Source organism: Myotis nattereri, assembly GCF_964212035.1.
Source record: "Myotis nattereri genome assembly, chromosome: 6".
NCBI classification, from domain to species: domain Eukaryota; kingdom Metazoa; phylum Chordata; class Mammalia; order Chiroptera; family Vespertilionidae; genus Myotis; species Myotis nattereri.
This window is the reverse complement of record NC_138081.1, coordinates 47,629,749-47,688,026: the sequence shown is the minus strand read 5'-3', so window position 1 is coordinate 47,688,026 and position 58,278 is coordinate 47,629,749. Positions and strand designations below refer to the sequence as shown.

Below are 58,278 nucleotides of genomic sequence, written 5' to 3'. Positions count from 1 at the left end.
TCCCTGGTGGTCAGTGCACTCCCACAGGGCGAGTGCTGCTCAGCCAGAAGCCACCCGACGGCTGGTGAACACGGCGGTAGCAGGAGCCTCTCCCACCTCCACAGCAGCACTAAGGATGTCCAACTGCAGCTTAGGCCAGCTCCCTAAGCTGTCAGTCAGACATCCCCCAAGGGCTCCCAGACTGGGCTGAGGAACTCCTCTCTCCCCACTACCCGGAGAGCATGAATGTCGTGCACCGGGCCTCTAATCAGTAAATAAGCAAACCTCACACATTTAGACTTACTTGAGCAGAAACCTAGGCTGAAGTACTGAAAAGTCTATATTGTTTTATTACATGCAAATAAGTATATGAAAGGCAAATGCATCTAGTGAACCTGACTCAGCAATAATGTGTACATTAACGTATACTATGAAAGCCTGTGGGAGGCTGTACATTGCTCAAAAACTGTTTGGAACTCTTTAACAGTTGCCCTTCAGAACTAGTTTGAACTGCTCAATAAAACCAGTGACTTTATTCATACTTTGACCAGAGATTGTATTCTTTATATCATCTGGTCTTCTGTCCATTTTATGTCCTTGAATATTTTCTCCCATCTTTTCACCTCATGCTCACTGCTTTCCCTAATTAGCCATCATCTCTGAATCAGTGCAGTAACTTCTAACAGGTCTCCACTCTTGCCCCATTCCTGACACTGCAGCCAGTACACAGACCTGACTGTCCCATCTCCATTGCTCTTACAGGCTCAAACCCTTCCTGTGTAGGACAAAAGGCTATGTGTGGCCAGAGGCCCACCTAGCTCTGTGGCCTAATCTAACTCAGCAAATGCTAATGGGGCTGCCCCACAGTTCTGAGCCTGAGCCACGGGTCAGCCTTCTGTCCTGAGAGAAATGAACAAAGCTCTGTAGCCACCGCCTCGCACCACATACACAAATTAACTCAAAATGAATCTGAGACCTTAATGTCAGAGTGAAAACTATATCTTTGTGACCATGGGTTAGGCAGTGGTTTCTTAGGAGAGTGAAAGCACATACAACCAAAGGAAAAGAGGTAAATTATATTTTATCAAAATAGAACTTTTCTGTTTTAAAAATTATTTAGAAAGTGAAAACAGAGTGGGAGAAAATATTTGCAGATAATATATCTGATAAGGGACTTGTATCTAGAATATTTAAAGAACTCATAACTCAATCTGATTTTAAAATTGCAAAATATTTGAATAGACAGTTGTACAAAGAAGATGCACACATGTCAGAACTACGTGAAGAGATGCTCATTAGTCACTAGGGAAATACACATCAAAACCTCAGTGAGCTAGCACTTCACACTCACTGTGATGGGTAGAATCAAAAAGGGTGTTGGTGAGGCTGGAGCTCACATATTGTTGGTAGGAATGTAAAGTGGTACAGCTACAATTCCTCAAAAAGTTAAACATAGAGTTACCATTAACACAGCAATTCTAAGATACAGGAGAAATGAAAACATCTCACAAACTTGTATGTTAATTTTCATAGCAGCATTAAGAGCCCCAAACTGGAAACTCAAATGCCCATCAACTGATTAATGGATAAACAATGTGTTATATCTATACAGTGGAATATTATTTGGTGATAAAAATGAAGTCATATATATGTTACAACATGGATAAATCTTGAAAACGTTATGCTAAGTGTGTGAAGCCAGCCACAAATGGCTACATATTGTATGATTCCATTTATATAAAACTAGAGGCCTGGTGCACGAAATTCATGCACGGGTAGGGTCCTTAGGTGTGGCCAGTGATCAGGGCCGATTGGGGCCTGCCAGACGGGGGAAGGGACCGCTGGAGGTTGGCCTGCCACAGGAAGGGACCAGGGGAGGTTAGCTGGCCACGAGAGGTTGGATGTGGGAGCGCACTGGCCACCAGAGGGCAGCTCCTGCGTTGCGCGTCTGCTCCCTGGTGGTCAGTGCATGTCATAGCGACCAGTCATTCTGGTCATTCCAGTTGTTCTGGCGTTCCGGTCGCTTAGGCTTTTACATATATAGATGTCCAGCATCGGCAAATCCAGAGAGGCAAAGTAGATTGCTGATTGCCAGGACTGAAGGGAAGGGTGAGTGCTACTGAGTGAGGTTTCTTTTGGAGAGATGAAAATGTCCTAAAATTAGATAGTGGTGATAATTGCGCAACAACTTTAGAATATACTAAAAACCACACTTTAAAGAGGTGAATTTATGGTATGTGAATGATATTTCAGTAAAGCTGCTATAAAAAAAAAAGTTACACCATTTCCAACTGTGGTTTTCTTCCTACTGTAATTACATAATTGAACTACTGAAAATAGTTTTTGAAAATTGGGAGGACCTGAAGTTGCATCTGGAATGCAGCGAGACAAATATTTCTTGAAAACCAACATCCGGCACAACTCAGGGGTTCCAGCCAGTCCTTTATAGACTTGTGTTCCAAATGGAAGAAAGGAAGAGAGCTCTTTTGAACAAAATCGATGGAAAAGAACTTTAATCGGTCTCTCCCTTAACCCACTAAATCTTTGGCAGGAGTGGGGTTTCTTAACAAATTGCCTGGATAATTCTGAGGAGTGGCCAGGTTTGGAAACTACTGAGTTCGTTCCCATACAGAATTACTCCCACTCCCAAATTTCTATTCACTCACTGTAATTGGGCTTCCTGCCACATCTCATAACTGAAACTACAGTTAACTGAAGCGAGGCACGATGATCTTTCTGGGTGCCTGATCCAGCAACCCGTTTTTCGCCCTCACTTCGCACCACTGACTGTTGATTACCCTCCTTCTTGAAACTTTCCTTCAGTTTTCATACTCAACCTCTTTTGCTAGTTCTATGGTTTTGTTCTGACAGCCCATCCATCCTTTGAAAGTATCGCTTCTCCAGGCTTCTGTGCGTGGACATGGGCCCTGGAAGATCTCACCCTTTCCTGTGATTAAATTATCACCATGCACTGATGGCACCAAATCCGTTTCTCCGGGCCAGACCTTTCTCTTGAGCTCCAGGCTCATAGTCCAGCTGCCTACGGGGCATCTGGAGGTCCCATGGCACAAGTCAAAATTTATCTCATCTCCCCACTGAACTTGCCCACCTCTAAGGAACATCAAGTAACGGTTGTACCATCACCAGACCTTCCTCCAAACCAGAACCTAGATGTCATTGTTGACTTCTCTTGCCTCCTACTCCATTCAGTCACCAAATATATTCTACTTCAGTAATAACTTGACTATGTCCTCTCTTCTTCATCCCTCCCCCTTCTAGGGCAGGACCTCATCCTCTTTTAATATTGTAACTTCCCTGATTCAACTGATTCTAGTTAGAAATTTCTGAAAAAATAAAGCAAATCATGTCATTCCACTTTGCTAAGGAATCAAAAGAGCTCCCTTTGGTTCTTTCGTCCTTAAGAAAAGCCCAATTTGGTTTCACTTTTGGCTCTTGCTCCTCCTGACCTCCATCCTCATCTCCCTAAGTATCTACTACACTGGTGTATCTCCGTCCCCAGAAGCAGCAGGCAGGCAACAAGTAGTTTTACTACTAAAACATTTTATTCCGTCGGTAGGTTAAACATAACCACATGTATCTTTAGACTTCTGATGTTCATAGTTCCATATCTTAGAATAGGCATCAAGCCTAATTTATGATGTTTGACATACATTTTAGGATTAAGGACCAAAGTTAATCTAATATTCATGATAGGAAGAACAGCTTATATTATCCTGAAGTCTTTGGTTTATGCTTTCTTTTAAAATGAAAATGTATCTTATATTTTGATGTGTTTTCATTGGAGAAATTGATGTGTGTATGGGGGAAAAGCAAGCCTCTTTGGTCATTGGCAAAGCACAATCTCTTAGATCAAGAAAAAAAGCAACCGTCTGGCCTGCGTGGTTCAGTGGTTGAGCACTGACCTATGAACCATGTGGTCACAGTTCGATTCCAGGGCACATGCCCGGGTTGTGGGCTCAATCCCCAATACGAGGCATACAGGAGGCAGCCGACCAATGATTTTTCTCTCATCATTGATGTTTCTATCTCTCTCTCCCTCTCCCTTCTTATTTGAAATTGATAAAAATATATTAAAAAATGAAATAAAGCAGCCTCGTGCAACAGGTCCTGGGTGTGCTTACTCAGCATTTCCTGAGCACCTTCATTCACTCATCTCCATGCCCACGAAGTCTTCCTGCAAATCCACGCAGAGTCCAAGCTGACTCCCTGGTACATGTGACAGATTGGTTTTATGTAGCCAGAGAGACGGATTAATGGTTTCAGCAAAAAGCTGGCATGTTCAAGAGATTTAATTTTTTTTATATAACAGTTTTAGCCAAAGCTGTCCTTGAGCTCAGCGGAGGCAGAGTTCCACAGGAGGACAAACTGGTTGACTAATGACCAACCACTAAGCAGCAGGGAGGGCAAAGCCTCGAGTTTGTGTCAGGTCCTGGGGCGTGGGGGGTGGGGCGGGACAAGCATCAGTATGAAATATTAATTTGGGAGAATCAGCCTGGCCGGCCATGCCCACGCTGTCACGAGGCAGCAACCGTGTCAATGGTTAAGCCGGGGGGATTGGCCCCGCCGCAGGCCACTGGAAAGCAGCTTGCGGCATTGCAGACATTCACAGAATGCCTTATCTTACAAAACTCACTTTGTTCTTGTTTTGCCTGATGGTTCTTGTGGACAGCGGAAAGCCCAGGAGGAGGAGAGGGACAGGGCAGCTGGCAATGCCCCAGCCAAGGTAAAGTGGGTGAGCGGGGAGGGAGGGCACGAGCACTCCTCTGTCACCCGCAGTGAGCGCAAAGCCAGGCTGGGCCGAGCCCCCATTCCGATGTCTGTGTTCGGCCAGAGCATTTGATTTGAGGCAGGTAGTTGAAAACTTCATAGGTGAAACATCTTTGTATGTCTCAGGTGGAGCTGCTTTGTAGCTCAGGGTGACCCTCCCTCCATCTCTCCCTTCTCCCCTTTTGTTTCTCTCTCTCCCTTCCCTACACACTCTCCCCCTCTCTCCCTCTCTTTCTCCTTCCCAGCCTTTTCCTTTTTTCGTTTAGTGATACTCCTGTCCGTAGAATATTGCTTGAGAACATTTTGGACTTGACTGCTTTAGATTATGTATGGTGGTGGCGAGAAAAAAAATCTGGAAAGAGTGAGTGTGAATGAGAGAGAAGAGAGAATTACTCCTTTGTCACCTGGGAAGGGCGTGAACCAGGGTCCTCCAGCTCCAGCTTCCACCCGGGTGGACGGCAGGAGCCACTGCATGTCCAGCTTGGCCTTGATCCCTGCTGGCTATGGACAGAGGCTCTGCGCCAGGGTGGGTTCCGCAGGCAGCTGCCCGCTGGACTGATGTCAGCTTGGGGTCTCAGATGTTTGTTTATCACAAAACCAACATTATGACAACATAAGAGAAATGTTTAAAAAGAATAAAAACCCACATTTTAATTCCTCCACCATTCAACCCAACTACTGTCCTCTAGTCATAACTTTTGACAATTAAGATCTGGTCAGGTGGAATGGTGCCCTGCCGGGAGGTGTTTCCTTTTGCAAGGCTCTGGAGGGGTCTGGTCCTCCCGGCCTGTGAGGGCCTGGGGCAGAGGGGTAGGAGGGGTAGGAGGGGTAGGAGGGGGTAGGAGGGGTGGGAAGGTGTTGTTGAGCCCCGTGGAGAACATGTGCCCAATGGTAGTTGTTGCCAAAAGTAATCTCTCCAGTCGGCCTCACTCAGTGCCTGGTGGGCCACGGAGCAGTGTGTCTCCTTGTCTCTGCAGCCACCTTTCCAAGAAGAACCTCGACGGGACCAAAACGCGGAAAGGGGAGGCTCAGCCGCTCCTCAGGGTGGAGGACCACGATTTCACCATGAGGCCGGCCTTTGGAGGTAGGACTGTGTCCTTCCCTTGGCCTGGGGGGGCTCGGCCCCCAGGCTGCTGCCCATGTTCTACCCCTTCTCTCGGGCCTTGCCTCCGGCCCTGCACCCCCTCCCTGCCTGGTCCTCACTGAGTCAGATCAGCCCGACTGGGCTTCCAGAGTCACTGTTTCCCTGGAAGGAAAGAGCTGGGAGAAAGGGAGTGGAGAGGGCTGTTGACTGCAGAGGAGCTGATGTGACAAAGCTGTTTACGTTCAGAAAGGACAGCTCTTCTAGAAAAGTAAGAGCTGGCCAGGAGGGTCTGGACACAAAGTGGCCCCCTGGCTCAGGCACCCTGTGCCCAGATGGAAATTTGGGGGTTTGAGGGGACCACCTGCTTTTCAATGCAGCAACAATAATTTAGCAAAAGCCCCATGACAAAGCCCCTCTGCAAACTTGCCCCCAAGGAACTTCCCTGCTCTGGGGGTCAGGGAGGAGTGGCATGGCCGGTGGCTGTCCCTTCAGGAACTGGAGAAATGCCCAGGAGGGCTGGGGAAGGCGCCAGACGTCAGCTCTGTCCAGCCAGGCAGGGGGAGCAACAGCGGGTATGATGCAGGGCCAACGCCCCGCCTGTGCAGGTGGGGAAACAGGCCCGGAGCACTTCAGTGATGGGCCCTGGCCAAGGCAGCCCCCGGCAGGCTGGCTTCCATTTCCCTTTATCTTCACGCTTGAACTTCTCTTAAGTCCCAGTATTCTCTTGGGGCAGCAGGAAGGAGGAGGGGTGACCTGCGGGCAAGTCAGCGGCCCTCTCTGAGCCTCTGCTTGCTGGTTTGTAGAAGGGGACAGTGACCCCTACATCTGGGGTTGTCAGGATTAAACGAGATAATGCATGTGAAGCCCCTAGCACAGCCCCGTTCACGCCCCCTTAGGAAAGCCCAGCTGTCAGGCTTTCCTCTTGTGGTCTGATAAGGGATTAAGACACGAATTGATCCCAGAGGCCCCAGCACTTTAAAAGGCCTCAAAGCCTCCCACTCTGACGCCTGGGGAGCAAAGGAGGAAAGGCGGCAGATCGCGGCCTGTGCCCCTTCTTCCCGCCCAGGAGGTCGCTCACCACCAGCTGGGTCAGGGCAGGGGCACCATCTCCCTGGGAGTCTGGTTCCCTGGGAGCCTGCATGAGTAATACCGCCGAGGAGTTTCATAAAAATGAAGTGTCCCTGAACAAGCAGTTCTCAAATAGCCGTATCTGCTCCGGGAGGTCCAAGCAGGATGTCCCCGTAAGCAGGAAACTCCACCTTGCCTTTTTACAAATTTTTAAAAAGACAAATTTAAAAAAATATATTCTTTCCTTTATTAAAAAATGATTTTTAGAGAAAGGAAGGGAAAAAACATTGATGTGATGTGAGAAACAGCAAGTATCGCTTGGTTGCCTGAGCACTTGCCCTGATGTGGAATCAAACCCGCCACCTTTTATTTACGGGACGGTGTTCTGAACAGCTGACCGCACCAGCCAGGGCTCCGCCTTGCTTTCTTGGAGAGCATCAGTGAAGGTGCAGAGGGTGAGCTAAGTGGCTAGAACAGCAATAAACAACGGCATTAATGAGAACAAACTCTGTGTTAGTGACTCCTCTGTGTCAGGCACCATTTGAACCAAGGGACACACACGATCTTATTTTGGTCCTCACAGCTACTCTGTGAAGTAGATACTGTTATTATCCTTAGATGGGGAAACTGAGGCACGGAGAGGTGAAGTGACTGACCAGGCCTCACGGCTGCTCAGGTTAGACCCTCCCTCCTCGCCTGGCCTGTTTCTTGTTCCCTCTCCCAGTATGTCCTTCAGTGCGGGGCTGACATATCCATCACACAGAAGAGCCATAACATCTGAGGGCTCACAAACAATACTCTTGGGGCCCCTGAAAATATTTTATTTTAAAATTGGAAGAAAAAGAGACATTTTGGGTAGAAGAAAATGTTTTTAATATATTCATTTTTATGCCAATACAGTTATAAAATGTGATTTTTAATATATTTTATGGAAGAAGAGGCCCATGAAGGCAAAAATGCCTAGGGGCCCTAGAAAGTCCTGACAGGGCCCTGACTCAGTGCACATTTTGTGGGGAAGGTGTGTGTGTTGGGGTGTGGCTGATATGCTGAACACCTTTCTCCAGGAGGCTGCTGTTGCTGGCAGGAGCCTGGCCAATGCCCTCAGCTTACAGAAGAGCCTGGGGTCCAGAGGGTTAAGTGATAGCCACAGAACAGCTGGGGGCAGAACTTGTTTTTTTAGCTGTAAACCTGAAAGCCTGATAAAGAGGCCCCTCCTCTGGGAGGAAGCCGGGAGAGCCAGGAGCCACTCTCAGGAATGGCAGGTGCAGCGCCGCCATGCTCCTGGAGAGCCCAGCTCTGAGCAGACCCATCCAGCTGCTGCCCCCTCAAGGTGCTCCTTCCTCAAGTGTGGAGGAGCAAAGTGGACTTCCTGTGCCCTAATCCCTGCAGCCACCCGGCCCATTAGCGGGGCCCACCAGCGCGGTGGAGGGTCGGCTGGTCCCCTGCTGCCTGAGTGAGCCTCTGAGGCTGGGGAGGGCCTCACTTTGCCAGAAGCTGCAGAGGAGGAAGGTGTCCCCTCCAGCGGGTGCAGTGAGACCTGAGGCTCTTATGATCTCAGTCACTAAAGCAGAGAGCGGGGGCCACTCCTGCTTCCTTTCAGGGCAGTTGGCCCTCCCTGTAAGGCTTTCCTGGGTGTGCACATGTCACTTGGCAAGAAGAGGGGAAGGGGAGCACGTAGTGAGGAGACAGAGCCTCCCCCCCCCCGCCCCCCTTCGCCACGCCACAAGGAGTGCTATGACTCCTGTAGTCTTGGCCAAGCAGGCAGGATGGGCCATCACAGAAGGGCCTTCCCATCGCCTGCAGTTCCAATGACTGGTACCATCTTTAATCCCTGGGGGCCTCTGGGGATGGCTTAGATCCAAGAAGCCCAAGAAGTACCTCATTCCTGGGCAGGCACATGGGCTGGGGTGGTGGGTGATGAGGAGGAGGCTGCAGGCAGCACACAGGGGACTCTGCAAATAACAGAAGACTCTCCTTCCTGGGGGGTGGGGGTGGGGTGGGTAGCCTGTGCCAGGTGCCCGGGAAGCAGAGCCTGGGACCTTCCTGCCCTGGTGCGGGCCCAGCCTAGCACCCGCCTCCCCTTAGCTCTCATGCACACCAAGCAGCTCATTGGAACAAAGATGTCCTGCAGCGGCTGTGGGGCTTGTCTTCTCATTTCTACCTTTTCCTATTTTATTTCCCTCAAGGGACTTTCGTGTGGGTTGCTATTGAAAAGTATTTGACAGAGAGACATTTATCTAAGACTAGGTACCCCTTGGATGACCTTTTCAGTGTGGAAAGAGAAAAGCTTAAAAATCTAGCCGCTTCTTAATAATCCCAGGGATCAGTTGACATGCAAATACTTTGTCTAAGCCCCAGCTGCCTGGTGTGTCCCTGTTAGAGGGACCTCCAGAGGCCCAGGGCTCTTCCATTTGTTAGGAGAAATACTGTAATGCTGATTTTTTAACATTTAAATTTATTTTTCTAATTGTGGTAATATATAACATAACATTTACTGTTTTAACTGTTTTTAAGTATATAGCTCAGTGGCATTAAGCATGTTCACATCGTGCCACCATCACCACCTTCCATCTCCAGAACTTTTCATCTTCCCAGACGGAAACTCAAACCATCAAACAATAGCTGCCCACTGCCCTCTTCCCCCAGGCCCTGGTAACTACCCTTCTACTTTCTATTTCTATGATTTCACCTCATATAAGTGGCATTCATACACTTTCTGACTGGCTTTTGTAACTGGCTTATTTAGTTAACATAATGTCTTCAAAATTCATCCACGTTGTAGCACGTGACAGCATTTTCTTCCTTTTTAAGGCCACGTAATAGTCACAGTATGAATATATCACTTTCTCTATGCCCTCATCTGTGAATGGACATTTGGTTTGTTTCCACCTTTTGACTGCTGTGAATAATGCTGCCTTGAACATGTGCGTATAAATATCCGTTTGAGACCCTGCTGTCAATTCTTTTGGGTAGAAGCTCAGGAGTGGAATTGCTGGACCATATGGTAGTTGTAGGTATAATTTTTTGAGGACCCGACACACTGTCTTTTACAGCAGCTGTACCGTTCTACATTCTCACCAGCACAACGCTGATTTTTTAATTCAAACCATGTAGATGAGAGGTTAAAGGAGGGACGTGGTGTCGTCATAGATTCTTTTGAATTTTATCCAAGGAGTTCGTCAGGATGGTCAGGAAGAATGGTAGCAACAAAGTAGGTTACGTTGTCCAACCAAAATACTATTGTTTATAAGGCAAATATGTGGGGTTTTTGAACTGTTATTATGTGTCAGACATGGTCTATGACAGTTAGGAACTCAGTGGTGAGCAAGACAGCCAGTTCTTGGAGCCTTTATGCTCTAGTGGGGGAGACCAGTGTTAATGAAATCCTCACGTCAAGATGTCAAATGGTGAGAGCTGCTGGGAAGGAAAAGCCAGGAGCTGTGGGATTGGCACAGCAGGGTCTGAACAGCTGCCCCAAGGAACCAATGAAGACAAAGAAATACCAAGGAGCCTCGCTAGCCTGGAAGCTCATGCGATGGGAGTCCTTTACATCCCGTTACTGTCCCTGAAACAATATTATTCTCAAGGAGTCTGCTGAGGACAGATAAATGGTTAAGTGCAATCAAGTGTCACAGAGCAATGCAGGATGCTCTACTGATGGAGTGGGGAAACTGAGGGAGTAGTCAGTTCTGCCCAGAGAGGATCAGAGAAACTTTTGTTCAGGAGGCGGTGGTCACAATGAGTCTGGGAAGATGTGCAGTGGGCGAGCCCATCTGATGGAGAAAGGAGGACAAGTCGGGGAGCAGGGAGCTCACGGATGAGGGTGAAGCATATCAGGGAACTGTGAGCAGCTCCGTGTCGCTGCGCTATGTAATGTGTGAGTGTGTGAATGTGTGTGTGAGTATGTGAGTGCATATGTGTGTAGACAGGGAGGGGACACAGAGAAATAAGGCTGGCACATGGGCTGGGGCAGATCTGGGAAGGTTGTGCTGCATTTGGACTGTTAGCATCAAAGCAGCTAACATGGCTATTTAAATTGATCCCAGGAAAGGTTCTCTTGCTAGAAGCTGATATGGGGAAGGCTGAGGGATGACAGGGCAAGACATGAGCTGTAGAACGTTCCCTGTGGGCCTGTGGGGAGGGCACTGCCATAGTTGAGAATGAATGCTGGACAATAGCTGACCACTTCGGCCATGGTCCAGACTGCAGTTAACGAGGGAGGAAGCTAAGGCCATAAAGGAAGCAGAGGGTGGGGTGGGGAGGCAGGGATCTGTGAGATGTAAGGAGGGAGATGGCCTCTGATGGAATCAGAGGAACCTGGGACCCTAAGTGTCTGACCTTGGGAGACCATTCATGGAGATGGAGCACCTGGAAAGCAACTGGAAAAAAGACATGGTAACAGTCGTCCTACTCCAAGGGGCGAGGGAAGAGAGTTTGGTGAAGGTCTGTCTGCAAGAGTGTGGGCAAGGTTCAGGGAAACCAATGAGTTACGGGGAGGCCCCAAGGGATGGAAAAGTGTGGAGCCATTAGCAGGTGGAGGCCTGCATTATAAGGGGAAGAAGCAGTATCTTTCCCAGATTGTGCTCTTGTCGGGGGTGGGCCTGCGAGTGCTGCCCATAGAGCTCAGCTCCCCATCACAGAACAGGGCGGAGCAGAGCGGAGGGTGGATCTGGAGAGGCAAACCCAGAGGTCAGCATTGGACCGATGGGCATTGAGTGAGTCAGGGAAGGCTGGGGATGGGACCCAGCCTGTGACCAGGGCACTGGCTGGGCCTGTAGTGCCTTCCCCATACCAGCTTCTAGCAAGAGAACCTTTCCTGGGATAAATTTAAATAGCAAAAGGCCGATTTAAGAGACAAGGCAGGAACATTGGCTTGTGTGCTTCTTTGAGCATCACTTGTTAGAGATTCAATTCTCCAGTCCCACCCCAGGCCTCCTGAACCAGAGACTCTGGGGGTGGGGCCCCGGCAGCTGGGTTTTCACAAGCCTTGCTTTGATGTTGATTAACAGGCAAGTTGGAGAAACACTGGGTGACTCCAGAAGTGAGATTTTATGTGGTTGCCTGCCCTTTTGCTGTCAAACCCTTCCACTCTCCCGCCTCCACCAGCTCTCCACTCCCCGCCTAACACTGTCTCCACCCCCCTGCACTTGCCCAGTGGAGGAGTCTTCCTGGGCCTCGGCCGCTCTGACCTCTCTCCCATGGCCATTCTCCTCTGTCGTCTCTGATGCAGCTCTTCCTTGGCTCCTTCTCCGAGGCCCTTGGGTCCCTTCTCCTGGAAGACACTCCGCCCCTTCCACAGCCAGCTCTCTGCTGCTGGTGACACTCAGTCTCCCTCTGGAGCCCGATCTTGGACCCAAACTCTAACTGCCTAGCTGTTGTTAAAATCTAAAAGAGGTCCCCACTGGATAGCCAACCAATTTCTTAAATTTCATATTGAAAAACAACCCTGCCCCATTGCCCAATATCCTGTCCTTGGTGCATGGTGAATTTGCACTAAGTCATTTACACTAGTATTTCTGTTGAAAACCAAATGCTTAAACTGTCAGCATTTCTGAATTATCAAGTTGGACAATATTCATTTGTTAATTGGAGCATTTAGTCCATTTACATTTATGGTATAATATATCTAGTGTTTTTTAAAAATTCATGCTCCTTTTTAAAAAATAAATTTTTATTGATCTCAGAGAGGAAGGAAGAGGGAGAGAGATAGAAACATCAATGAGAGAGAATCATTGATTGGCTGCCTCCTGCACACCCCCTACTGGGGATCAAGCCTGAAACCTGGGCATATGCCCTTGACCGGAATTAAACCTGGGACCCTTCCGTCCACAGGACAATGCTCTATCAACTGAGCCAAACCAGCCAGGGCCATCTAGTGGTTTTTAACCTATCATCTTACTATGTTGTTTTTATTGTCCAACCCATTGTATTTCTCCTTCTTTGTTGCTTTCTTTTGGACTTATTACTTTTGCTTATTCCTAGTTTGGCTTTCCTATTTTTGTTTTGAAAATGCATATTCTTATTATATTTTGGTGGTTCCCCAGAAAACAACATGAACTCTTGGCTTATCACACTATTGTGTTAAATAGTGACTTTTATTGTTCTTTGGACAATGCAATGACCTCAGAACACTTTTACTCCATTTACTCCCCTCCCTACTTAAATGTTGTTTCTCCCATGTGTGTTTTGGTTTTTTCAAGCCCACAATACATTATTAGTATTGTCCTATGCAGTCAATGTTCACTTAGAACCATGTATGTATTTACCATTTTTGTTGTTTACATGTTCTTGCATGCCCAGCTTTCCTTCTGAGATCACGTTCCATCTGCTTGAAAAACATCTTCATTTAGGGCAGGATGCTTGCTGGCAAGTTCTTTCAATTTTGGCTTGTCTGAAAATTCTATCTCACATTCAATCTTGAAGTGTCAATGGGGGGAAAAATGACATTTATCTTAATTTAAAAATTGGGTAAACCCCTGATATGCTTTCCAGGACCACGTGAGGAGAATAACAGCAGAAAGAATTAGGAACCAAGCAAAGTCCTTGGCTAAACATGTATTTCCCTTCTGCTGCCTTGAATCTGTCACCTCACCAGTGACTTCCATATGGCTCACCAGATCCCTCTCTTAAAGCAGAAAACCCCACAGCTATGTTAAGGAGCCAAGGCATGAAGGCCCCACTAGCCTAACAAGGCTATATGATTTCTAACACCTGATGGGACTCAGTTCTGCTCAAGACCTAACATTGCTCACAGAAGAAACCAGTAATTTGGAAGAATTTCTCCCAAAACCAGGTTGGGAAAGGCCACAAAATGGAGCACTCAGGAGAGCCTGGGAGTGTCTTGCTTTGGCAGGTCAAAGGCCAAGGTCAACTCCATTGTGCTGAGACCAAGGAGGGCAGGGCAGTTGGTTCTGTTCAAGCTGGAGGTGTGAGTCCCCAGGTATGCAGCTCTGGAGCCTCCCGAATACACAGTTTGTTTACCTCCAACAACCCAGGTTCCCTGTTGACCTGACCTGCACTCCCTCGCAGCCATACCTGCAGAACACCAACACCACCCTCCAGGCTTTATCCAATTTCTCTTAGGAGGTGGCTGGCGCTGCTGGCACTGTGGAGGCCAAGGCAGGCCCTGAGAACAGAGAGACACAGTGACAGGTATCAAGCAAGCTGATATATTTTATCTGTAAAATGTCCTTTGCCAAAACCAGCTCCAGGTTAAACACAGTGTGTTTTATCTGAAAACCAGGCCACTGGGAAGTGAGCCCAAAGAGGGTGATGGCTATATCGTTTCTTCCCTTTGGCTTCTGAAACACTGCATGTGGCAGGTCACACGGCCAGTGGGTCGAGCAGAGCACTCCTTCTACAAGAAGCAGTACCACTGTTGTAATGTACCCCGCGAATCACACAAGGACGCCTCAAGAAGTCGAATTAAAGAGTCACATTTATTGCAAATCAACTGATTGATGTACTTCTCACATCGATGTTTCTCCCTTTTTTCCTGTTTTCTTCTCTCTCTGAAATCAATAAAAACGTATTTAAAAACCCAAATAAATAAAACAGGTAAAACCCTTAAGACAAAGGTGTGTGTTGTTCCTCACACCTGTATGTTCCTTTCTCTCATTTCCTATCTTTGTTTCTCCTAAGCTCTAAAGGTCCCTGTCCCTGTGAGACTTGCAACCAGGAAGCAGTGGGCAGCAGCACCTCATCTGGGCCAGCTCCCTGAACCTGCCTCCAAGGGCCCCTTGATCTTGTCTCTTCTATTTTAATTCCTTCCTCTGTTTCTCTCTGTGGATGAAAACAGGCCACATGCTAACCTGTCAAGGTTAAGGGTTGACAGAACCCAGGCTATAAGGTGAGACAGGAGGAAAAACGTGTGGCTGGTTTTTCAATTTGGTTTTCCAATTTGAATTGCTTTCTGAGCGTCTGACCCAATGCCTTTGCTGTATAAATGGGAGCTCCGAAGATAAGGGTCACATCCTCCCTCCAGCCTGAATCTCTAGTGCCTTAGGTGACTAAAAATCTTTGTGGAAGTGTCAGAGGTCATTCCTCACGACTTGTAGGGGCCCCACAGGTAACCTCCAACTCAACTTTAATTAAGGAATTGACTCATCCGGGGACAGGCATATATAGATTGGTCACCTAGCGCGCAAGTCCTCAGGGCTGTATTAGACAGCCAGGGAAAGAAACCGAGGCACATAAGAGGGTTGAATGCCACTCAAGGGCTGAGAGCCTCGAAGAGCTCAACCCATAAGCAGCACACTTTGACCCATTACATAGTCTCCCTAGAGAATGTGCTCATACTGCCAGTGTTAAAAAAAAAAATCCACTACAATTTACATGGTAAATTGTGCCTCCATGGCCAGAAACTCCCAGACCCCAGCCCTCAATAATACTACTGATAGGAATCCTATTACTGGCAAGCACTGTCACTAGAAATCTCATCTAAAAATGGCCATAATGCAGGAGTCTTTGGGTGCCTAAATTTAAAATAAAAACATGGGAATCCAAGATGGCGGCATAGGTAAACACCGGAGTTTGCTGCCTTGAACAACCACTTCAAAAATACAACTAAAAGACGGAACGGACATCATCCAGAACCACAGGAAGGCTGGCTGAGTGGAAATTCTACAACTAGAAGAAAAGAGAAAAGCATATCAAGACTCAGAGGAGGCGCAGTGCGGAAGTAAAATACTAAGGTACAGAGGCACAGGTGGAGCAGGCTGGCGGCTAAGGGCGCGGTTGTCGTTTTCAATCAAGAGGGAGTCTCAGGCTCTGAGCTCCAGTTCCAGGCGAGTCTCTGGGGACCCAGACTCATACAGAAGTGGAACTGTCTGGCATTGCTTTCTCTTGGAGGGGCTTGCAGCAATTGCCGAGACACTGAGAAGCGGGGCCTCTGAGAGCAGCCATAACTGCTAGCCCCGTCCTGTTGATCCCGTGGGACCCACCCCGCCCAAGCCCTGCAGGGAGGCTTTTGCTGGATAGCCTAAGGCAGAGGCTAGATTAGCACCTCCCTAGAGATCCAGGAGCCAATGTACCCAGAGGTCAGAGTGGTCCAGTTTGCAGCTCCATGGAACCATAAAGGACACACTCAGGGGGCAGACTCGGTGAGCATCAAAGCCCCATTGAAGCAAGTCTTGCCTCAGAGGGGTGTCTCCAGCACAGAAGTTCTCCCACTGCAGACACAGCTAATTCTCACAGCCAATTGGCCTGGAGGTCAATTCCTCCCAGTGATACCTACAACAATCAAGGCTTAACTACAACAAGACTGTGCACAAAGCCCACAGGGGGTGCACCAAGAGTGTCCACCCCAGGTAATTGGGGAGGCTGAACCACTGGGCCCTAGAGGACACTTAGCACAGAAAACCACTTTATCAACACAGGGAAGCATAAAAAATGCGGAGACAAAGAAAAAGGACACAAATGACAGAAATGGAGGAAAGAAAACTACTGGATATAGAGTTCAAAACCACACTTTTAAGGTTTTTCAAGAGTTTTCTAGAAACTGCTGATAAACTTATTGAGACCTACAAGAAATCTAATGAGACCCTCAAGGTTGTGATAAAGGACCAACTAGAAATTAAGCATACACTGACTGAAATAAAGAATATTATACAGACTCCGAACAGCAGACTAGAGGATCGCAAGAATCAACTCAACGATTTGAAATATGAAGAAGCAAAAAACACCCAACCGGAAAAGCCAAATGAAAAAAGAATCCAAAAATACGAAGATAGTGTAAGGAGCCTCTGGGACAGCTTCAAGCGTACCAACATCCAAATTATAGGGATGCCAGAAGTAGAGAGAGAGAGCAAGATATTGAAAACCTATTTGAAGAAATCATGACAGAAAACTTCCCCTACCTGGTGAAAGAAATAGACTTACAAGTCCAGGAAGTGCAGAGAACCCCAAACAAAAGGAATCCAAAGAGGACCACACCAAGACACATCATAATTAAAATGCCAAGAGCAAAAGACAAAGAGAGAATCTTAAAAGCAGCAAGAGAAAGAAACTCAGTTACCTACAAGGGAGTACTCATACGACTGTCAGCTGATTTCTCAACAGAAACTTTGCAGGCCAGAAGGGAGTGGCAAGAAATATTCAAAGTGATGAATGCCAAGAACCTACAACCAAGATTACTTTATCCAGCAAAGCTATCATTCAGAATTGAAGGTCAGATAAAGAGCTTCACAGATAAGAAAAAGCTAAAGGAGTTCATCACCACCAAACCAGTATTATATGAAATGCTGAAAGGTATCCTTTAAGAAGAGGAAGAAGAAGAAAAAGGTAAAGATACAAATTATGAACAACAAATACACATCTATCAACAAGTGAATCTGAAAATCAAGTGAATAATCTGATGAACAGAATGAACTGGTGATTATAATAGAATCAGGGCCATAGAAAGGGAGTGGACTGACTATTCTTGGGGGGGGGGGAAAGGGGTGAGGGGGATGCAGGAAGAGACTGGACAAAAATCGTGCACCTATGGATGAGGACAGTGGGTGGGGAGTGAGGGAGGAGGGTGGGGTGGGAACTGGGTGGAGGGGAGTTATGGGGGGAAAAAAGAGGAACAAATGTAATAATCTGAACAATAAAGATTTAACTAATAAAAAATAAAATAAAATAAAAACATATTAATACAAGTCCATGTAGGCAATAATGGTTGCTTAATATTGCATTATCATTGAAAATTTAGACTTCCAAACACTAAAAATTCTCATACATTACATTACTTTAAATAAAAAATATATAAAATATGGACATACATCCCTGGCTGGCATGCTCAGTGGTTACAGCATCATTATATCCAACAGAGGGTTGTGGATTTGATTCATGGTCAAGGGCACTTACCTGTGTTACAGGTCTGATCCCATCCCCAGTCAGGGCACGTGTGGGAGGCAACCAATAAATGTGTCTCTGTCACATCGATGTTTCCCTCTCTCCTGCCTCTTTCTCTCTCTCTCTCCCCTCTCTCCCTCTTCCCTTCCACTCTCTAAAAATCAATGCAAAAAATATTCTCTCTCCTGGTAAGGATTAAAAAAATGTAAAACTACATATTTATGAAAAAAAGGTGAGTTACTCTTGAATTATGCATATGGTCTGTAAATATATGGCATTTGTATGATACATATACATGTTTGTATTATGTGCTCCATATGGCATTATTAGAATGTAATAATTTATTGGCCTAAAAATGAAACTTGTAAATTAAACAAAATCTTGTAGCCTGTACAAATATTTAATACACTATTTTAATGTTAACTGATGTCTTACCCAGTTTTCACAAAATTTATGTCATAATATTTAATTAATTTTAGTTTACAACCTTTCCAAAGTTTAAATTTTAAGAAACATTATAATGAAAGCATGAGTGGGGGGGGGGGGGAAATGGGGATTTAATGGGGGAGATGAGGACACATTTGTAATACCTTAACTAATAAAGAATTAAAAAAAAAAAAAAGAAACATTATAATTGCCCAAAACATGACTACTTTGCCGAAACTGGTTTGGCTCAGTGGATAGAGCATCGGCCTGCAGACTGAAAGGTCCCAGGTTCGATTCCGGTCAAGGGCATGGACCTGGGTTGCGGGCACATCCCCAGTAGGAGATGTACAAGAGGCAGCTGATCGATGTTTCTAACTCTCTATCTCTCTCCCTTCCTCTCTGTAAAAAATCTATAAAATATATTTAAAAAACAAACAAACAAACAAACAAAAAAGAAACATGACTACTTTATTCCAATGGGCCCTGAAATACCTCAAAAATTTAATCTCTATCTTTATGAAAAAAGTTTTAAAAGTCATCAGGACTAGTCCTGGTTGGTTTGGCCCAGTGGATAGAGCTTTGGCCAGAAGAATGAAGACTCCTAAGTTCGATTCTGGTCAAAGGCATATACCTGGGTGCAGGCTCAATTCCAGTCAAGGGAATTACCTGGGTTGCAGGCTCAATTCCCAGCTCTGGTTAAGGAGCATGCAGGAGGCAACCAATCAATGTGTCTCTCTCACATTGATGTTTCCCTCTTCCTCTCTCTCCCCCACTCCCTTCCACTCTAAAAATTAATGAAAAAAATATCCTCAGGTGAGGATTAACAACAAAAACCAAGTAATTAAACATGTTTAACATACTTAAATTCTATCTACTTCTACTTATATAAAAACCCTGGGTGTGGCATCATGGCCAGAAGTGCGACCAACTGAAAGGAAGTCAGTCCTGCAGGGGTCCTCTTGAAAACGGTTGTGTCCTCCCCCAGCTGTTTCCTGGAGGGTGAGGTTTCAGGCAGGAACCCACCCTCGGAGTGGAGCGTGGAAGTGAAATGATTTGTAATGGATCTATTATTGAAGCTACCTTTGGAAATACTATATCTATAGATCAGTGGTTCTCAACCTTGGCTGCACATTAGAATCACCTGGGAATCTTTTTAAAATCCTGATTTCTGGGCCTCATCCTCCGGAAATTCTGTTTCTTTGTTACTAATGTTGTGGCCCCAACCCATAACAAAGAAACAATTTCCGGAGGATGAGGCCAGAATGGGGTTTCCCCCTGTGGTGCCTGGCCAGCCTGGGTGAGGGAAGTACTGCTAAGCAATAGCCACACTGTTTTGCTATAAGACATTAGTGTAAGTATCTGGACACTTGTATTCCAACCCACCATGAAGAGAAGACTTCATTAAATTCACAGATTCCAATGGCATATTACTCATCAGGTGATTCATTGTGAATCTGCAGACTCCCAGGATTGATTCCGGTCAAGGGCATGTACTTTGGTTGCGGGCACATCCCCAGTAGCGGGTGTGCAGGAGGCAGCTGATGGATGTTTCTCTCTCATGGATGTTTCTAACTCTCTATCCCTCTCCCTTCCTCTCTGTAAAAAATCAATAAAATATATTATTTTTAAAAATTGTGATTTCCTCTTCTTTTCAGTTTCAAATTGAGGGTTACCAAGTGTGATTTGTTCCTAGGAAGAAGCATCTAGAATTTAACACTGCCCCTCCTACAGGCTTTGCAAGGACAACAATTCATTGTTCACCCTGGAGCATAGATCATCCCTTGCCATCCAAGGGAGGGATAATTCATTGGTTAATGTATAAAAATTTTATCAAAGAATAACATTGGTGACAACTTGGTAAACTTACCAAACATTTAATTATATACTTAAAATAAGTGAATGCATAAATTACCTCTTAAATCATCATTATTATAACGCTAAAGATAATTTTTTAAAGAATAATTTGTCACTCATTCTCCCTTGTATCTCACATTTGTAAAAGAATTAATAAATATTTAATAAATTAATAAACAATGCATAGTTCTCATAATTATTCTCAGCCTGAAACAAGTATTCCAGATTCAAATACCCATCTCTCTAGGACCACCGTCTCTGTATGGTTGGCAGCTTAAAAGTAAAAGTAATTATTTAGTTTAACTTTTTGTTTTATTTCTTCAAGTATTACAAAGAGTATTACACATGTCTCCTTCGCCCCCCTTGACATTCCCCCAGCTTCCCCCACCCCCCCAGTGTCTTGTGTCCATTAGTTATTCTCATATGCATGCATATAAGTCCTCGGTTGATCTCCTACCCTCCCCCCCACAACCCTCCCTAGGGTTCCCACTGTAGTTTGACATTCTGCTCAATGCTGCTCTGCCTCTGTATCCATTTTTGTTCATCAGTCTATAATGGTCCTTATTATCCATAAATGAGTGAGTTCATGTGGTATTTTTCTCAGCTTCCCAGGGGCCGTCTCAGTCTAAAAGGGGCCATCTCAGTCTCACAGGGGCCATCTCAGCCTCACAGGGGACGTCTCAACCTCACAGGGGCTGTTTCAACCTCACTGGGGCCGTTTCAACCTCACCAGGGCCATCTCAGCCTCACTGGGGCCGTCCCAGCATCACATGGGCCGTCCAAGCCTCACAGGGGCCGTCTCAGCCTCACAGGGGCCGTCTCAACCTCACATGGGCCCATTCAACCTCACTGGGGCCGATTCAACCTCACCAGGGCCGTCTCAACCTCACTGGGGCCATCTCAACCTCACCGGGGCCGATTCAACCTCACCAGGGCCGTCTCAGCCTCATCGGGGCAGTCTCAGCCTCACTGAGCCCGTTTCAGCCTCACTGGGCCCGATTCAACCTCACCGGGGCCGATTTCAACCTCACCAGGGCTGTTTCAACCTCACCATGGCCATCTCAACCCCACCAGGGCTGTCCCACCCCCACAGGCGCCGCCTCAGCCTCACCGGGGCCGCCTCAGCCTCACCGGGGCTGTCCCAGCCTCTCGGGGCTGTCTTGGCCTCACGGGGCCGTGTCAGCAACACGAAGTTTGGCATTCTGTCCTTTGTTGGGCGGCTCCTTGCTGGACAAAATCTCTAGGCGTTCCTGGTGGCTGAACATCTAGTATGCTAGCTTGGATTTTGTATTCTACCAAGTACGCAGACTGCCTGTCTGCCATCTCCCAGTGTCCCAAGTGAGACTGCATCTGGTGAACCTGCCTGTGCGTTTGCTGGTACAGCGGTTCCACGTCACGGGCCCAGCTGGGTCCGGCTCTGGCTTCCTCCGAACCTGATTCTGCTTCTTGAGTGTGTCCCTTATGTATGCGAGGGGTTGAAATCTGCATTCTGCTGGGCTGTGCTGCAAAAGCGCCGGTGGTTCTCTTTGTGCCACTAGCACAGCTTGGGTTGGGATGTAAATTGAGTAGGGCGGGGTCCCCGGGAATCACCAGGGTGGAGCAAGGGGCAATGGCGCCTCCACGACTCCTTGCCTCTCCTCGACTCTGCATCTCGCATACCCGAGTGCCAGGACCAGCTCCGTGAGACAGCCACTTTCACTCTCCAGCCCGTTGCAAGGCTGTCCTGCCTCTCCCTGTAGGGGTCTGGGACCTCAGGATCCCGCCCTAAACAAGCTCAGTGGATTTGAGAGTATGCATCCCCTTCTGATTGAAAAAACCCACACATCCAGTTGCAGCCAGCCTGGCGCGCGACTCTGCCCCTCTGTTCTTGGTGAATCACCAGGACGGGTCCAGCTTTCCCATGGTTCTGAATGATAACTGTTTGTTTTATAGTTGGTAGTCTCGATGTTGTTGTGGGAGGCAGCACGCACAGGTCTGTACCTTACGCCGCCATCTTGGTTCTCCCCAGTTTTACTTTTTAAAAAACTTCTGGAAGCTGAGATCATTCTCCTGCTAAAATAAAGTTTCAGGATAATTTGTAGTGCTCAGGGCACGTGGCCCTGTCCCTCAGATAGCAGGTCGTCGGTGTGGTGTTTCATTGCCAGAACTGCCCTCTGCAATGCATGCCTTAAGAGTTCCTTATTCTTCAAACCTTAAGTCTGAGTCAGTTCTTGAGACAGAGGTCCCAGAATTCACAGAATAGAAGTTCACCTGCTTCCTACTGTTAGAGCTCACTATCACAATTATACTCTTTCCAACTTAAAATTTACAAAAAATATTTATGTGCTATTGCTTGATTTACATTTATTTTTTTACTTTATTGTAAGCTCCCTTAGTGCAGAGGCCATATGTGGGCTTTCCACAGTTGCACTTAATGCCAAGTAGGAAACTAATGAACATTTGTGAATTAATGAACAAATGAACCAATGATTGTTTACTGATTCCTTCTAGAAAGTTTCTTTTTTCTTGGCTTCTATAATGCCATACTTCCCTGATTTTTCTTCTTTCTCTCTGGCTTCTTCTCACCAAACTCCTCTGATCATTTCATAAATGTTAGTTGTACTAAAAATACTTTTATAGATCATCTTCTCTTATTACTTTACCTATTCTCTATCAGAAATCTTAAGTACTTTCATTTTTTTTCCCTAGGCAAGATCATTCTTCTAATCTCCAATTATATATGTAATCTTAAGTGCCTCTTGAAACATAGACAAATAAACGTTTTCAAAAATAAACTCATGATTTAATGAGTTTATAAAATTAAACACACCACATCTATGCCATCTCCCATGATCTCTCTCAGTTGTTCAATCCAGACCATAGGTTTTACCATTCTTTTGTTATGTTTCCCATCTTAAATTGCTCAGCAAATTCTATTGACTCTACATGCTACGTTTTGTCTTCTGGCTGTAAAGCATAGAGTCAAGGTGCTAAATACAATCTTCTACACCATCTTATGCTTCAGGAAGACCTAAAACACCTTTGCTAAATGTAGTTTAAGAAGTGTTTCATAAACTAACGCAACCTTCCAGTTATTTAGTCTTTCTTGAACTCACAAATTTAAGCCCAATCATTGGAGTGTTGTAAATAATTTTTATATAATTCATGGGACCTCTTCAATAAAAAGTTGAATAAAAACTTCTAAGAAAGATTCAATAAATTTCTACTGTTTGTGTGCTATCTCTCAGTGTGTTTGCTTCAATTCTAAAGATATAACTAGCATCCATTTCAATTTTTAAAGAGATTTCAAGAGACAAATTTTTCCTCACAAATAATAATAACCAGACCAAATTACAACCAGTTTGCAATCTATTAAACTCATACCGTGAAAGGTGAATGTGCACAATTTGACTTTCTGGTGATCATATAACAGTCTACAAAATTTGTTGTGATAGTTACCTGCTGATAAAAATATTTTCACTTAGAAATTCTATTACTATTTTTTAATCTAAATTAAGTCTTATTCCATGAAAAGCCAATTTCTAAACCTCATCCCAGCAGAGGTCTAGCAGATGTCTGTTTATGTTATCTTTAGGAGCTATGACAACAAAAAGCCATGTGACCCCATAGCAATTTACAAGTGCTCCAAACCCAGGAGGCTGGTATAGCAAACATCCACATACTAATTTTGACATTAATCTCCAACCATCAGCTGACCAAGGATGTTACAGCTGCATTGGAAACACATTGCAGTTTTAAATCACTTCATCAAGTAACTCATCTTAGTGTTATATTTTATTACTATTCCAACAGGAATGGCAAGAAGGATCAATGATATATATAGCTGATACCTAAGTTAGATGAGCTGAATATAATAAAACTGTCATCCAGAATTCAAAGGGCATTAGTTTTTTTTTAATCATCTATCTATATGGAGAATTTCTTATTAAATAGGGTGTTTTCAAGATAGTAGGTGATTTGCTCCTTTTAAACTCTGGTATCTTAAACCATAAAGAATACTTCCACTGTATTATAGACGGTCCTATCTATCAGAACTATGATATGGTCAACATATTTTATCCTTTCCTTAATGTCCCATAATCATTATGATGAACAATACTTATTATATTGTAATGCAATGATAACCTTGGTTTTAATTTAGGAGTGTGTGTTTTATTTTACTCATTGCCATAGGGACTCACATGTGTGAGGAGCCAATATAAGTTACCGGGAGAAAAAGCTCTTGCCTTTCAAGACAAACAAGCAAGATAAACCTCTCTAGTGTGGAAAGATCTAAGTAGGAGAGAACAGCGTCAAGTAAGGGTTGTTCAATTAGACATCTGAGCTTTTTCAGCTCTCATTGATTAGCTACCTAGCATTGAGCAAGGTCCTTAACTCAGTTTCCACATACATACATAAAATGAGGCCAATAATACCAGCTACAAGTCAGAGCCCAGGGATAAGTTAGATAATGTGTATGGAGTGCTTAGAAGAGTGCCTGATACATATTAGAGATTATTGGTTATTAATGGAGGGGCAGAAAATTAATTTGGAATCGTATTGTTGTATATAGAAATACAAAAAGAGTTCATAATATAACAGAAGACATGACTGGGTAGGAGGAAGGGATTGGAGAAAGATGGAGGTAAAAAAAGAAAGATTTGAAAGAAGTGTCCTCTAAAAGGTAAATACATGGATTAAAAAAGATGATTTTAGAGGATATATATATATGTAGTCCATTGATTACGTGTCCATTGGTTATGCTTATATGCATGCATTTAAGTCCTGTGATTGATATCTCACCCCCCTGCCCTCCGCCACCCCGCAAAACTCCCCAGCCTTCCCGCTGTAATTTGACAGTTTGTTCTATGCTTCTCTGCCTCTGTATCTATCTTTTTGTTCATTAACTTATAATGTTATTTATTATCCATAAATGAGTGAGATCATGTAGTATTTTTCTTTCATTGCCTGGCTTATTTCACTTAGCATAATGCTGTCCAGTTCCATCCATGCTGCTGCAAATGGTAAGAATTCCTTTTTTTATAGCAGTGTAGTATTCCATTGTGTAGGTGTACCATAGTTTTCTAATCCACTCATCTGCTGATGGGCACTTAGGCTGTTTCCACATCTTAGCTATGGTGAATTGTGCTGCTATGAACATAGGGGTGCTATGAACAAAGGATATATGAACATGTATCCTTTCTGATTGGTGTTTCTGGTTTCTTGGGATATATTCCCAGAAGTGGTATTACTGGGTCAAATGGGAGTTCCATTTTTAACTTTTTGAGGAAACTCCATACTGTCTTCCACAGTGGCTGCACCAGTCTGCCTTCCCACCAGCAGTGAAGGAGGGTTCCTTTTTCTCCTCATCCTCTCCAACACTTGTCATTTGTTGATTTGTTGATGACAGTCATTCTGACAGGTGTGAAGTGGTATCTCATTGTTGTTTTGATTTGCATCTCTCGGATGATTAGTGACTTTGAGCATGTTTTCATGTGTCTCTTGGCTTTCTAAATGTCCTCTTTCAAAAAATATGTATCTAGGTCTTTTGCCCATTTTTTGATTGGGTTGTTTATCTTTCTTTTGCTAAGTTGTATGAGTTCCCTGTAAATGTTGGAGGTTAAACCCTTATTGAAGATAACATTGGCAAATATGTTCTCCCATGCATTGGGCTTTCTTGTTGTTTTGTTGATGGTTTCTTTTGCTGTGCAGAAGCATTTTATTTTGATGTAGTCCCATTTGTTTATTTTCTCCTTAGTCTCTTTGCCCTATGATCTGTGTTTGTAAAGATATTGCTACGACATATGTCTGCAATTTTGCTGCCTATGGAGTCTTGTAGGGTTTTTATGGATTCCGGTCTTACATTCAAGTCCTTTAGCCATTTTGACTTTGCTTTTGTGTATGGTGTAAGTCAGTGATCTAGTTTCATTTTTTTGCATGTATCTAACCAAATTTCCAAGCACCATTTATTAAAGAGGCTGTTTTGACTCCATTGTATGCTTTTGCCTCCTTTGTCAAATATTAATTGAGTACAATGGCTTGGGTCAATTTCTGGATCCTCTATTAACCAGCGGTTCTCAAGCTGTGCGTCGCAAAGAATGAAAATACATTCTGCACATCAGATATTTACATTACGATTCCTAACAGCAAAAAACATAGTTATGAAGTAGCAAGGAAAAGAATGTTATGGTTGGGGGTCAGCACAACATGAGGAACTGTATTAAAGGGTGCCGGCATTAGGAAGGTTGAGAAGCACTGTAATCAGAAAAGAGGATCAGAGTGATTATTTCCATCCAATATGACTAGAACCATGACAGAGATAAGCACAGGCTAGCACTGGGCCCCAGGGGAGAGTACCTGGCACAGACAGGAAAAGGTAATTAGAAAGACTCTCCTAGATTACATGCCCTTGACCAGAATGGAATCTGGGACCCTTGAGTCCACACGCCATCGCTCTGTCCACTGAGCCAAAGCACTCAGGGCTCTTCTCTCTTCTTTTTCCCTAGAAGAAGGAAAGGAGGAAGGCAGAGGGTTTTGAATCTGTACCAAAAGGAGGGAAAAAGAACTCTACATGGACACAGAGCAGTCCAAATAAGACCCCAGAGGCTTGAAATAGTGTACAAGTTGGGGAATTATGATGTGTTCCAACCATAAAGTGAAAGAAAGGATGGAAGGAGATGAGGTTGGAGAAAGGGGTCCCAGGCTGTCCTCACATGGAAGTCATTACAAAGCCTCTCTTTCCCACACTCCCTCCTCACTCTCTTTCTCCCTTTTACCAGGTTCATCTATTTGCTTTAAAATAACCCCTCAATTGAAAATATTTGAGGTTGTTTTATCTTCCTTCTCCCAACCCAGGAACACTTGCCAGTGGGAGTTACAGATGCCCCGAGGGGCACAGTCACAACGAGGTGGGCGTGGCCTGCGGGGGGGCGGAGTTCCCAGGCCCCTTTGGGGGCTGGTCGGGGGCAGCCCTGCCGGTGTCCTCCCCGGCTGTGCGACCACCTGGGCCTCACCTGGACCCGGAACACAGGCCACCAGATAGCCAGCCGCCCCACTCTGCCTTATGCCGACCCCACAGCCCGAAGCAGGAAGAGGGCGCCTGGCCCGCCCACGGCATCCCACGGTCAACCCAGAGACGGGCACCTGTTCCCGCAGGTCCCGCTCCCAGCTCAGTCCAGAGAGAACCCCAGACACCTCCTGGGCGGAGCACTCTCAGGGGTCCCCTAATTACTCCCTCCTCAGCCAGTGTCCCCGCCGCCACGCTGTGATGAACTCTGTCCCTCGGGAATCTGTCATTTGGGGGAGACAGGCAGGTTAATTACTATTGTGGAAGGCTGAGCGAAACAAATGCTTTCATAAACGTATAGACGTGCGTTTTGGAGACGCAGGGAGAGTGATGACAGCTGGCGGGGCTTCCGGAGGAGCAGGCATCAGAACGGGGCTTCAAAGGATGCCACGAAGGAGGAGGGAGAGGGGGTGCCACAGAGAAGGGGGAGGGGGCCATTAGGAAGGGGGAGGGGGGCCATGGAGAAGGGAAGGGAGAGGGTGAAGTGGGGTCGGAGGGAGGAAGCCATGGATAAGGGGGAGGGGAGACAGAGATGAGCGAAACACTGACCTGAATCTCAAGCTATTACCGAGGCTTTAACTTTTTGATGAGCCAGATGATAGCCATATATATATATTTATTTGATGGATTTCAGAGAGGAAAGGAGAGGGAGAGAGAGATAGAAACAGCAATGATAAGAGCGACTCATTGATCGGCTGCCTCCTGCACGCCCCCTACTGGGGATCAAGCCCACAACACAGGCATGTGCTCTGACTGGGAATCAAACTCCGGGCCTCTTGGTTCACAGATGGATGCTCAATCCACTGAGCCACACCAGCCGGCCAGGTGTTAGCTTGAAGATGTCTTCCTCACCCAGGTCCCTCATCAGCTGGAGCATTTTTTGTTTGTTTATGTAAATAAAAGCACAGGCTGACACATTCCACAGCAGCCTGGAGGCAGGGGGGCGGCCTGCCCATGGGGTGCCTCCGAGGAGCCCAGGCTGCCAGCTTCATCCCTGGGCAGCACAGGCTCTGGCCCAGCTGGTTCTGCGCCCGAGGGCGGGCACCTTGCGGTTCCCAGCGCCTCCTCAGCTTCTGATTTAATCACACACCGCGAGTCCTCAATCATTCACTAACCAGGCCAGTATTTAACCAAGCCCGGCCCGGGGAGCTGGGCGAGCGGCAGCGGGGAGGCTTGGGGAGAGCGGCAGTGGGGAGGCTCCTCCACCCCACACTGAGCATGCACTTCTGGTGCCTTCAAAGGAGCCTGGAATAAGAAGAGAACGTGGCTGTGAGAGCAAGGATTTCTCATGGGCCCGGACCTACGCCATCAGTTGAGGAACAGAGAAAAATAAAAAGAGCTGAGAGGGAAAAAGTAAAAGTGAAAAGATAAAGTATTGTATACATTTGCCTTCATGCTTAAGACCACAGAAAATATCCATGAAATTCCACTAATAATAAATAAAATGCTTCCATTCTGTTGAGCTCAGCCAAAAAGCAAAATCTTTAATGGTAGGATGGCAAGTATTAGCAAGCCTATGGGGGAGGTTAGGGAGCACTGGGCTACCTCCAGGAGGACCTCCTGCCTGCATTTGAGCCGAAACAGGACTGAGCCTTCTAGTTCTTATGCTGTCAGGATCTCTGCTCCTCTTCCTCTGCCCACGGCCGAAGGCTCGGTCTCTCCTGTCCATCTCAATTCTCTGAGAACCAGACTCCCCCTGACACCCCAAGGTTTTCCCCACTCAGACCACCTGGGTCAGAGTGTTCTGGTCCTGCACTCCCTTGCCAGGGCTCAGAGGACCCACGGCAGCAGGCTGGCCTCTGACAATGGCCTCTCCCAGGGTGCCCAGTCCAGTTGCCATCTGACTCTCTCAGGCATATGACAGACACAGGTTTTTTGTTGCCCCATTCTAGGTTTTTAAAAATTACTAAAATCTAAACATTTTTATAGAAGCACACTATACATACAAAACAAAAGTGCACAGATTGTAAGCGTATAGCCCACTAAGTTATTGCAAAGGGACCCTATCAATGTAACCATCACCCAGACCAAGAGATAGAACAGGAACCTGCAGATGCACATGGTCTTTGGAAATCCTGTCCCCGACTAGATGCAACTGGAGGCCCAGCTTCTGCACTACATGTGCTTCTCATCTGACACATCCCGAAAGGATTTCAAAACCTCGTACGGTGTCATCTTCCACTGCCATCTAACTGTGCAGAGAGATCTCATCTCCCACCATGTCAAAGGTTTCTAGAGGGCGGGGCCCCAGCTACCGGTAAGTACTCTGTCTGGAGAGTTTGAATGACAGGATGAATCCAGCCCTGGGCATGCAGGTGTCCCAACCCTTGTCAAAGGCTCTTGGGCCTCATTCTTAGGCCTCATATTGTCCTTTTTAGGTGTCACAGGAGAACCAATGACTCGGGTCTCCACTCAAGCACTAGAGCAACATTAGTAGCTCTACCCTACAGAGACAGTCCTGGGATTAGAAGGTAGAATTCTAGCTCTTTGACTCATGTAACAAGCATGGATTAAATACCCACCGTGGCCCAGGAAAGGCACGTAACGCAGGTGCAGTCCCTGCCCTCGTGGAGAAAACTCAGGCACCCAGCACTTCAGGAAGCAGCAAGAAAACCCTATAGAATTCAAGCCACTGCCTCACCCCTGCTCCGGTCACACTCCCCTGGGGAAGGGCTGGGCTGTCTCCAGGCCCGCGGTGGAGAGAAATGTGCCTTAACCAGCGATCTTTGCTCTTCTGCAGGCCCCGCCATCCCGGTGGGTGTGGACGTGCAGGTGGAGAGCTTGGACAGTATCTCGGAGGTGGACATGGTACGCAGTGCCCTCGGTGGGGCAGCCTAGAGTGTGGGGGTCTCGAGGCTAAGGTTCCGGGGGAGCCCGTGGCTGGTGGGGCTGCACTGGTGCAGGCTGTGCCTGGGTGGGCCAGGCCGGAGCTGGCGGAGTAACACTGGGACTTGGAAGTATGTCCAGGGGCAGTGAAATCTAAAGCAGGGGCTCTCAAGCTTCATGGGTAAAAGTAACTGGGGGACTGACTTGGTTCAGTGCAGATCCCTGGGCCCTGCCCTACACTTTCTGATTCAGAGTCTCTGGGAGTGAGGCCCAGCACTTCACACTTTAAACACACCCTTCAGGTGATGCGAGCGGTCAGATAACCCGCGCTTGGAGGAGAATGGAAGGTGAGTATTTTCAGATGGGAATCCCACAAGGAAGGAAGCTTGCTGAGCCGTTTCTGTCTGGTCTCGCCCGGCTCCGCCAGGACTTCACCATGACCCTGTACCTGCGGCATTACTGGAAGGACGAGAGGCTGTCCTTCCCCAGCACCAGCAACAAGAGCATGACCTTTGACGGCCGGCTGGTGAAGAAGATCTGGGTCCCTGACGTCTTCTTTGTCCACTCCAAAAGGTCGTTCACCCACGACACCACCACGGAGAACATCATGCTGCGGGTGTTCCCGGATGGGCAGGTGCTCTACAGCATGAGGTACCTGCCGTTCTAGTATGTGGGGCCAGCCTCTTTGGCCCTGAAGAGTTTGTCACTGTGGTTGGGTCTGGGGGCTACATGGGATGATACAGCCTTCGGATGCCAATTAGAAATCTCTCCGATGAAATGGCCACCCTCTTAGCTGGTGACTTCCCTGTCATTGGGGATCTTAAGCTTGGGTTGGGACACTAGATGGGACTGAATGAGTTGAGGGAGGCAATGACCTTCTATGTACTATCCATCCCTGAAAGCTTATAAATGCTGGTTTATTGGTAATAAAAAATGTTAAAAAACAGCTACTGTTCCTTGAGTGCTGCGGCAGGTTGGCCTCCGGGCTAACTTGAGTGATTGCACAGTCTTAGTCCCGTCTTCCTGGCCTTCTTGTACAGTTCACCAGGATTGGATGCCAGTACCTTCGGGTGGGTTGTGGGCGGGGCATAATCTTCCAGGTACCTCTGGGGAAGGCTGGCTGAGAGCCATGACAATAGAAGGTGCAGATGTGAGCTATTAGCAGCCAACAGGCTCAGTAGCCAGGTTCCAGGCAGAGCACCAATATTATCTCCTACAGAAAGACAAAAGTTAAGGTTCTGTGACTTAGATACCTGGATTTCCAAACTTCTGAAATAGACATGAGGAGGCAGCTGCTCTTCATCAGGTCCATGTTCTCCTTACTCTGAGCAGGTATATGAACCAATAACTCACTGCACAAGCCAACATGTGTGTTTGGGTTGTCTAGGATTACGGTCACTGCCATGTGCAATATGGACTTCAGCCACTTTCCCCTGGACTCCCAGACCTGTTCCTTGGAGCTGGAGAGTTGTAAGTATCAGTGTGCTTAATGTCAAATCTTTGCCTTATTCCCTCTCCAATATTTGTGCCATTTTGATAACCATGAGACTGAGTGCTGGCTGCCAGTATTAAGAACTGTTTACTCATAGGCTGGAGAAGGATTTCCCTGTTGCTTCACCCTGTATCAGAAGCAAAGGAGTCAAATTGGTTTATTTCCTGTCCCCCAAGATGCATACACAGATGAAGATCTGATGCTGTATTGGAAGAATGGGGACGAATCCCTGAAAACAGACGAGAAGATCTCCCTGTCTCAGTTTCTAATTCAGAAATTTCACACCACCTCCAGGCTGGCCTTCTACAGCAGCACTGGTAGCGAACTTCTTTTTTTTGGTGTTTCTTTTTAAAAAAGTATTATTATTTTGTTGTTGTTGTTAAGATGCTTTTATTGATTTCAGAGAGTAAGGGAATGGAAGAGAGAGATAGAAACATCAATGATGAGAGAATCATTGAATAGTTGCCTCCTGCACACCTGCTACTTGGCATGTGCCCTGACTAGGAATTGAACTGTGACCTCCTGGTTCATAGGTCTACACGCAACTACTGAGCCACACCAGCCAGGCTTATTTTTCAATTACAGTCTACATTCAATATCATTCTGTATGAGTGTCAGGTATACAGCACAGTGGTTAGGCAATCATACACTTCACAAAGTGGTCCAGTAGCTAAGTTTTGCATGGTCTGATTCAAATGTGAAAGAAAACAGTAGAATTCTTCTTCAGCTTTAACCTTTCCCCTCCTAAAGAAAACAGATTCTTCTTATTTAAAAAATTCATAGTCCCCCTAAACAGATAACACTTAAAAGCAGAGAGTAAAAATGTTGCTGTCTTTGGAAATCCCACGGCCAGAGGTAAGCATTCCTAACAATTTAGCAAACACCCGTGCAGATATCTTGCTTTAATTATGCAATTTCACGAAAGTGGGGTTATATTTTACATGCTGATCTGTAATCTGATTCATTCAACTTGATATGGGCGGATAGCTTTCTGTGACAATGCTTTTATACCTATATTTAGATCTATAGATTCATTTTTAATGCTTGTGTAACCTTTTCTTGGACCCTGGGCCATGTTTGAAGTTTTGAGAGGATCATGTGTCAGCTCTTTTCTAATCTCACTAGTAGTTCTTTTATTAATTTCTTAGAACTGACATAACTAATTACCACAATCTGGGTGCTTGCTGCTTCTGAAGGCTCTAGGGAGGACTCCTTCCTAGTCATTCACTAGCTTCTAGTGGCTGCAGCATCACTCCGGTCTCTACTAGTACCTCCGTGGTCACATGGCATTCTCCCTGGGTCTCTGTGTCTTCACGTGGTGTTGTCTTTGTATCTATGTCCAAATTTCCCTCTTCTCTAAGGACATCAGTCATTGGATCATGGCCCATGCTAATTCAATATGCCTCATCTCCCCTTGATTACAGGTGCAAAGACCTTATTTCAAAATCACGTCCCCCTTCACAGGTACTGAGAGCTAGGACTTCAATGTATCTTCCCGGGGGACACAATTTAGCCTACGACAGCTCTGCAGTAGCTATGGGACCCCAGAGGACTTGTCTCTTCATTGTCCTTCGTCCCACAAATCTATGGGATAGATGTCCCAGTGCTGAGAAACCCAGGCCCTTCCATGGGAAGATTTCTTGCTACTGTCTGCCCCCGCATGGCTACCATCGCCCCGATCACCTGCCCCCACCCACACTCCTCTGTTCACAGCATCAAGCACTGGGAAAAAGCAAGCCCAGCCAAGGTTGTAATGGTGTTGAGACAGCCCAAGCCTGATTCACTTTATGCCCACAGTGCTCATCCTCATTCCTCTCCTCTCTTTCATTCTGGTATGTATTGCCACACAATTTTCTTTTCTCATCTATTCTTGGCAAGTTCACATCAACTTTCTAAAACCATTAAGAGTTTCTTGTATAACTTTTATAATGTACCACTGTTTCGAGTACTTTATATGAATTAACTAATTTCCACCCAACAAACCTATGGTATAGAAGTTATTATCCCTTGTTTACAGATGAGAAAACTGAGACGAGGATGAATTGAGGCTAATTGCCACAGCTGGTCAGTGGCCAGGAGAACTGCCTTAGTCACTGTGTGTACTCCTCTTAGATGTTTGTGCATTGGAATAGCATGCTTGCTTGTTTGTTAGTTTTGTCCAGGGTTAGAGCCCTTCTGGAGTCCAGATTATATGCATTTTCTTTATTCTTCCATTGTTTACTGTGTGCCAACAAGGAGGTTTATCATCCCATCCCACAGGGGCTGTGATCTCACCCAAGAGTGCTGTTTGGAACACGGAGTGTACATTTTCAAAGCTTCTGGCTTACTCCTTGTGTCTCCAAGGCAACTCCCTGGTTTTCTTAGAAGAAAAAGATAATGGAAAAGTTCTTCATGGAATAAAAGCAGCTCTCAGCCCTTCCAGAAAGACGCTCTGCAAACCTAGGAAGAAATGTGGGTTGCTTCCTGGATGCCAGTTTAAGCTGCTGAAATTGGACAAAGGCTGTGGGATGAATAAATGATTAGTAGCTTCTGTCACATTTGAAGATCACCTTCTATTTCTCCACTGCACTGGGAACTCTTGCCTCATTCAAACAGTCCCCAAACCTACACAATCACATGTCAAACTTGTTGAGACCCACACGACTGTTCCAGTCTTTCCTATTGACCCCACCCTTCCCTTCCCTGACTCAGTGCTAAGTTTCCAATCCGGCCAGATGGCTTTTGTCACCTCAGCAGCATTTCTCAGATGCACCCTGAGGTCTACCTGCATCCAAACCACCAGGGGAGTGTGTGACTATAAAATTCTGGGCACCATTGCAGCTACTGAGTCAGAATCTCAGGTGGTGGAGCCCAGGAATCTGCATTTTTAACATGTGATTCTTATGCACATCGAAGTTCAAAGATCATTACTTTTAGCCAAATGTTCTGAAACTATGGTGCTCAGATCAGCAGCTTCAGGATCGCCTGGGAACTGGGGAGCCCAGCAATCTGTTGGAACAAGCCCTCCAGAGATGGTATATACAGATTGTCAGGCCCCATCCCCACAGCTTCTTACCAGCGGATCCTGTGTGGGCCCCAAGAATCGGCATTTCTAACTAGTTCCCAGTGACACTCTTGCTGCTGGCCGAGGAGCACCATTCCCCGCCCTCCCCTACAACCCCTGGAAACCTCTAGTCTATTTCTGTCTCTGAATTTGACTGTTCTAGGTACCTCATAAAAGTGAAATCATGTTTTTGTCCTTTTGTACTTGCCTGTTTCACTTACCATAATGGTTTCAAAGTTCATCCATGTTGAAGCATGTGCAAAAATTCCATTCTCTTTTTTTATTTTTTTAATATATTTTATTGATTTTTTACAGAGAGGAAGGGCGAGGGATAGATAGCTAGAAACATCGATGAGAGAGAAACATCGATTCAGCTGCCTCCTGCACACTCCCCACCGGGGATGTGGTCACAACCAACGTACATGCCCTTGACTGGAATCGAACCCGGGACCCCTCAGTCCGCAGGCTGATGCTCTATCCACTGAGCCAAACCGGTCAGGGCCATTCTCTTTTTTTAAAGGCTGAATAATAGTCCATTGTGTGGATTATATTTAACCATTCATCCGTTGATGGACATTGAGTTGTTTTTACCTTTTGGCTATTGTGAATAGTGCTGCTATGAACCTGGAAACTTATAGAACATGCCTAGGGCCTCAACCCAGACCAATTAAATCAGACCCTCCCTGGGGTAGAGCAGGGCTTTGGAGAGTAGTAAAGCTCCCAGGGGCTCCTCTCCTGCGGCCAGGCTGAGTCACTCTCCTCAGCCTGCACCCTTCACTCCCATCTCTGAGCCTCTCCTCTCCCCATCCACTTGTCCAGCTTTCACTCATCTCCTCCATGAGATCTTTCTTAATCATTCCAGTCAATAGTTATTGAGGCCTCTCTTCCCAAACTGAAAGCACTCACTGTTCCCACAGCAGGACATTTTAGCACTTAGATATGCAATGTTCTATATCTTAGGCACTTCCATCCTGGGGGACTTTCATGCAGTTCCTTGAAAATCCTTGAGGACAGGAACCCAGATCTAGGTCTCTCTCTATTCCCTTCAGGCCCCGCACAGCACATGCGGAGGCCCTTGGTGGCCACTGCTGAACTGAAGGGATGTTGTGTGTGAGGAGCCCTGGCCTGGGTATTGGAGACATGAGGTCTTAGAAAAGCCTCATGTTCCAGATAAGAGGGTTAGATCCAATCTGGGTTTCAATTATTCACATAACACCATTGTGAAGCTTGTTTTACCTACTACATATGCTGCCATCGACTTAATTTTTTTAAGTCAACTCCCCTCCTGTACTTCACTTTGAAAAGGAATTTTACATCACTGTCATCAATGGGAAACTGGTATCACTTGCCATAAATAGAAGATGACTTTAATAATAATTGTAATGAACACAAACAGAAAAGCCCCTGCCTCCGTACTCCTGAAATCACCTTGTGGTACACCATTGTGTGTTCCCCGTGCTTTGAGGCACAGAGCTGGGCCACCTCTGAGTTCTATTGGTTTCTGATACGGCTGGGCTGAGCGGGGGAGGGATGGGGTGCACACAGCTTCAGTTCACTTTACACATTTGCACTGTCCTTAACACCACCTTTGTTCCTCGTGGTTGGGTAATGATGTTGTGGGTCATTTGAAACCTTAAAATTTCTATCCTTTTCTTACAACCATTAATCAGAGATTCTCAAGTTGCCAGAATGAAACAGATAATATCTATATCCTCATTTTCTCCCGAGGAATGAGCAAACGGTAAATGACTTGCACAAGACGAATGGATTGACTTCCACACGGCAGATGGAGTGTCCGAAGTAGAACTGATGTCAGGCTTCAGAATCATGTGAATGACCTATTTCTTCTTGTGATGAATGTGGAGATTGACCAAGCTGCCCAGGCTCACAATAAGGACAGTGACAAGAGCTCAGCTCAGCTGGCTCCTGCCTCTGTGGTATCGGCTTCAACAAAATAGAACCAGTCACTCAGGAAATGTGGTTGTGGTTTACAAAAACCAACAACTTAACCTAGACGTCTATCGTTCTGCCTTTCCCCAAACTGCTGCGAAGAGAAGTTGGGTGATACTGAATAAAACAGTGAATGCACAAATACTGGCAAGACATTTATTTGTAGGAGAGAGGGCTTAGATTTTGGAAAGGGAATGTATTACATTAAGCCACTTGGTCATTCACGTTTAGCCCATGGGGGAGGGCTTTGTTTTTGCCTCTCAGATTGAACTCACTGGCTTCTTTCTGTGTCCCCCAGGCTGGTACAACCGTCTGTACATCAACTTCACGTTGCGTCGCCACATCTTCTTCTTCTTGCTCCAAACTTATTTCCCTGCCACCCTGATGGTCATGCTGTCCTGGGTGTCCTTCTGGATCGACCGCAGAGCCGTGCCTGCCAGAGTGTCATTGGGTAAAGGCATTTGCTAAGGTGTGATGGGGGTGGTTATTTATTTATTTTTTCAACTGATCACTTTGTAAAGCAGAAGTAAGACCATTACCCAGAGTTCTTAAGTGATGGGCTGTCAAGTCAAAGGAGCCGATCTCCTGTTTCTGGTCTTCCCCATTCCCAGGCTGCCCTCTGCTTCCTGGGCTACATTATGAAAACCACAGGGACCTAAAACAGCAACAGCTCTGCTCAGATCATTTCAGAAAGATAGAGCCTGTTGGAGGTGTAGACTTCCACCGCCGGCAGCATTAGAGCTCAGCACTTTGATCAATAAGATAATTCTACAAATGCCAAACACTTATTCTGTAAGCACAAACATGTTGTTTGTTGCCCTTGTTTAGACAGACGGAGAGTTTGAGGAGGTGGGGCCCACATGACGTGATTTCGGGGACGGAGAGGGCTGTACTCCCTGGTGACCTGTGGTTTCAGTCCTTCCCAGACCCCGAATTCCAGAGTGGTTGTTTACAACTGATGATTATAAATTTGGACAAAATCAGGTTGGGCCCTGAGGAATGTGAGGGTTTGACCAGCAAGGCAGTGTGAAGAGGAAACTCGCACGATAGACTTCCAGGAATCCCCACAGTCTTCCCGGACTTAATCAGTGTGGCTTAGGTGAGGGAGAATGTTCATTCCCTGAGGTTTGGGAAGGTTCCTCTAGAAGCGTCCGCACTTGAGCAGGTCCTTTCTGAAGCACTGCTGACCTTGTCAGCCCCATCCCAGAGACCCAGTGTCCCAGGGGCTTAAAGTGAAAGGGGACAAGCAGCCAGTTGGCCAGGAGAACAGCCTGGCCGCTGGTGGAGCAGATCCTTGCACCTCTGCGAGGTGGAAACGTGTCCGGGGAATCTCTCGTTGGATTAAGAGGTGGCGAATGTACACACCGTGACTTAGTGAAGGGTGGGGGCCGTTCTGCACCCTCGTCAGCGGCGGAACTGAAAGCTGGGTGTTGCAGGTATCACCACGGTGCTGACCATGTCCACCATCATCACGGGCGTGAACGCCTCCATGCCCCGCGTCTCCTACATCAAGGCCGTGGACATCTACCTCTGGGTCAGCTTTGTGTTCGTGTTCCTCTCGGTGCTGGAGTACGCGGCCGTCAACTACCTGACCACCGTGCAGGAGCGGAAGGAGCGGAAGCTGCGGGAGAAGGCGAGCGAAGTTGCCTTCGTGGCCTTGTCTGAGCCCATGAGGTTGAGAATGGGGGGAAGGGGTTGCATGTAGAAAAGGGAGATGTTTATGCAAAAGGAGGGCGATCCATTTTAGAATAGGTTCTAGCGTCTACCATAAAGGATCCCAGAAAGTAGGAAGTCTTTGGACAAAGACTAGGAACGGAAGACTTGGGTTCTTAAGCCTAACTCCGCCCTTTACGCTGGGTCTCAGTTCTTCCGTCTATAAGAAGGTGTAACAGCACCCTCACCCCACCTTCCTTTCAGGGTTGTTGTAAGGGTAACATAAAGTAATGTGTGCGGAAGTTTTGAAATTGTAGGGTTCTAGACACACAGAAGTATTACTATTATTCTTGAACATGTCTAGAGAAAATGCCTTCGTAGCCTATGGCCAGATACGGCTAAAAAGCTCCTCTGTTTATCCGAGTGCTGGCTCAGTGAAAAGTCAGCCACATAGGGCCTGAGTCTTTAGTCACTGAAAACACTACACTATGTATACTTAATGCACTATGCTGTAGGAAACTACACTGTACTATGAGATAGAAAGTGAATGGGGAATCAAAGGCAATGTGTATGGGCCTTTGACAAAGGATGGGAAAATCTATTCCACTCATATTCATACTCATTAATTACAGTAAGATAAAATGCCAACTTTGTACCAGTCATTGCACTAATCAAAATGAGTGTTTACCTAAAAGGTGTAGAGATCAGGGGCATGAAAACCTCACATTTATGCCCATCGAGGTGGCTGGTAGCTCCTTAGCACAAGGAAATATACATTTTAGGAAAAGAGGATGTGTTGCCTTTTCAAAAGGTCTTTCACTGCCCACATTAAACCTGTTAAAAATTTCTACACTGTCTGCAAGTACGCTAATTGTTTAAAAATTTATATTTCAAATCCTATTCAAACCTTTTTTACATTAGCATTTGAATATTTGTTCAAATTAATAATAATCTGTACATTGATGATTATTAAATGACAGTGGGTTATATGTAAAACCCAAAGTCATTTAATAATGATCAATTGTAAGCACTTTTGATTATAGTCTGTTAGACTTTCCTGTTTAGAGATGTTCAAAAAATAACAAAGCCTTCATCTGACAAATGTGGCCTCATGAATCATTAACCACAAATAACTTGTAGCTGGCAGTTCACTAACCTGTAACCATATGCTGGGGCTTGGTCTTTGCCAGTGATGATACGACACTGTCTGAAGAGAAACAGGGAGATCACACGTGGAAAGACAATTGGGCAGTAAGTCCAGCTGCCTGTCTGTGTGGGAATGGACACTTGGGAGGATGACGGCTTGTGCCATTTAGAGGCGAAGCGGTGCCGTTGCTGGAGGATGGGCAGTGGTGGGAAGACACAAAATCTCCCTCCTGCTGCCTCACAGAGAAACCACTATTCACCACCGTGAAAAGGGCCCTCAGTGGAGTTGAGGTTCCCAAAGTGGGGCCAAGGAGCACCTGGCCTGGATTCACTTTCTGAGTCTGTAAAAAAGAAGATTCTGGGGCTGCACCCCAGACCTACTGAGTCAGGATCTCTGGGGTTGGCATCCAGGAATCTGCATTCTTAATAAGCTCCCAGGTAATTCTGATGTTCCCCGAAGTTCAACCTCCACTCCGCCAAAGGCAGCGCTGACTGGAGCCTGCGAGGCTCACCCTGCTTCAAATGGGGCCCACGCTGCTTGGGCTGAAGGGGTCTGACTCCCTTGCACACACTTGAATGCTTGGGCTGATTATCCAGACCTGTTCAACATGCCAGGAGCTGCTTAATTTTTCTTAGAAACAAGGTGTTGTGGAAAATTGTCATAGTCTTTGACATTTCCCGATTCTCACTCAAAATGTTAGGAGAAAAATCTGTTTTTATTTTAGCAGAATGCATTTCGATTTAGAACAAGGGAAAGAAGTAAAGACCTGTGCCTTTAACAACAACAAAAGGCTCCAGTGACAATATCTCACACTTTTATCAAAGTTTGGGTGTGATTATATCTAAATGCAAAGAATTGAATAGATGACCTCTTACTGACCTTTTATTCCTAAAGTTTATGGGTTAGTCTATTCTAGGAATGTATTAATGTGCTACCTAATTGTTGTGGCTTATGGGACAAGACAGGAAAATAATAATGAAACAATGGCGCCTGATTTAAAAAATAGCCTCCCAAACTACAAAAGATTTCTTCAAGTGTAAGCATACATCAAGTAATTCTAATTTTCCATAAAAATCATCCATCTGTTTTTGCATCTTTTTCTGGTATCCGTTTGAGTATTTCAAGATTCATAACAATAGAAGTCAGGTGTGAAACGTCATTATTTCACATTCCCAAGTGTAAAAACAGCCACTGCAGGGCTGAGAGCCAGATTAGAAACATATGAACATCAGCAGGTTGGGAAGAATGAACGGTGGGGCCAGTTGGCTGTATCAGGCAGGCTTCACGCCTTTGGCCAGAACCAACCAGTGCAGCGCCAGCTGGAAGCCCTCCTTTGCTGACTCAGATTGTGGGAGAAGTTAAGCAAAACCATTTCCTTCCCTTCAACTTATAATTTATAGACATTTTCATACTTGTAGAAACAGTTTAACAGAACAGGATAATATAACATCCATCCAACATTGTTAACATTTTGCCCTCTTTGTGTGATCTCTTTCTCTATATAAACATAGTTTTGTTGGTGTAGTCGAACCATTTAAAAATACACTGCAGGCATCATGACTCTTATCCCTTACATGTAACTCTTCAGAGTAAGGACACTCTCCTCCCTAATCATTTTTTAACCCCTGCACAAAGATGTAGAGTCCCACACTGCAATAAAGTCCTGGGTTTAAAGTCCTGACTCTGACACTGGCTGGCTGATCTCAGGAGAATTGTATAGTTTCTTTGGGTCTTAGTTTTTGCCTCTGCAATTGAGGACATTTGGACTAAGTCAGTGGTTCTAGAGTAGACGCTGGCTACATAGTAAAATCACCTGGGGGCTTTAAATTGGTCTAGAATGGATTGTGCATGTGGCCATTTTAAGTGTTACCCAGATGACTTTAACATGCAGCCAGGGTAGAGAATCCTTGGGCTAAGTCAGTGGTTCTCAACCTTGGCTGCACATTAGAATCACCTGGGGCCAGAAATCAGGATTTTTAAAAAAGTTCCCAGGTGATTCTAATGTGCAGCCAAGGTTGAGAACCACTGGGCTAAGTAATGTGTGGGGATCCTTCTGGCTGTGCTTTTTGTGGTTCTGAGTAGTTAGTCATGGGCACTTCCTCTGCCCCTCTCCCAAGGCCTAGCCATGCCTGACATGTCCCTTGTGTTTGCTGCCCACAGTTCCCATGTGTGTGTGGAATGCTTCCCTCAAGAACCATGATGCTGGACGGAAGCTACAGTGAGTCTGAGGCCAACAGCTTGGCTGGGTACCCGAGAAGCCACATTCTGACAGAAGAAGAGAGGCAAGACAAAATAGTGGTCCACCTGGCCCTGAGCAATGAATCCAATTCCTCCAGGAAGAAGGGGCTTCTGAAGGGCCAGATGGGTCTTCGCATCTTCCAGAACACCCACGCCATTGACAAATACTCCAGGTTGATATTCCCTGCCTCCTACATATTTTTCAACCTAATTTATTGGTCAGTGTTTTCCTAGGGGCTCCAAGGCTGTGCCTGGGAAAGGGCCTAGACATCTATGGGGTCTGACCAGCCATCTACATGGATCTGCTGACCACATTCCCTTCAGCAAACAGAGCAGCAGCCCCTGAACTCCCGTGAGCAGCGCCCCCTTCTGGAGGAGCCCAGAAGCCCTCCAGCTGCCCTTCCCAACCTCATGGATTTGCCCCTCATTCATGCTGTGCTGTGCCCCACATCATGTCTCTCGGTTCTTGTGTGTGAACAGGTTATGAGAGCCCCCTCCTATAAAAAAGGACTCAAATGCCTTCCAGATGCTCTGAGACCCCCTATGAAGCCTGGGATTCAGTTGTGAAGGCAAAAGGGAAAATGAAGGGTAGGCCTAGGATCCGGCCCGTTTGAAATGAATAAAACTAAAAAAAAAAAAAAAGACCGTACCCTTTTATGTAATGATGTTTACTTTGAATTTATATTAGTTCACACAAACACTCCATCCATGCTTTTGTTCCGGCCCTCCGGTCCAGTTTAAGAACCCATTGTGGCCCTCGAGTCAAAAAGTTTGCCCACCCCTGGCTTAGGGGCATTCTGGATAGGAAATGGGAAATTAGGATTCAAAATAGGAACAAAACATCTTTAAACCCATACAACCGGATTAAATGCCTCCCTGAGAAAGAAAATAAACTCAAATCCCAGACAAGAAATAAGTTGACCTGTGTGAGTCTGGCAACTGACATGATTTTGCAATATTAGGGGACATTACTCATTCACCCATCCACTCAACCATTTATTAAATCTTGAATGCCACATGCTGTGGAAATGAACAACTAGTGGTTCTCAACCTTCTGGCCCTTTAAATACAGTTCCTCATGTTGTGACCCAACCATACAATTATTTTCGTTGCTACTTCATAACTGTAATGTTGCTACTGTTACGAATCATAATGTAAATATCTGATATGCAGGATGGTCTTAGTCGAACCCTGTGAAAGGGTCATTTGACCGCCAAAGGGGTCGCGACCCACAGGTTGAGAACCGCTGAACTAGAAGTTGTCTTTTCCCGGGAAACTCTAAGCCTGTGCTCATTGTACATCTGGCAGAAAGTACTCTGCTCTTCTCCCACCCTCTACCCGCCAGTTACTGCACAGACCCATTCTGTTTGCTGGTGCTTTTCCTGCTAGGTCTGTCTAGAAAAGCATTTCCTGTCTCCCATGAGGCCCTTATGAAGCCAACGCAATGCTTCTCTCCCGGAATTTCCATGCAGGAGAAGCCTAGCACTGGGGAGAGGGACAGGGACTGGAGAATTAGTGACAGCAAAACTTGGTCTGGGGGCGGAAGGAGGCAAGGGTCTGCTGCAGAAATTCATTTCAGGTGCCATCTTACCTCCCTCTCTATGCTTCTTCTCCAGAAGGTATCCTTAATAACTCCTGTGTCCAAGCCCTGTCCTCATCCCATGGAGCCCCCCCACCAATGCCAACCAGAATGCCCCACACCCGAGAATAATTTCTCCCTCACTTCCACAAGCTAGTGACTCTTTCCTCTAATGCAGCTAAGCTCAGATTAGGAAAGCAATCAGATTGATTGAATCTACAGTAAATTGTGAGTGACCATTTCCCCAGTGAACAGAGTAGAATCTTTAATTAGTAGAGGATGCAATTTTGAGAAGGTGACCTTTCCTTTAAATCCTAGCACTTGGAATTAGAAGGCTGCTCTGGGGGAAAGAGCCCTCTAAACCAGTAACATTTCTTGCTTACTGAAGGAAGTTGTTCTGCTCTTTTCCCCCCTTCCCCTACCGCCTTCCTGCTCAGGGTCTGGGTGTCTGTGCTTTGGTCAAGAATGAACAAATGGTACAGCCAAAGAGGGAGCATAACCCTGCCTGAAGTAAGCATGGGCCCGTGGAATCTGCTCCACAGCTCATGACTCCCAGGGGCAGGATTCCTAAAGGTTCCTGAGGACTGGAGCACACATGGATACCAGGGCCTCTAGAAGTTTCAGGTCAGGGGCCAGTAGCTACCTGATCCTCTCACTCCCTCAGCATGACGGACTTCACAGTTGCTCTCTGCATCCCAGCTTCTCTCCTCCTTTCCCCAGGTCAGGTAGCCACCCCTTCCTCTGTTCCCATGTACACTCCTGTGTGACCCTGGTCCCAGACACTTGCTTACCACCCCATTGCTCATGTTGAGGACCAAACTCATCACCTCTGGCCACCAGCCCTCATTTGAACTGTGGCCTCCAGCCCACTGGCCCAGGGGCTGTGTGATTCCATACGCTTTACTCTCAGTGTGACCAGCTCCCGGCAACAATATGAATTAGATTGCCGTGGGCAACTACAAGTTCAGAAGCTCCCCAAGACCATTCTCAGGTTTAATAATTTTCTAGAAGTTTAAGGATTTGGAGAAGAAGAAATGTACATGCTAGATGCACAGGTAGAAAAGGACATTCTAGATCTCTGCTGTCCAATATAGTAGCCACTAGCCATGTATCTATTTAAATTTAAGGCAAATAAAGTAAAAAATGCAGTCTCTCAGTTGCATTGGCCACATTTCAAGTGCTCTGCTCAATAGGCACATGTTGTACAGTGCAGATCTATGGAACATCCCCACAGTCATAGAAAGTACTATTAGCGCCCGTGTAGATGAAGGGATCTGCCTGAGCAAAGGCATGGAAGCGGCAGGAAAGTTTGGGGTTGCAGAGCATAGGGCTTGTGGAGCAAGTCATCTGTTTTGGCTGGATCTTAGGCTGTGGGAAGAGGAAGTGAGAGACGCCCCTCTTTCTACCATGCTAGGGGTCATGGCAGGGGTCCCAGCCAGTGCCAGTGAGGACAGCTTCCTCTCCATGGGATTGCCTGGCCCAAATCCACTGGATTTTCCAGCCTCATAAGCAAATGAAGAATGAAAGTGTGTAAACAAGGATAATTGGATGGGACAGGGCATCTGGACTTGTTGAGAAACCTTTACTCTCTAGAGACTCGCCTAGGTCACAATGCTGCTCAAAGGATGATAATTATATTGTCATTAAGTATATCATATTACTTTGATTATCTTATTTAATTCCAACACTACTCTGCTTCTGACTACATTGTCTTCATAAATTGATGCTTATATAACATGGTAGCTTGCTCACACATTTTTTTTTTAAATATATTTTATTGATTTTTTACAGAGAGGAAAGGAGAGAGATAGAGAGTCAGAAACATCGATGAGAGAGAAACATCGATCAGCTGCCTCCTGCACATCTCCCACTGGGGATGTGCCCGAAACCCAGGTACATGCCCTTGACCGGAATCGAACCTGGGACCTTTCAGTCCGCAGGCCGACGCTCTATCCACTGAGCCAAACCGGCTTCGGCTTGCTCACACATTTTAACTAGCTTATATATTTAACTAGAGTTAATTCTGTAACAAACATATAGCAGCATTTTATCATGTGATTTCCTTATTGCAACATAATAGTCTGACTCTGCTTGAGAACAATGGAAAATTAAAGGAGGTAAAGAGGAGACACGGTAGGAGTAGAAAATAGGAACTAAGGAAATGTTGAGAACATAAAATGATTTGTCCTTAGGGCAGACAGACAGAGGAGCAAACCATTGTTTTCAGGGATGCTTGAATGATACTTTATTGCACTGAATCTAAGACACCATCAAATATAAGTAAGATGCACCCATATTTTATGTACCATCAATTTTTCCTTCAAGAGAGAAAATTTTCTATTTAAATTATAGCATGCCAATGATTATAAGATGAACCCCGATTTCACCAATATTAAATTGTGAAAATATGCATGTTAGAATAAAAGAAATATACAAAAACTGGTGACTGGACATACTTATTTGACACCAAGAAGTCAATATTTATTGCACACTTGTCTTCCAGGCTTTGTGCCCAAGTGGGGGTCGGGGTGGTGGCAGATAATGAAATTAATAGAAAACACCTTTTAGTCATTAAAAAGCTATCACTGTAGTGGGCGTGGTTCAAAGGAGGGGAAGGTCACGGAATTTTGAGGAGTAAATGCTGATTGTGTTAAATTTTGAGCAACAGATAGATGGAATTTCAACTAGTAGAAAAGGAGGGGAGGGGATGATAAGATGGCAGAAGGAAAGCCCAGGTGAGCTCAGGGGACAGTGAACAGACACCCAATCAAATGTACAAAAGTCTCGGGTTCTCATCCTTCTGGTTCTATGGCCCTGGTGTCAAGGGTTCTTCTACGTTCATTCCGCTCCTGGGGAAGAAATTTGACTGGTCTGGTCTGGGCCATGCATGTCAAAGATGATCAAAGCTCTGCACTCTGTGTAAGTTTAGAAAGTGATAACTCTTCAAAAATACTTTGATCTTTTTGCTAAACATTTGTGGGAGGGAGACTATGAATTAGAAAAATGAAAATCGGCTTAGTTTGAGGGAACCAATGAGGCAAGAAAATAATGATAATAATAGTGGAGAAAGTTCATGTTAAGTTCAGTTATGTGGGAGAGCGGCAGCCTGTGTGCTGGTGTTAACAGAGACTGTGAAGCCAGGGGCAACAGCTATTCCATGTAGAGGGTGAGGAGTTTGGGTCTGGCAAGCAAGAGAAAATGTCAAATGAAAAGTTATAAATGCTGGTCCCGGGCTAGAGGGAGGGGAAGATTTGGGACTACTCTCTTAGATGTGCTCAGTGAGACTATCTGGATGGAGTAAATTCGTGAAGCACAAAAGCAGAAGACAGGAGGTCTGCGGACAAGAGCTTGGGAGCATATATCTATGTGGGAAGAGAAGGACTGGTCAGAGAAATAGGAGAAACAGGCTGTTGTCATAGCAACTGGGAGAAGGGAGACTCTCAAGTGGAGGAGGATAGGGCTGGGGGCAAACAATGACCATAAAAATGGAGGGTACAGACTGTGAACAGCTGTGGCAGGATGGAGGCTGGAGGCCAGGCATGGTCCAGTGCACAGGTAGACAGCTCTCCTCGGTAAAGAATGGGGGCCCTTCTCTCAACTACAGGTGATTTAGGGAGGTTTTCATCCTCTGAAGGAAATGCTAAGAGAACGTTAAGAGAATTATTGCTCTTTATTATAGAAAACTCTTGTTTTCTTGGTGGATTTAAATATAACATTGTGGCATACTTGGCCCAAATGAGGGTTTTGGTCTCCATGGTTAGTTCCTCAGACTATTATATTGGAATTTGGGGGAGTGGTCCAAGAACAGTGTTTATAACCCTGTCTCCAGGTCTGTGGACAAGAGCTTGGGAAGCAGCCATCTTGAGAATGTGTGCCATTCTTCGTTCCCACACACATGGGGTCAGGAGACAGTGGGGTCAGCCATCACAGAAGACAGGAGAACAAATGTAAAAGCAACTGCATTGTGTAAAGTGTCAAGTACTGAGTGCATTCTCTGTGCTTGCACCATGGTGACAGCGGCTGTCTGGTTCCTAATTCAGTTCGCATGTAAACCCCGTGGAGGTAGGAAAGGTTTCCCCTACTACACACCCACTAAAGTGTGCTGCCTTCCATAACTGTGTTCAACACATCCAGGTAGGTGGACTTCACATGAAACAATTTATTTCTCGTGGTATTTTCAGGGAAAAGATGATTTATTCCCTTACTTAGATGGACAGAGAGGGGGGTTGAAGAAGAGTAGAAAGGAAACCCAAACTGGTCTGGGTTGTCCTAAAACATGTCAACACAGAGCTGTCCCCACACCCAGGTAGAAACCTGGAGTCCAACTAGGATGTGATCCTTGAGACTGGAAGCTGGTCTGTGGGACACCCATGTATTCAGGGTGGCCAGCACAAAGCAGTATGAGTTCCCACCACCTGTGCTGTTGTAGGGGAGGAAAACGTTTTCCTCCATCCTCTTTTGGTCCCTGGCTGGGTCTGAAAATTAAACTGAAAAGGACAGATTAGCAGGAGAAAACATACACATTTTCTAATACAAGTTTTACCTGACATGGAAGCCTTTATACAGAAATGAAGACCCACAGAAACACTTAAACTTGAGTGTTTTTAGGCTAGCTTTGAACAAGAGTGGAAAGTTGTGGAAAGATATGATAGGACAAAAGATATTGGTGAATGTGGTCCTCTGGGGGAAACTTAGCAAGGCTTATGTGTTCAGATTCCTCTCTGTGTCCCTCATCTTGGGACATCCAGATGCTTTTATTCCTAGGAAGGCACTTCTCACATGAGGGTTATGACCTGCTTCAGGAGAAGGTCAGAAAGTCGTTCCTGAATATACCATTTCTCAAATATTCAATAGGCCAACATGCCATATTTGGCGGGGGGGGGGGGGGGGGGGGAGGAAGCGTCCTGAATTCCACCACTGTTTAAATGGTATAGTCATTTAATGAATGCAAAGCAGAATTCACAGACCCACTACACCATTAGAGACCTCTTCCATTTTTCATTTTATTGTAGAACAGACAGCTGTGGCTGGGGGGTTAACACTGGGTTGGAAACAGTCAATACCCCAGCCCCACTGCCCCCACCAATCACTAGGAAATGTGATATTAGTTAAAGTGGTACCCACAAATGTGCCCGACATGTGTCTGAGGCTAAGTGTGCTGGCCTGTGCGCAAGAGAGCTAAATCCTGTGCTAGAAGGGTCCTATGTCCCAGCCTGTCCAACCTCCAGAGCCACCCGTGAGCGTCCACACTGCAGTATAAAAACACTCTCCATTAGCAGATTGGACAAAACACTCAATCCTCACCCTTGGACCTTCAGATGTCATTATAGAATGATATTTGGGTCAGCCATTGAGAACATTAGGTTTGGGATTTATTTTAAAAGAGAAATTGAAAAATAAACCTCAGCTATAGTAAACCATTGTTAACCTGGCCAGGTTTATGCTAGCAAATGCTCTTCATCTTGTCCATTTAGCCCAGGCATCTTAAATTTAATATAATATAATATATATATATATATATATATATATATATATATATATATATATATATATATTGATTTCAGAGAGGAGGAGAGGGAAAGATAGAAACATCAATAAGAATCATTGATCAGCTGCCTCCCGCATGCCCTCTACTGGGGATTGAGCTCGAAACCCAGTCATGTACTCTTGACGGGAATCGAACTGGGACCCTTCAGTCTGTAGGCTGATGCTCTATCGACTGAGCCAAACCAGCTAGGGCCAGGCACCTTACATTTTAATGTGCATAAGAATAACCCGGGGATCTTGTTAAAATGCAGATTCAGGAAAACACAGTTAGTACTTTATCCTGACATTTTCATCAAAGGACAGATGAAAACTTCATCCTGGACCAGCAGCACTTTTGGGGACAACCTTTCTAAGGCAAGGCTTGTTCTTCATTTTGCCGGTGAGAAAACAGACCCAGAGAGGGTGAGTAACTTGCCTAATTTTCAAAGGAAAGGTGTTTACTTAGATACCCTCTTCTGCAGGTTACAGAATTCAAATTAGTTAATGCTCACTGAATTACATAAAATGGGTGACAGCATGTGACCTGGGTTGTGATTTCTTGCTTTGCCTCTCGGCCCTCTGACCCATGGGACACCTGTGAACGCCCAGACTTTAGTATGTAATGTGTTCTCACTGAAGTTGGGATGATAGGTAAGGTGGCCCACCTCTCAGGATTTGTCACTGAATCATGCTTTTTATTGAGTTTCCTAGAATATATTTCTGGCCTCAGGAAAACTCCTTTGAAAAAATCTGCTTGGGTTCAAAATGAGTAACCCCAAGATGTACTTTTAGTGGTATGCAGATTATTTTGAGCTAAAGGCAATTTTAGCTTCATGCCCAAGAGAAGCTTCTGCCATTCCCTTGACTACCTAGAAGAACTTTGACCCATCTATATGGCAGGGCAAACTCCTATTTACTAAACACCTGCTCTTCTTATCATCCTGCAATGATCCTTTAAAGCTTATAAGGCACCTCATCACTAGCTCAGAATATTCTACACCCATGTTCCCTTTCTGTCTTTCACCCTCTCGTGCATGTGGGGTCCCGGCTCTCTCATATATGCAGAGTCCCCATGTATATGTATGTATTAAATTGGGTTATTTTTCTCTTGCTAATCTGTCTCACATCTATATGATTATTAAGGCCAGCCAGAAGAACCTTGAGAACAGAGGAAAGTTTATTTCACACACATCCCCCACACACAGTCATTGAATACCATCATTTTATGCATTTGCTATCAGTGACTTGTTGAATGTAACCTACATCAGTTTCGATTAGATTTAGCTACAAGTAAAAGAACATAGCTTCAAAGAAAGGAGTTTAAAAGTGACATCAGGATAGAATGGCAGTTCTGCTCCATGCAGACCTCAGGGACTGAAAACTTGGGCTCTTTCGTGCTCACTGCTTGCTGCCTTAGAGTATGGCCCTTGATCTCATGGCCCAGGATTGTGCTAAGCCATCATTTCTGCTATTGAAGAAGCAGGATGCTTAAAGGGATGAAGGGGAAAGGGAGCATGTCAGCTATCTTCCAAGGAAAGTTCCAGGAGAATGCCACACACTTCCCATGGGCTGGAACTTGGTCCCATGGCCACAAAGAATGCTGGGAAATGTATTTGCTCTGCATAAGCATATGCCTCGCTAATAACAAGGAATTCTGGAAGAAGAGGAAAAACATATAGTGGAGGAAAGAGCAGTTCCTGCCATACCATCCAAAGAGACTCCCACTTATGTCCATGAAGCACCAGGTGAGAATTGTTAGGAAGCTCATATCGAAGGACAACATGTTTACCCATCGCCTCCTCCCTCCCTCTCACCCAGATACCTCCTGTTCCTATCTCAAGTGTGAAGCAGACAGGTCAGAAATAAATGGGTCTTTCTAAAACACTGCACTGATGCCAGGAGCTTCTGTTAGCACAGAGCTCAGAGAGACAGAATGTTTCTGTGCCCAGAAATAGGACCTGGGCACTGGGTCCCTGCCAGTGTTCACTTTGAAAGAGGGAAGTTCTTCTTCTCCCCCAAACTCTGCTGAATTTGGGGTCAGTTCATCCAAGGAAATTCTCCTCGGGACAGACCGTGAAGGCCCTGACTGCCTATCTATTTCACTGACCACTCCTGAGCTGCTCTCTCCAGAGGTCAAGCTGGCCTGTCCTCCCTGCTTTCACAGGGGCCTTGGTTACTAGATTGAAGAGGGCATGACCAGGCCTCTGGTGATCCTTAGCCCTTTTCCCAGGAGTGCTGAAGGGTTTGCCCTGGGTCACCCCATCCTCTTAGTCAACAAAACTGCATTGTTGTGAGATACCCTGCTGGCTTAAAGGATGTAAGTGTGACCACAGAGGAGAGGTTGACTATCTTTAAGAAACGGAGTCAGTGAGCAAATATGATATACGTGTGTTAAAATAAAGAAGAATACCAGAGTGAGACAAATAGCTGGAGTTTATTGTTCTGGAGGTTCTTTCTTAAAAGAAACAGGACTCCAAAGTAATGTGAATAACACTGTATTACTAAATGGGTTTCTAATCTGGACCGTTTGTGGGCCTGATATTCAAGTTACTGCTGAACTTAAGGTTATAGTTTCAAGAACAAAGACATGTTTTGTGTTCTGCAATAGCATTCTGCTTTTATTTGTTGTATGTTAATCAATAGTCCACATGAATATGGGCATCTAAATAATTGGCATGTCTAGTCATATCTGTCTTTCTGGAAAAGCTACCTTTTAATAAACAATTATTAAATAACTGTGCAACTACTTACAGCTGACAGCTTTTACTGAGGCATGATTCACATACAGATCTTAAATGTTCAGTTCAAGGTGTTTTAACAAATGTGTACACCCATGAACTCCCTTCCTATCAAGAGATAGGACATTTCTGACGCTGTATAAAGTGCTTTCATGCCCCATTCCCAGTCAGTCCTTACATGCACCTCCTCCTGACCTCACAGCCACTGATAGGAGTTCTATTACCATTAGATTTGTTTTGTAATTTCTAAAACTATATAAGTGAAATCATAAGGCATGTGACCTTTTGCATCTGGCTTTTATCACTCAACATAATATCTTAAACATATTTTTGATATTTTTTAAAAAAATTGATTTTAGAGAGAGAGGAAGAGAGACAAAGAGAGAGAGAAACATCAATTGGCTGTCCCCTGCATGCCTCCTACTGGAGAATGAGCCCAAAACCCTGGCATGTGCCCTGACTGTGAATCCAACTAACCACCTCAGTACATGGGACAACGTTCAACCAACTGAGCCACATGGGCCAGGGCTCAACATAATATTTTTAAGATGAATTCATGTTGTTGCACACATGTGCAGTTCATTCCTGTTTGCTGTTGAGTAGTGTTCCATTGTATGAATAAACCATAATTTCTTTACCCATTCTCCTGTTGATAGGCATTTGAGTTGTTTCCAGTTTGGAGAAATAAAGCTTCTTATAATAGCTATAATAAATAATAAATCTATAACTTATGAATAAAGATACTGACAGGTGTATGCGTGTGTGTGCCTGACTTAGCACTGAAACATGCTCATCTAAGATAGATGCTCGGCTAAAGCTCAGAGGCAGCAAATACACAACTTGAACCTTGTTTTGAGTGGATACAGGGGTGAGGGAAGCTTTTGTAGAAATCGGTATGATAACTCAAAAAATTACCAGTTTAGGCAGTTTTAAAAAGTTGTTACTGTAACCAAATGAAGAAGAAAGACTTGGTATGAAAATGCATGTTTACAATTTAGAGATGAGTCACTTCTGCTGGGCTGTTAATTGCTTCACTTTCCAGGGGAGAAAATTCTTGGGCTCTTAGTTTCCTTATGTATAAAACAGAGGCACTAATTCGCACCTAGCCCAACTCACAGAGCTGCTGTGAGACTCGAGTGGGAGAATGTGTGAAAAGCATCTGTCAGCACAAAGCTCTCTCTGTGTGTAAGTGCCAGGCGGTGGTGTTGTCTATGACAAATCACACAGGTTCCCCTTGGGAGACGGCAGTGGCACATTCTGCAGATGTCCTGCCCTTTCGTCTGTGATCTCACCTCCCTGAGAAGTCAGTATTGTTACTATCATTCGCATTTTGCAGATAGACAACTTGAGGCGTGGACAGGTTTACCTCCCAGAGGCCACACAGGTGTAAAGTGAAAGGGCGAGGGCTATGCCCTCCATCTTGCCCCGTATCCTCCATGTTGGGGCAGCAGCCATGTGCTCAGGAAAGTACCTTCTTCCCGGAAGCCCAGGCCTCTGCTGGCCACTCCCGGAATCTTTTTAAACTAACCAATGACAATCAGGGTACGTGCGCACCATGGAGATGACCACATACCTGACTTGCACCTAGCCAATCGGCAGGGCCCACAGTCATCTCCCCTCCCCTCACTCCACCCCCCTATTAAAACCCCATTTTTTCCCACGGGCAGGCTCTCTGCCTCTGGGCTTACCGTTACATCGGTGAGTGTGGTCGGGGAGCCGAACTAGTTAGAATAAAGGACTCTCTGCTTTTGCATCGGACTCGCTGGCTCCCTGGTGGGCTCTTGGGGATCTTGAAATCTGGGCATAACATAAAGGATTCCTGGGCTTTGAATCTCGGTAGAACTGGCTTGAATTGGAGCTGTTACTATTGTGCCACCTGCCTTTCTAACAAGATGTCATTGTATCTCCTCCTTTACAATAACTGTCTTTCTCCACAGCCTATATTTCCTTGTGGGAGGGTAGCTATAGTCAAATTCTTTGGCATTTTATCTTTAGACTAGAGGCCCGGTGCACGAATTCGTGCATGGGTGGGGTCCCTTGGCTTGGTCGGCGATGGGGCCATCTCGCCCAGTCCCAATCGGGGCGGGCTAGGGGGGAGGGACTGTTGTGGGAGCGCACTGACCACCAGGGGACAGCTCCTGTGTTGAGTGTCTGCCCCCTGGTGGTCAGTGTGCATCATAGCTACCAACCGGTTGTCCGGTTGTCCAGTCGTAAGGGTCGCTTAGGCTTTTATATATGTAGATGTAATAGAAGGAAGGTGAAAGTCTGCCTAAAATCTCAATGATTTTCCATTTTGGTCTTCCTGGAGGTTTGCAGTGAGGTTGCTGGGCCGTCATATTCTTAGTGCAAACTTTGTATTTAGGAGAGAATCAGAATCACCAACCCGCTTCTGGGACAGTACCGGGAGCTCCTACACTGGGCTCTTTCCCAGACACACAGCATGTCCAGCTGAGGTGGGAAATGCCCTGTGGCATTGAATGCGAAGCAGGGAGCAACCCCGTACCCGAGGCCATGTGGTCATTACTCCAATGTCTCTGTCCTTACTGCCTGGCATGTGGCCTCGCTTCCCGCAGACTGCTCCAGCACCTCTGGCGCTGCCTCCTTCTGTCTGAGAGGCTGCGGGTCACTGAGTCGGAGAGGCACCTTGCATGACTGGGTGGGGGCAGGTGAGGATGGACAAAGCAGAACTTCTCTTTCTTTTCCATCTTAAAATTACAAGAAACCACGAATTAACACCTGTAAGTTGGCTTGAAAGTAAAGCATGGTTTTTAAGCAAAACATTCATGGTGTCTAAAAATTACATGTCCCTACACAGAGGTTTCGGGGCATAAGCTATGGAAATTCTCAAGTTAGGTGAAGCTTAGCTCAGCAACTCCTGAAACTACTGACTTTTCAATTCAAGAACCAACCGAGAAAGCCACCTGCGTTGCTCCCTAGCATCGTCTACCCTACAATTAGAAGCAGGAGTCATGGGCCTACAGGCCACATCACCAGCGATGGGATGGCTCTATCTCTGGCACTGAACAGACAGGAAATTACCAGATATATCCAAAAAGAACCAATGAAAACACACACCTCCTATGACTTCATGGCCTCTTGGAGAAAGCAGCCAAAACCAAAGAACCCATCTGGACCTGTTTACTATTGGTAAATGTGGTAGATTAGCCTGGTCTAATACCTCTCCCAGCTGGAATAGTCACGGTTCTAGGAGATCCCTAAGGCAAGCTTGGGCCTCCCGTGATCAAGGACTGCAATCCCTCCAAGCCTGTGACTCATGTTCACATCTGAGCTGTGCTGGACGTTCTCCTGGTGGCATGGCAGAGTGAGGAGCACTGTTCAGGGTGATTTCAGAAGCCTCTAGGGAAAGTCTAACACCAACCCTCAGAAGGCAGAAGGCGAACTCAAATCTACAACTATTCATTTCACTGACCTTTAAAGATCTCCAGTGTGTTCCCCCCCACCCAAAGCAAAAAACCAAGTCATTTGAAAAAATGGAGACAAGAATACACTCCAAGGCTTGCTATTTTGTTTTTACTTTTTCAACAGATTCAAAGAGAGAGTGAGGTTGATGTTAACTTATTTTAAGGAATTATATGCAACGAAAGTTAATCTGTGAGTCAAGATAGTCACATGCTGAAAAAAGTTAGTCAGGCCCAGCCGGGGTGGCTCAGTTGGTTGGAGCATTGCCCCATACACTAAAAGGGTTGCGGCTTCGAATCCTGGTCAGGACACATACCTAGGTTGCAGGACACATACGGAAGGCAACTAATTGATGTTTCTCTCTCAATTCAATGTTTTGCTCTCTCTCTCCCCTCCCTTCTCTATAAAGTCAAAATCAATAAAACAACAGTAACAAAAAGTCAGACATTAAATGGTCCTTCTTTTCTGCTGTACATTTGCCCACGAGTTCAATTTAAGTGTGTTGTGTATTTTGTTATAAAATTTAATTACAGCCCAGGCAGTGTGGCTCAGCGGTTGAGTGTCGACCTATGAACCAGGAGGTCAGGGTTTGATTCCCAGTCAGGGCACAGGCCCAGGTTGTAGGCACAATCCCTAGTAGGGGGCGGGCAGGAGGCAGCTGATCAATAATCCTCCCTTATCATTGATGTCTCACTATCCCTCTCCCTTCCTCTCTGAAATCATATATATATGAAAGAGTTTTTTAAAATGTATTTACATTCTTTCTTTTCTTTTAAGAGTTGAACATTTCCAATTGCGGCTTCTCATTAAAAAAAAAATTTATTCTTACCATCTCCAGAAAACCTCTACTTCATTCAGATGAATCAGTCCCTCTAATTAGCAGGGAATAACCTGGAACTAATTAACTAAAAGATCTGACTTGTCATCAAAATGCCTTGGGCAACATGGTAAGTAAAGAAACTGGGTGACAAATGAAATGATGTTACAGGACCAGTCACTTCAGGAAGGAGAAAGCGCAGGTCCTGGGATCAAAAGCAGGAAATTTTCTATTTATTAACATGTCCTGGGGAAAATAAGTCAGTGTCCACTTGCCTCAGGTTCCTCACCAATGAAGTGAAGGGGACCTGCTGTGCCTACTGCTGAGGCTGGATCTGGGGTCAAATGGAATTGAGGATGTGAAAATGTTTTGTAAATTCCAAAGGACCGTTCCATTGCAAACTACTGCAGTTATTCAGTAGCGGTTGGGTTGTTTGGAGGCAACAAAAGAAATCCTGTATCTTGTACTCGGCCCTCAGACCACGTAATGCTGCTGAGGCGCCCCCTCTTCCTTCCTAGCAGACCCGGTGAAGGGCTCCACACAGCCACTGTGGCTGCAGGCCCAGGCGGTCTCTTAGCATGTCCTCTTCTCCCCACAATATCTGCCACAACCATTCCCCTGGACTGTGACAAGGAGATCACACTCCATCAACAAGAAACCCAGGGACTCCTTGTGGAATTATATTTGAACCTGGAGACCTCCGTGTTTCCATTAAAAACAAACAGACTTGGAAATGAACAAAAAGTTGCCTTAAATAAATTTCCTATAATTCCAGCAGAGGGAGACAGGGCTGCACTGACTCTCCCACAGAAACTGCAATTTAATTTGAAGGCTTACAACATGAAGGCTTCCTTCCTTCTTTCTAGTCAGATAGTGTCATCATAATTCAATGTCTGGGTGGAGAAAATACATGGCTAAAGACCATTATGAATTCAGGGGCACTCCCAAGCACGGTCACATGGGCGTGCATTTCATTGCTCACAGGAGACACTGGGCCTTTGGGAGCGGCAGCGGCATGTCATGAGCTCAGTCTCCAAATGATTCACAGCCATGGCGGGCACCCCTGGCGGCTGAGCCCGCATTCGCTCTGCTTGCCTCTCTCCTGAATTCGAACCACGGATTTGTTCAAGCACCTGCCCCGTCCCTGGTCCAGAGGGGGATCTTGATTCGTCTAAGCCAGCGACTTTCAACCTTTCTCATCTCATTGCCACACATAAACTAATAACTAAAATGATTCAGCACACCAAAAAAATTTTTTTGCCCATCTGACAAAAAGGAAAGGTATAAGTTTGATTCATTTAGAGCAGACAGCTATTGTTGTGTTGGCTGTTGTCATTTTTTTAAAAAATGTTTTTTCCTGATACTTTAAATATATTTTTATTGATTTCAGAGAGAAAGGGGGAGAGAGAGAGAAACATCAATGGTGAGAGGGAATCACTGATTGGCTGCCTCCTGAACACCCCATGCTGGGGATCGGGCCACAACCCGGGCATGAGCCCTGACAGGGAATAGAACCATGACCTCCTGGTTCATAGGTCGATGCTCAACCACTGAGCCATGCTGGCCAGGCAGCTGTTGTCATTTTTAATTTGACAATCTAAGAAAAAAGGGACCAGTGCCCCTGACTAGTCAGGGATTGCACGTTTTAAAAAACTTGTGGCACTGCTACATCTACACAATGGAATACTATGCCGCTATAAAAAAGAAGGAACTTTTACCATTTGCAACAGCATGGATGGAACTGGAAAGCATTATGCTAAGCTAAATAAGCCAGTGGGAGAAAGATAAATATCACATTATCTCACTCATATGTCGGATATAATGATCAACATAATTTGATGAACAAGAATAGATCCAGAGACAAATGGCAGGGGAGTTGGGGAGGAGGGCGTTTAGAGAGCAACCAAAGGACTTGCATGCATGCATATTAGCATAACCAATGGACACAGACACTGGGGCGGTGGGGGCTTGCCCAGGGTGGGAATGGGTGGGGGGTCGGGGAGGTCAAGCAGGGGAAAATGAGACATATGTAAAACTTTAGACAATAAATTAAAAACAAGAAACAAAACTTGTGGCACTGGTTGAAAATCGCTTGTCTAAGCCTATCCAAGCACATGTTTCTCTGATAAAGTTTACTGGTCCAGGGGTGGACTTGATGACCTTCCTCGGCCCAGTCAGACTGAAGGGAAGGGCTTATCCTTCACGTTCTGGGAAGAGGTTTGCCCTCTGGCTTTCACACTGGATACGAACAAGGAGACTCATTGCTCTGGCAGCCATATTGCAGGTGCGAATAAGATGGCCAGAGGAAAAAGGACTCGTGAAAGGATGGCTTGTTGATGACATCACTAAGTCAAAAAAAAAAACCCCGTGGCCTGGACTTCTTGGTTTGTGAGGTAACACATTTTTGGTTGAGCCAGCTTGAGTCAAGCCTCTGTATTTTGCAGCTACCGTACCTGTATGCATTGATGGACTCCCTTCAGTTTTCCATGGGTCGTTTATTGAGGACACTGTTGCATATTACTTCTGTGATATTAGTGTTTCATTGACACCGCACTTTATAAATATTTATTTATTCCTACTCCTAGATGGATCTATAATTTAGAGGGATTATCTCCAAAAGAGAGTGCAGTACAGCAAGTCAAAAATGTCCAAAGCCCTGCAAAAAGAAAAGTTCAAAGCCATCTAAGATGTCCATGACCCTGCTGAAAGTACCTTGTATTTCGTAAGTACGCTCATTTCCAGCCTGAGAGAGGGATAAATTCAAGTAAT

General features: G+C 45.6%; 1 protein-coding gene across 2 annotated transcripts; it reads left to right on the top strand.

The window, feature by feature from the left end:
- The first annotated feature begins 4,586 nt into the window (after positions 1-4,586).
- On the top strand, positions 4,587-41,823 carry GABRR2 (gamma-aminobutyric acid type A receptor subunit rho2). 2 transcript variants are annotated; one of them, XM_081094159.1, is made up of 9 exons: positions 4,587-4,723; positions 5,745-5,851; positions 29,821-29,888; positions 30,334-30,557; positions 31,294-31,376; positions 31,575-31,715; positions 36,690-36,842; positions 37,828-38,024; positions 41,352-41,823. In XM_081094159.1, the coding sequence occupies exons 1-9, from the start codon at positions 4,611-4,613 to the stop codon at positions 41,661-41,663; spliced, it is 1,398 nt and encodes a 465-aa protein (XP_080950285.1). In that variant the 5' UTR covers positions 4,587-4,610; the 3' UTR covers positions 41,664-41,823. The 2 variants fall into 2 exon arrangements, with proteins under 2 accessions (XP_080950285.1, XP_080950284.1); XM_081094158.1 differs by having other exon boundaries at positions 37,828-38,042.
- Positions 41,824-58,278: the final 16,455 nt, after the last annotated feature.

Bases quoted from the DNA above. Each gene is read 5' to 3' on its own strand.
- GABRR2 (XM_081094158.1), top strand. From the start codon at position 4,611: ATGCCTTATCTTACAAAACTCACTTTGTTCTTGTTTTGCCTGATGGTT. The intron at 4,724-5,744 runs GTAAAGTGGGTG...TTGTCTCTGCAG, and splicing joins CTGGCAATGCCCCAGCCAAG to CCACCTTTCCAAGAAGAACC. The intron at 5,852-29,820 runs GTAGGACTGTGT...GCTCTTCTGCAG, and splicing joins CATGAGGCCGGCCTTTGGAG to GCCCCGCCATCCCGGTGGGT.